The sequence below is a fragment of the Haliotis rubra genome, unplaced genomic scaffold (genome assembly GCF_003918875.1).
Source record: "Haliotis rubra isolate DU_JTF1 unplaced genomic scaffold, ASM391887v1 Scf266, whole genome shotgun sequence".
NCBI classification, from domain to species: Eukaryota; Metazoa; Mollusca; class Gastropoda; order Lepetellida; family Haliotidae; genus Haliotis; species Haliotis rubra.
Genome location: NW_025766736.1, coordinates 28,462 through 88,089, shown reverse-complemented (window position 1 = coordinate 88,089; position 59,628 = coordinate 28,462). Strand labels below are relative to the sequence as shown.

General features: G+C 41.1%; 1 protein-coding gene across 2 annotated transcripts; it reads left to right on the top strand.

Annotated features, from left to right (window-relative positions):
- The first annotated feature begins 3,453 nt into the window (after window positions 1-3,453).
- LOC124280372 (thiol S-methyltransferase METTL7B-like) lies at window positions 3,454-50,983 on the top strand. Of its 2 annotated transcripts, none has more exons than XM_046716280.1 (2): window positions 3,454-3,581; window positions 50,045-50,983. In XM_046716280.1, exons 1-2 carry the CDS (start codon window positions 3,507-3,509, stop codon window positions 50,288-50,290), a joined length of 321 nt encoding a protein of 106 aa, XP_046572236.1. In that variant the 5' UTR covers window positions 3,454-3,506; the 3' UTR covers window positions 50,291-50,983. The 2 variants fall into 2 exon arrangements, with proteins under 2 accessions (XP_046572236.1, XP_046572235.1); XM_046716279.1 differs by lacking the exon at window positions 3,454-3,581 and adding an exon at window positions 27,166-28,076.
- Window positions 50,984-59,628: the final 8,645 nt, after the last annotated feature.

Genomic DNA, 59,628 nt, shown 5'->3' with positions numbered 1-59,628 from the left:
GTGTACGCATCGACCAGTATAATCAGATTTCAGTAATAGATACCTAATCCAGTATGGAGCACGGTATTTGGGAGTAATAATAGAGCTTATTGTTTGTAACAGATACCAAGGCATTTTTTTAATCCGTTAATTCTGATTGGTTTACATACATACACATATTCGACGGGAGACTTGACAAGTATATTGATCATGCTACTACCATTTTTCGTTAACGTTTAGTAGAAACACTTTAGCTTCGTTCCCCGTTCCATTGTGTAACAGGCGGTCGTCATAGAATCGTTTGCGCAAATCATTGCCTGATGACGTCATTACATTCCACAGTGACGCCATGTTTGTTTCACATATGTTTGGTTACAAGAGTACTAGGCAAGTACTAGAGAGCAGTATATGACTTGTAAATACTGTATCGGTGTATAACCCCAATTGCTGAAATTTCCGATGTATTTGAAAGTATTCAAGATGCAAATGGCCGATATGAAATGCTCGATGCAGTTTAGCTGAAGCAATGTCAATGCGACTGTTTACTGACTCGCTACCACAGTATAACATAGTTCTCTTAGCATTTGACGTCGAGGGTATTTGGGTAGTATGCTTGTTGTTTCACGCCGCTAATAGCAATATTATATGTAGTCCTGTGACTATTCCAAAGATTATCGACCATCCAGATCAGTGACAAGCAGCAGCATTTAGCTATGCAAGGAGCCAGGTCACAGACTCTGAACTACCTCGTGTTGTTTCGTTCCAGTATATCTAATTGGGCCTATTCTGAATCATGTTCGACACCTACAATCATATTGCAGGCATAGAGCGGAAATCCACCTTATCGTTATGCGGTGAGTAAATACACGTACACGTGTATGAAGACACACAGACATACTCAGATGTACAACATATCACCTTTACACATGCACATGCATGTATATTTATGTGAAACATTCCGCTGAATGCACAGATGACACAGACCTTCGAGGAAGCAACATGTAGCATGTGCCCTGTGCATAACATACAGCTCCACATTCCAGAGACCGACCTTGGCGGGTTACCGTAACTCCCATAACATAAAATAAGCTTACGACAGTCGTAAATGGCTGTGTGGAGCATGATGCAGGTGTTTACTAGGGCAAGATCCAGGAGCTTTGTGGAACATGATTTATGCGCGGTTTTAGCAGGATCCAGGAACGCTTTGTATAAGGATCCATGATCTTTCTGGAGCAGGGTCCGGGTGCTTTATGGAACAGGATCCAGGTGTCGTATGGAGCAGGGTCCGGGTGTTCTTTGGAGCAGGATCCATGAGCGTCATGGAGCAGGATCCATGTGTTTGGTGGAACACGATAGATGTGCTCTTTGGAGCAGAATCAAGAAGCTCAGCAGGCTGTCGTGAAGAGAGTGCGAGAGCTGGGTTTCAGTTATATTAGATTTGTATCTAACCAAGATCATCGTGGCCGTCGCCGTCATCATCATCATCGTCATCGCCGTTGTCCTCATTCATGTATATTATTGTTGTTATTGTTTGTATTGTTGATAATGTATTTGCAGAACATACTGCAGGTAGTATAAGCCGGATTAATTAACTGCAACACATACTGTTTTGTTTGAAATGTAAGACATACACAGAACACAAGACAGAAACATGGCATTGAAATGACTTTGTGCCAAGACAGTTTACTCTCAGTTCCATCACAGCCCACCAGCATTTAGACAAGGTTCGCGGGTTTGCGAGGTGTTTACCTTGCTATCTAAACTTATCTTTTCACAACAGAAAAACTACGTTCTCGTTGTTATCTACATATCTGGATCGGTGGCTTCTAAAGGTTCGAATCTAATTATTTAGCGTAGTCTTCACCTCGTTGTGAGGTAGATGTTCCCGCACAGCAGGTGTCAATGCCATAGTGGTTGTACCTCGCTCAATGTAGCGGTAGTTGAGTGAGTTTGGTTCGACGCTGTGCTGAAGTATATCAGTTGCATCACTGAGTGTCAGCTCGGCGTGAGTGGAACGCCCCGAGTGTTGATGGTTCCAGACATTTACCATTTTGATGAAACCATAAGTACGAGTATGATGTTGACAAATCTGGAACGCATAATCAGATAAAATGTAGGATTCAAACCAACGAACTAAGGTTTCCCAGCACCTCTAAGGGCAACAATTCTACACATAGTACACTGATGTGACTTATTGCTTAGTGCGGCGTAAAACACATAATTCACTATGACTCAATGATGAATTGGAAGATCTTTGCGATCTCATTAAAACTTAACATATGTTGTGGTTGCAGGATTCCGATCCACAAAGCATTGGTAACGTTACGAGCTGTCTTAACTATGCAGTTTACCATGGACTTACGACTGTCCATAGGCGGTCATCGATGCTAGTACTATGTACACTTAGCAGAAAATATAGCCTCCGGTGATTGTTAAATATAGCAGAGGCATTTTGTGTATCGGATTCCCTGCGAGTTTCGCATCTCTAAATGGTCGCTTTAACGCACCATAAAGATGAAGCACAGCCCATATGCCTCTCAACGAAAACAGCCCATATGTCTTTTGATAAAGGTGCTTCGAATTATATTTCCATTACCAAAGATATTTTAATCAAACTGCACCTACGTTGCCTCATCAGATGCAGGTAACGTGATGTCTAAATGAGCCGAACACGTTCTATCCACGTTCACACTTCATGTTGGCATGGAACGCCCATCAACATATTTCTTTAATTACACGTACTTGGAGATGGGCACACAAGCCAATCTGGAATTTCATTTGAACTTATCCAAGCTGATCCCGACGCTTCGGGATGTTAAAATAGATCATGAAGTGATTTATGACATGAAGCGAGATTTGTTTTCTGATGAAATGACATGGACTGGCATATCTTGTGCTGCTGACATTTAATTATGCAAAGGAAATGAAGGATTAGATGTGGGGTTACATACACAGAGACTGGGTACCGTTATCGACCTTCACGACTGCATAACCGGTTCACTGTTGTTTGTGCTGAAGGTTATTCTGCTTCCGTGTATTTCTGAAAACAACATCACAACGATAGCATCTCTGTGGTAAAGATAAACCTGGAATTAACCTGTCAAGATTAGCAATCCATAACCCCAGAAATTGATGCTTTAGGCAGGTGTAAAGTCGAAGTTTATCTAGGTCAATCATTATCTGAATTATTTATTCGGGCAAAGAGCATCACTCAAGGGATGACGGGATGAGGTCGGTAATAGTAATACTAATACTGGAAATTTATATAGTGCTAAATCCAACTACTCACAGCGGTTGCTCAGTGCAGAAACTTTGGAAGCGGGGTAGTAGCAAATCAGTTAGGAGAAAGGACTGGTAGCTCAGTGTAATGATGAGAGGAGGAGGGTAGTAACTCAATGTAAGTGATGAGAGGGTGGTGAATTCAATATAGTATGAATATTAGATAGGAGTGATGAATGTTAGGAGTATCTCTCCTCTCTCCTCAATACTCTTGAAGAGGAAAGAGGGTAGACAACTCTGTGTTTGAGATGAGAAGAGGGATGGACGGCTCAGTGGTCGCAACAGAGAACAGGGTGGCAGATCCAAGACTGCGAGGAGAGAGGGTGAGTAGGCAGTGACGAAGTAGCAGTCTGAACAGTGGTAAGGGTTACAGCAGACCAATTATTAACTTTCTTTGATTTAACACATGTAAAATATTAGGTTCAGCAGTTATTTTGAATATGTAACAAAAGATGAACTACGTGTAACCACCTTCATCAAAACGTAAACAAACAGTCGAATACTGATCAGAAAGCAACATATTACAACTACGTGTAGCAACCTCTATGAAAGTAGCACAAGCATGCACTAGAATGGAATTGTTGGTGCTAAACTGTAACAAATGTGTTAAGAAGATAATTAATGCCAAACGGTTCCTGTAAACGCCATGTATACATGTCGTGCTGCCCTCCATACTGTGATTGCTTCTACAGCCATTGCAAGTCACTACATAATACATATAGTTCCTGGAATCCTTGGAATTGTCATCAGCTGGCCAGAGGCTTGGGGTCTGTGAGGTCCGCTGCCCAATATTAATGCGAGGAATTTGACGGCAGACAGACTTGTGATGAGAGTCAGCAGATTCAGCCTTCTTTGCCCTCTCATACCAAAGTATATTTTTACACGTAGTTCAATAAATGTTTCAGGGCTTTTACAATGTCAGCTATTACGTCGGATTGTTGCATGTATTGTAGCAATGTTCAACTAAGAACATTGGTAGTTGATGTTTTACAAGTTAACGGATCATTTCAATACTTTAGCATTGGATCTGTATTCGTATTACGTATAGCAGACGTTGATCTTTGTTCAAACTTGTAACTGTCCACTCATGGTAACTGTCTTCAAATCAGATTAGAAAGTTGTGGGTTTTTAAAAAGCAATAACAAATTACTGTCTGAGCACGTTTTGTTTTTAACAGTGATAGTTACAGTTCATCGACCATCACACCATCCTCGATTGTGCAAGAAATTATGTAATCCTCATATGATAATTATCCTGGACCTATCATTACCATTTAGCATCGTTAGGGAAACGACTCCGCCCCCTCACACCTCTCTTCAGTAAGATACCAGACTGTCGCCCTTTGATTTTATTTGATTGGTCTGCTATTTTGTGCGCCGTGTCAGTTGAATCAGACTATGAGAAGCTGTAGGAGATGCGGACCCTATCCTACAAGCTATAAACTGACCTTTCGGCAATGTGTCTTGAATGATCACACTATTTACTGTACCACCCAACCACTATAATACAATCACGGCACGGCACATAACCTGAACATCCATGGTGTGTATCGTTGGTTGTATACAATATGCATGTAAAGCCAGAGTAGGAGAACGTCATCCTGTTGACACTAAAATAAACGTCTTGGCAATTACTCCATTTTCAACATTGTCGGAAATATACTCTTTCCAATCCAATTGCTACAAATCGTGCCCGGAGCTTTCACAATTGAATACAATGCACTTAGGAGACAAAAACACTCCAGTCCATTCACAAATAACGTTCCTGTGGCCTACTGATGCCTTTCTTCACATTCCAATAATGTCTTTCCTACCGCACGTACTCCTCTTTTTGAAATGTACTTTTTCATACTAATCACATTGACATGAAAACATGCTAAGCCATGATCATTTGTTGAATGTTTCAACAAAAGTAACTACCCACAAAATGATTTTTGGCGAGCAAAAGCTCCCGAGTATGTGCATTTAACTGTAGCATTTCTAACGGCATGTTTTTCCCAAAATGTTGTTAATGCATTTATTGTTTAGTGAAGGATCTTGTACACCGCTGAACAACTAAAACTATAAAAAAACAAGTAAATTTGTAAAAGTTGTGTTTTACGCGACAAGAAGAGGTGGTCCATCACATGGTTTAGCCAACTGTCCCTTGAAATAGACTGACACCTACTCGAACTCCACCAGATGCCCATATCCTAGAAGACGATGATACTAAGAGGTCATGGGAAAATCTGGGCCACTAGATGGGTGGTAGGGCTCGTTGGTTGATATCTAGCGTGTTGTCGATGCTGAGTACTATATAGGCTGCTGTCCCATAGCTGCAATATTCCGATTGTCAAGCTTAACAACAAAATGACAACTCGAGATACGTCCTTTATCACAAAAATGCAGCCAGCGCCGCAGCAGGATCGGAAGCGTCAGGAATTTAACAAATGTGCCCATACCGAACTCCAGAACTTGTTTGACCACCATTACATTTTGGAGTAGCGGTATCGGGTGAAGAGGGTCCACCTCTCTCCGAACTCATTCTAGTTTCCAATTGGATTACACCAGGTACATTAGGTTGTATACCACGCAATCAACTTGAGAAGCAGTTCTTTTTCAGCTTCACTGCAACACTTCAGAGAGTTTTTCGTGTGTTGGATTAGTTTCGTGACGTCATTGAAGTCACAAAAATCCCCTTTTTCCATTTGAATCGTTCAAAGACATGTATTAGTTTCGTGCAGGGAAAATACGGAAAAACCCGACAGTTGAATTTAATATTTGTAGAATTACAGTAGGGAGGCAGTGCTTTGATGATTTAATTCAATGCGAGAAATCATCTTCTGAACAACTTGGGTGGTCCCAAGTAAACAGGTTGGCTGACGCCATAGTACAATATCATGCCACATGAAATAAATGTATACAACAGAACTAACAACCTCACACGCCTTGTTGCAACTGAATCAGCTGATTTGTTTGGCGCTGGTGGATTTTACAACCCTTCTGACTCTTTCGATGAGAGAAGAAATGGGCCTAACGATGAATACCTTTTGGTGTCGTGTTTAAATTTAACGGCCTTTGCTGAGGCATATTGAAATTCCAGGTCGCCCCTCTCAGCTCTAGTCCAACAGAAAACCGCCGTTTCAGTGGTGTTACATTCGTGGCTACCTCTTGAGGGTTCGAATGGTGAAGAATGTTCTTTGTTAAGTCCATTCTCAGGACAGCTTTCCTCTGCTGTAGCAAACATTTCTGAAGCTAGACTGATGCTTCCCTATGGAAGATCCTCTGATGAAGTATAAGGAAAATGTTTCTACTTGAAGAACCGGTATCTTTCGGACAACATGCCTCTGATGTTATATGATGATACTGTCTGCAGTTTGTTCCCTGTGGACATGTAAATTCCGATACTGAGTAAATATTACAGAACCTATTTGCAGGTACACCTATATTAAGTATCGGCTGTCGCGAAGACTGCATGCCAAAAATAAGTACATCGTAAATTCAATCCAGTCCTCCCAGGCTGCAATGATTAAATTCATTTGAGCAAATGTTGAAATTGAACGCATCCTGTCCAACTTTGTTGGATGCTCAGATTTGCCACAGAGATCACCTTCTGTCGCCCTACAGGAAGAAAGGTGAGGCGAAGCTACATACGGATTTAACAAATGTCTAAATCTCCTGAATGCCAGACTGTCTTTCTCAAGTGCCTCTCTGGCTCTGTATGTAAACATTCGGATACACAACAGTTCCAGCTCTCATCACCGATGTACATTTTTCCCCAAATACTTTCACACACTTCTACACTGCAAATTAGCCGTTGCTTCATGCTTACTGCTTTATGAAAGCCTAATGGCGCAAAAACATTTTGAACAGAAACTACTTAATATTTAAGTTTTTTCTCAAAGTCCCGAGTTTTTTTCCTTTTTGATTGTATTTTAGATATTCTTATTAGCTTTTGCTTGTTTTATGTTTATAGAAGCCTAGATATTTCAATTGTTTTCTCATAAGTAAAAGTTTTAAAAATCTTATAGAAAATATCGAAATTACGAGAAAATAATCGAAGTAACGAGAAAATATTGAAAATTCCACTTGGTGTTTTGAAAGAAATCTGAAATAACGAGATAAACTAAGGTAAGATAATGCTAAATACATTAAAATTGTAGTCAAGAGAAAAAACAACACGAAATTGCGTTGAACTTGAAATTTTAAAGGCTTTTTAGGATGTTCCCTCAACACGTTCATATTATCATTGCACAAACTAACAACCTACGTTGTCAGCAGTTTAGCATATGTGGGTAAACTTGAAATATCAAAGGCTCCTTAAGATGTTCCATCAAAACTCTGGACGTTCAATCTTATCATTGCACCTCCTTTGTAGGCAGTTTACTATATGTTTCTGTCAAACGTGGGTAAATGTGCATTTGGTTTTATTCCAGATGTAAATACATTTTGTTATATTAACGAATATGATCCTGTAACCTTCTATCCGCGTTGCTCGTTGGGATGCATAACACTTCAGCAAAGCATCAAACAGTTTTACATGTCTTGGATGAGAGCGTTCTTGCATGTGAACATTAATAGCAAAGGTGAAGCGAAAATTACAACCCCATTGACAGGAAAGTTTATTGTTCCAGTGCAGCTCCGCCATGTAAAAACAATATTCACATCAGAGTTCAACATGCATCACCAAATCCATACCAAATAGCGTCGGCTCACCGTCTGGAACTGGCTGAATATTCCTCGTGTTTATTTCCACCAAATATATACAAGTAGATCTAGTTCTCACAGGTTTGTGGAACAGTGTCAGACAAAAGAGGCAGTTGTGACGATTTGACGTTATCGGGTTTGCTTTAGACGTCGGGAAAGCATCGTTTACTCCAATCCGATCCTTCACACTGTCGGGATGGTATGCCTAGTATCAAGAGATGAAAGTGTTTGGGCGGTAAATGCTCCGCTACATTGCATGGGGACTGCTGTTGCTAAGTTACATGTGATGAAGGAGGCGGGTTGCAGAGCAGGGAGTGTGTGTAATAACACAGCGACTCATATGGTACAACCTTTCCAAGCCGGATACTTATTAATAGATAGGTGCTATGCAATGGCAACGATTGCGAGGAAATGTTAGAGTTTGGTAGATGGCATAAGGAGATATGACATATGGCATTGAGTCGATGTAAATACACAAGCTAAAACAAGAGAGTTAATGTAATTGTTTAGGTTTGCAAACACATTCAAAACATTTGTAAGAACCATTAGTTGAAGTTGGAGCTGAAGTGGAAACTTGATATAGATACACTTGTATAAATGCTCTTATTTGACGTGGGTGGGAGATGAGGGTGGGTTGGATGGACTTTCTGCTTGTAATTAACAGGAGGCCCCAGACGCGCAGTAATACGGAAAACAGAGTTGCGTCACTTGGGCATGCCAGGAACCTATGATGGTGGGTTCGAAATCATGGTTCGCCCTGATTATATTTCTCCCCGTAAGTGTGAGTTTCATCATGGTGGTAATCGTGTGAGATCTGCATCACTTTGGGTTTTCATTCCACGTTAAGCTCAATCTCTCTGACATAACCGTGACACTATGCAATGCATGACTCTCTCACTTGGTTCAGAACCATTCAGCTAATTGCAAGCGACTAATGATGTCGATTAAGACAAATTTGCTTGTCAATTGATTTAATAAAGAATACCATCCGAGACACAGTATAAATTCAGTTTGTCTTAAGGCTGCTTGAACCGTTATCAGTTCAATATTTGTTTTGGTGTGTTTCATAGTTTAAAGTAATGTTACATATGTCATGCTTCATGTGTGAATAACTTGGAGCTGTAAGGCTTCAAAAATATATTTCAGTGATATTCATTGAGGTAAGTCCCACACGCTGCATCTGGGTTCCTGCTCTTTTGTGAGGCTCAGGACAATCAGTTGATCCCAGAACCTTAATCTCTTGATGCAAGGCATACCATCCCGACAGTGTGAAGGATCGGATTGGAGTAAACAATGCTCTTCCGACGTCAGAAGCAAACCCGATCACGTCAAATCGTCACAACTGCCTCTTGTGTCTGACACATTTCCACAAACATGTGAGAACTAGATCTACTTGTATATATTTGGTGGAAATAAACACGAGGAATATTCAGCCAGCTTCCAGACGGTCCGCCGACGCTATTTGGTGTGGATTTGGTGATGCATGTTGAACTCTGGTGTGAATATTGTTTTTACATGGCGGAGCTGCACTGAAACAATAAACTTGATTGTCAATGGGGTTGTAATTTTCACTCCACCTTTGCTATTAATGTGTTATGCCGAAGTGTTATGCATTCCACTGAGCAAGGCGGATAGAAGGTCACAGGATCATATTCATTAACATAACAAAATATATTTATTTCAGGAATAAATCGTAATGCACATACCCACGTTTGACTGAAGAATACACTAAACTACCTACAAAGTAGATTATTACACAATACAATCATATGAATGTTCTGATGGAACATCATAAGAAGCCTTGAATGTGTAAGTTAAGCATAATTTCATTTTTTTTTTATCTTGACTTCAGTTTGTTTTTAGATTTATCTCATCTTTTTCAAACACTCGAATTATCAGTTTTTCTCTCGTTATTATAAATTTCTTTTGAAAACCAAAAGGAATCTTCAATACTTTGATTATCTTTTCGTAATTGCGATACTTTTGTCGAAAATTCGAGTGTTGTTTAAAAATGATTCTTTAAAAATGAACTTATAAGAAAACAATTGAAATTTCTAGTTTTGTAAAAACATAAAATGCCGACAAAATAATAAAAATAGCAAAATTAGAATCGATAAAGAAAAACCTCGAAAGTTTGTGAAAAAAAACAGAATATTGAGGAATTTAGTTAGAAAGATAATTTATACCACCAAAGTGTTGCCATTAGGCTTTCGTACAGCACAAAGCATGAGGCAACAGCTAATTTTCAGCGTAGAAGTGTGTGAAAGTATTTGGGGAAAAATGTACATCGGTGATGAGAGCTGGAACTGTTGCGTATCCGAATGTTTACATACAGAGCCAGAGAGGCACTTGAGAAAGACGGTCTGGCATTCAGGAGATTTAGACATTTGTTAACTCCGTATGTAGCTTCGCCTCACCTTTCTTCCTGTAGGGCGACAGAAGGTGATCTCTATGGCGTATTTGAGCATCCAACGAAGTTGGACTGGATGCGTACAATTTCAATATTTGCTCAAATTAATTTGATCATTGCAGCCTGGGAGGACTGGATTGTATTTACGTTGTACTTAATTTTGGCATGCAGGCTTCACGACAGCCGATACTTAATATAGGTGTAGTCGTCTAGTGCAAATAGGTTCTGTAATATTTACTCTGCATCCGAATTCACGTGTCCACAGGGAGTAGACTGCAGACAGTATCATCATATAACATCAGAGGCATGTTGTCCGAAAGATACCGGCTGTTCAAGTAGAAACATTATCCACATACTTCATCAGAGGATCTTCCATAGGGAAGCATTAGTTCGGCTAGAGAAATGTCTACTAAAACAGAGAAAAGAAGTTCTGAGAATGGATCTAAGAATATGTTCTAATATTGCAAGAGTTAGTTGGCCTCGAGAAATGGACAGAGAGTCTAAACCGTGTGTCCTCATGCCCAATATATTTAGAACTCGCAGGTTAATGAACAGAACGACTACATAATCTGTTCTCATGTTGGATTTGCGAGTAATGAGTTGTCCAAGTGGAATGAACAGAACAACTCCATCATGCGACCTTATGCTGAATCGAAAGTGGTTACTTGTTCTCCAGGAATAACAAGAACAAGTAAACGATGTGTCCTCATGTTGCAGAAATGTTCCCCCGCCGAGGAGTGCACAGGACAAATGAATAATGTGTCCTCGTGATGTGCTGCTTGTGGGTGCCTCGAGGGAACAGCACAAGCATCACAGTCTCCTATGTTGATCGGAAAGAAATTGTCCTCGACGACACAGGAGAACAGGTAGACACATTACCCAAATCCTTCATCAGATGGATGTCATTGGGAAATACGTCGAAAAGACTAGACACCTTATTCCAAAGACAATATCAGGTAGAAGTTGTTCTTGGGGACACAGTATCTTTGTACCTCATTCAGGCGAATACGCCCCTAAGAATACAGCATGTCACAATATATGAACAATATGGCAAAGAGTAGTATTTCCCTGAGGAAACAGAACGGCAAACGAGACACAATATCTAAGTGCTGAAAAGAGAGAATTGGTCCCGAGAACACAGCAGAGCAACAGACCCAATTTCTTAATCTCCTATCTGAGAGACCTTTCTTCTTGTATCAGGGAGAAGTTGCCTCTGAGGTAACAGCTTCACAACAAAACCCGTGCTATACAGCTTTCTCGATGGGGAATTGTCCGCGAAGAATCAGCAAGATAACGGAAATACCGTTATAATGCTGTATCGGAGAGAATGTTTCCTTGAAGAAACAGAAAGGCAAATGAGACACAATACCCAGATATTATATTTGCATCTGGGAAAATGTGTCCCTCGGGAAACGATAGACAACAAACACACCACCTCAGTGCTCTACCAATGGTGTGTGTGGCCTCATGTATAAGTACAGCTTAACATCTTTATTCATATACAATCCACTCTTCTATTTCCCCTTAATTAGTTTCGGAATGAAAAATCAACAGATATCAGCACCTTCACATATCTTACTTTACGGCTATGTGTTTAAAGCATTACACGTATAAGAGAATACATAAGAATGAACTTACAGACGTTCATTTGATGCTTATCCCATTTGCGTTGCTCTTTTATCATTAAGCACACATTCCTGCACGGAATTGTATTGTGTACCTGACACGTAAAGGGAAATTACATTTTATTTTCTATTGTTTAGTTACTTTAGCAAATGTTTTCTCACTTACGGAAAGACTTAAAGCCTTTTAACACTTAAGCATAGTTTTAAAGGGTACCTGGTACAGTTACTGTACACTAGTTTTTCAATGTATAGAGCCTATCCGAACCAGTTCTTCAGTCACTGTGAAGGAGTGGCCCGGTAACCTAGAAATTCAACGAAGCTGAAGCTGATGTGCCATATTGTTTGAAAAATGCTTGCTTTGGAAATCGTCGGACAAGACTAAATGATATTTTCTTTGCTGCTAACATTTGGAAATCTCTCTCTTGAGGCATATCGTTTAACGGGTTTTAGTTTCAATACCATCTTTGCTCCATGGCTGTACTGAATGCTGAGCCCATGGATTCTGGTAATTCTATCCTTTGGAGAGGCAAGTCTAGATAAGAGGACAGTCTAAAGACCCCAGTCTGTTATTTATCATTTTTTAGAGATTAACATTTAAACTATTATTTTTTACCTTAGAGACTTGAGGAAGTCTGTTTCAATATGTATGGCCACGTTTTTACTGCTTTTCAGTAGTCCGATAGCCCTGTGTTGAATTGATGTGTTATTTGGAAGATACACATGCATGATTCTGAAGCGTGAATCTGGGATAGCGCCACTGTCAGAATTTCATATTGGCGTGTAATTGTACGGGGGATTTATGGTATTTACCCAGACCCCGCGATACCACAGCTATATTATGACGTCTTGCTGCATTTCATACTTCCTGTACTCTGGAAGAAATTGGGAAGATGGTTTAATTATCATCTTAGTCGTAGTCCATTTGAAGGTTCGCTTGCCTATCAAAGTACCAGTCATCCTTAACACCAACTGATCCTGATATTCACCATCGTTACTACCACGGGCCTAATCTGGTGAAACACAACAAAATATATTATGCCATCATTCATTGTTTTCCCTTTTCCCCTGTATGCATGTGTTTTTTTCTGGTAACAAGAGTGATTCTGCTACTGGTTGACAGAATCAGGGTATTTAATATCGTTTCCTTCAAATCAACATTCCGGCGTGTGTTTTTTTAACAGTCTAAATAATGACACAGCTGATGCATACTTGTAACATCGTCACTGATTAATTGGAGTTAAAATCCATGGCTGCCAGCTGAAACAAAACATTGTGTTTCCAGACTATAGGCATTAATATACGATAATACGGCAAGCGACCCTGACTGGCAAAATAAACATAGATACATGAAAAAAACACGTAACATTTGTTTACTTCAGCAAAACCGTTTTCGAACGCTGGCTGACAACCGCAATGATACGTGGTTATTTTATGCAGTACCACAATTGGGCTCATGTTATAAGTCAGATCTCGCAGGTCATCTGTAGTTTACACATGACGCTGTAAGAATGAATAACAGCAGATTGAACATAAAATTGTTTCACGTCTATGTGAGTTGTATCCATCTGTTTAGAGTGGGAATAGCGCAATATATACATCATCATGTCATTGTTATGATAATCATTTATTATGGTAATAATTTATATAATTCATAACTCAACGAACTACAAGGATTACAACAAGCTTGGCTAACCTGGTTTACATCTCTGACCATGATGTGTGGTATATGGGATCATTAGCTTGTCGTCGAGTTTAGTTTGTTAACTTAGAAACTGAATGAAATATTGCTGAAGAATTCCTTCACTTTTGCTCAGGTCTGGTTTGCCACGTCGAAGATCCAGGTTCGATTCCTCAATAACACGTGAAGCTCATATCTGGTGTCCCCCCGCCGTGATATTTCTGGAATATTGCTAAAAGTGGTGTAAAACCATCCAACTCACTCACTCACCCTGGTTTGGTGTAAAATGGATATGGTGTGCATACAGTATGTGTTTTACCAATCTTCTACTTGTCACAGATCTCAGAACTACATCAGCAACCGAGTTTATGTGTTGAGAGGAGAGGAGCTTCGATGAAGACGACCGACCTGAAAAATTAAACAGAAAGCTATATGTTTGCTGCTCAGGACGGTTCACTTCCCACTCGTAACCGTAAATGTGTGGTGTAGTGAATCTGATGAGACTGTCCAACATCTTGTCAGCTGATGGGCGTAAAGCCATACTCACCATCAGCTAGTCCACAGTTCCAGGTGCCAGATTCACGAAACGGGTGTAGCGTTACGTCAGTCTCAAGCCTATGTTAAATACAAGTAACGCTACGATCGTTTTGTGAAGTGGGATCCAGGTCTGCTCCAGACTTACACCATCCGTGCTACTGATGACTCCAGACAGAATCTCCAACTCTTCCCGCACCCTCATTTTAACCCATCAATACCCTGACACTGCGATTTTATCCGACGCAGACCACACAAATATACTGAGTCAAAAAAGATACTTCACAAAATGTAATTTGAAAAATAATGAATAATTTTTCTCTGATGATACATCTATGTATCCGAAATGGGATCCCTATCTTTCGACTCTAGAAAAACATTAGTGCCAAATCAGGTTTTGCACGTGCAGTCGATCACGTGATCTTCGCATCGAAGTTTTCTTCGTATGCACGTGTTTGCATTGGCCTCAAGAATTGAAAAAACACTTTTAAACCACAGTTCTAACGGTACTTGAAATGCCATGATTGTCAAATGTGCAACGTGAACGTGCCGTTGGCATGTTGCAAGCAGGAAGATCAGTTATTGACGTCGCAAGAGCAATGGGATGCAGCCGTCGTACTGTGTATGACTTGCGAGGTCGTCTACAACAAACTGGCACCACTTCTGATCGCCCAAGGTCGGGTCGTCCACGTGTGACGTCACGAGCAGAAGACCGTCAAATCGTCCTACGTGACCTACGTGACAGATTTCTGCCGGCTACACGAACCAGGGCTGAGATGTTTAGAGGTCGACTGTCCTCACAGACCATTCGAAATCGGTTGCGGGCTGCCAATCTCCATTCTCGACGTCCATATCGTGGGCCAATATTGACGCCGTTTCATCAACGTCAACGTCTGCTGTGGGCCCAACGTCACCTCCGATGGACCCAGAGAGACTGGAATCGAGTCGTCTTTAGCGATGAATCCAGGTTTACCCTCAGATTCGCGGACGGCAGGCATAGAGTCTGGAGACGACGTCGTGAACGGTATGCCCAATGTTGTGTACAGGAAGTCGACAGATTCGGGGGCGGAAGTTGCATGGTGTGGGGTGCTTTCTGTGGGAACAACCGTTCCCGACTTCTGGTCATCTGTGGAAACCTCACAGCTGCTGCTTACCGCGACCAGGTGCTCACCCCTGAACTCGTTCCTTTCATGGCGGCTCATGGCCCAGGTCTACAGTTCCAGCATGATAATGCTCGGCCGCATACCGCGATGTTGACACGAAATTTCCTTCAAAACGCTGGAATCAACGTCATGGACTGGCCATCGAGGTCCCCTGACCTTTATCCAATAAAGCACGTTCGGGATGCACTTGGGAGAAGGCTTCGTGGTCTTAGGAACCAACCTCAGAATTTGCAGGAACGTGGCGCTGCCTTGCAAGAGCAATGGCGCAGAATCCCCAACCACGTGTTCACAAGCATCAGGCATCAAGACAAGGTTGCCTGCCCATATGCTGGAACCGTTACTGGACAGTACTTAACCAGCATTTATAAGTAGGCGTCAGTAAGGGTAAATATATTACCGTTTTTCCTCTAATAGGCGATTGGTGTTTTTGCACACATTAAAATAGCATGTCCTTCCACACAGCTATTTTTGCGCTATATCGCAAGCATTTTTCTGTAAGCCATCGACTTATGATAATCGTTGCCTAACTACTATACCCTAAGACAGACTTACTATAGTCGTAGCGTAGCTGCCGAACTCGAAGCCGTTGCGTAACTGATATTCTCTAAAACTGACTTACCATTGTCGTAGACAGACTCCAATCGTCTAACATGGCGATAGCAGTAACATACGTGCGCTCGGCATCAACCAAGGTCTTTTGATCCGCCCATATCCTGGAACTGTTACAGGACAGTATTATAGTTTAACTCTCATTACTAGGTGACAGTAAAGGGTGGGGTAATTACCGTATTTGATCTTATAGTCGAATGATGTTTTTCGGGACGTTACCATGGCCAGATGCTCGTTCCACAGTGTGATGGTTTCCAGTGTATTTTGTATCGCAAGTCCTAATCTATAATTTACATTTACAGTACTCTTATACAGTACCTCTAAGATAGATTTACGACCATTGTGTCTTAAGATCGCTAACTTTGTGGAACAGGACCCCTATGTCTGTAAAGAAACATTATTATATAATTTTATCTAACAGGCGACTGTTTTCCGGTTTTCCATAACCAGACATTCGTTCAACACTGTGATATTTGCCAGTATGCTTTGTATTGAACGTCCTGTACTATGATTAAGATATGCAGTATACTATATTATACTCTAAGGTGGACTTATGATCGTTAAGTCTTAAGATTGTTATTGAGATTGCTTTGTGGAACAAGACCCCTATGTCTGTAAAGAACCATAGACGTATTTCTTCATCGTCAGTAAACAGCCATGCATTTTGTAATAAATATGTTTCTCTAACAATTGCCCTTGGTGTCTGTGCACTTGACCAGACGGATGTAGCATTGTGGTTAAAGCGGCGTAAAACTATATTCACTCACTGAACGCACGTGTTGTTGAATCTTCGATTTATGTTTGCTCCAGCGCCTATTGGAAACCCAGCGTCCGTAAGGGGTAAATACGGTATATCTCCGCAAGCTGGGGTCATGGACTTCACCACACAATGGTGGACCAGTTCATTTAACCTGGCTACACGTGGATGAGGACAAATGGTTCAACAAACTAACACGGCAGTGCTATCAGGAATAAGCCCTATAACAGGCATGTTTTATCTTGGTGTAGACGCACATCTGCTTTGATACACGAGTATCATGATAATTAATGGCGGGGGGAAACCCTTCGTGGCAAAGTCACCTTGTCAAGAAATATATTAGAAAAACTCTCTCAGAGGGTAGATACATTCACGAATGCTATCTCATCAGTGGCAAATGCGCTCATGCAAAAACAAAATCAGTTATCAAATATATAATTGGAAATATACATAATTATTATAAAACATATAGGATAAAACATAAAGTCAATCAAACATTGTTCAACGAAGATACAAAGACTTGTGCTACAAGTGTATCATTAAATACCAGGGATATAATCATCAGTTTTTCTATTATCATAAATAATTTTAGGGACTGGATTGTACAGTCATCTGAGATGCAGCACAGTTGCGCCCCTTAGTTGTTCTATGTGATTTGGCATCACCGAAGTACAGGAGACAATCAGGAGACAAAATATATGTATACCGTGCCTTTGGTGTTTTATACTGAATCCAGAGACTAACAAATTCTCTAAATCGATACCTTTTGTCGCTTGTGATTAATGGTCTGGCTTAGTACCTGGTTGAGAGAGTGGCATAGTATTACGGTTATGCCACAGACATTCAGCTAAATGTGGAAGGAAAACCCAAAGAGATGCAGATCCTAGACGATAACCACCATGGTGAAACTCACGTACACAGGTAGAAATACATATAATCAGGGCGAACGACGATTTTGAACCCACAATCATGGGTTCCTGGCATGCCCAAGGGACGCAACTCTGTTCAGCGTATTGCTGCGAGTTAAACGACTAGTGCCGCTTGTACAAGAAGATTATCCCCCCCTCAATCCACCCTCATGTGTGTGTGTGTATATATATATTAAATTTCCCCTGGAGCACCAACTTCAACTAATGGTTCTTACAAATGTTTTTAATGTGTCTGCAAGCCTAAACAATTACATTAACTCTCTTGTTTTAGGTCGTGTGTTTACATAGACTCCATGCCATATGTCATATCTCCTTATGCCATCTACCAAACTCTAACATTTCCTCGCAACCGTTACCATTGCATGGCACCTATCTATTAATAAGTATCCGGCTCGGAAAGGTTGGACCATATGCGTCCCTGTGTTATTACACACACTCCCTGCTCTGCAACCCGCCTCCTTCATCACATGTAACTCAGCAAGATCAGTCGCCGTGCAATGTAGCGGAGCATTTACCGCCCAAACACTTTAAACTCTTGATACTAGGCATACCATCCCGACAGTGTGAAGGATCGGATTGGAGTAAACGATGCTCTTCCGACGTCAGAAGCAAACCCGATAACGTCAAATCGTCACAACTGTCTCTTTTGTCTGATACATTTCAACAAGCCTGTGAGAACTAGATCTACTTGTATATATTTGGTGGAAATAAACACGAAGAATATTCAGCCAGCATCCAGACGGTGAGCCGACGCTATTTGGTATGGATTTGGTGATGCATGTTGAACTCTGATGTGAATATTGTTTTTACATGGCGGAGCTGCACTGGAACAATAAACTTTCCTGTCAATGGGGTTGTAATTTTCGCTTCACCTTTGCTATTAATGTGTTATGCCGAAGTGTTATGCATTCCAAAGAGCAAGGCGGATAAAAGTCACAGTATCATATTCATTGATATAACAAAATATATTTATTTCAGGAATAAAACGTAACGCACATTTACCCACGTTTGACAGAAAAATACACTAAACTACCTACAAAGTAGTTTGTTACAATGATACAGTATGATTGGTACAGTTTGTGGATTGATAAAATGAACGTCCAGAGTTTTGATGAAAAATTTAGTTTCATCTTATCATTTTTCAATACTCTCTCGTTACTTATATTATCCTCTCGTAAATTCGATACTTTTGTCGAAATTTCCAGTTTATTTAAAAAGATTCTTTAAAACTGAACTGATGAGAAGACAATCGACATTACTAGGTTAACAAAAAACAACAACAACCGAAAAACCAATCAAAATCTGAAAAATAGAAACAAAAATGAAACAAAACCGAAATATTGAGAATAAACCCCAGAAATATTGATTAAATTCTGTTCCAAAATTAATTTAAGTACCAAAGACCATCAGGCTTTCGTACAGTACTAAGCATGAGGGAAAATGTAGATCATGGGGGAAAATGTAGATCGGTGATGAGAGCTGGAACTGTTGTGTATCCGAATGTTTACACACAGAGCCAGAGAGACACTTGAGAAAGACGGTCTGGCATTCAGGAGATTTAGACATTTGTTAAATCCGCATGTAGTTTCGCCTCACCTTTCTTCCTGTAGGGCGACAGAAGGTGATCTCTGTGGCAAATCTGAGCATCCAGCTAGTTTGGTCTGGATGCGTACAATTTCAATATTTGCTCAAATTAATTTGATCATTGCAGCCTGGGAGGACTGGATTGGATATACAATGCACCTAATTTTGGCATGCAGGCTTCACGACAGCCGATACTTAATATAGGTGTAGTCGTCTAGTGCAAATAGGCTCTGTAATATTTACCCTGCTTCCGAATGTACATGTCCACAGGGAGTAGACTGCAGACAGTATCATCATATAACATCAGAGGCATGTTGTCCGAAGGATACCGGCTGTTCAAGTAGAAACAGTATCCACATACTTCATCAGAGTATCTTCCATAGGGAAGCATTAGTTCGGCTAGAGAAATGTCTACTAAAACATAGAAAAGATGTTCTGAGAATGGATCTAAGAATATGTTCTAATATTGCAAGAGTTAGTTGGCCTAAATGCTGAAAAGAGAGAATTGGTCCCGAGAACACAGCAGAGCAACAGACCCAATTTCTTAATCTTCTATCTGAAAGACCTTTCTTCTTGTATCAGGGAGAAGTTGTCTCTGAGGTAACAGCTTCACAACAAAAACCGTGCTTTACAGCTTTCTCGATGGGGAGTTGTCCGTGAAGAATCAGCAAGATAACGGAAATACCGTTATAATGCTGTATCGGAGAGAATGGACAGAAAGGCAAACGAGACACAATACCCAGATATTATATTTGCATCTGGGAAAATGTGTCCCTCGGGAAACGACAGACAACAAACACACCACCTCAGTGCTCTACCAGAGGTGTGGTGCCATCATGTATAAGTACAGCTGAACATCTTTATTCATATAGAATCTATCCTTCTATTTCCCCTACGTATCGGTATGAAAAATCAACAGAAATCAGTACCTTCCCATATCTTACTTTACGGCTATGTGTTTAAAGCATTACACGTATAAGAGAATACATAAGAATGAACTTACAGACGTTCATTTGATGCTTATCCCATTTGCTTTGCATTTTTTATAATTACGCACACATTTCCGAACGGAATTACATTGTGTACCTGGCACGTAAAAGCAAATTACATTTTATTTTCTATTGTTTATTTACTTTGGCAAATGTTTTCTAACTTACGGAAAGACTTAAAGCCTTTTAACACTTGAGCATAGTTCTAAAGGGTACCTGGTACAGCTACTGTGCTTTTACCTTAATGTACACTAGTTTTTTTCAATGTATAGATCCTATCCGAACCGGTTCTTTAGTCACTGTGAAGGAGTTACCAGTGTAGGAGGCAGCAGATGTATATCTCCTTCCACCTCTACTAAAATGACTACTTTGAAATACTTTGAATAGTGGCCCGGTAACCTACATCTCGAGAAGTTCAGCAAGGCTGAAGCTGATGTACTATTTTGTGAGAAAAATGCTTGCTTTGGAAATCGTCGGTCAGGATTAAATGATGTTTGCTCTGCTGCTAACATTTGGAAATCTCTCTCTTGAGGCATATCGTTAACGGGTTTTAGTTTCAATACCATCTTTGCTCCAAGGCTGTTCTGAATTCTGAGCCCATGGATTATAGTAATAAATATCCTTCGAAGAGGCAAGTCTAGATAAGCGGGCAGTCTAAGGCCTCCAGTCTCTTATTTCTTTATTTTTTAGAAATTATCATCTAAACTATTAATCTTTACCTTAGAGACTTGTGCAAGTCTATTGCAGTACGTGTAGCCACGTTTTACTGCTGTTCAGGAATCCGATAGTCCTGTGTTGAATTGATGTGTTATGCGGAAGATACACATGCATGAGTCTGAAGTTAATTCACGAAAGAAAAGACATACGGCGAATCTCAGATAGTGCCAATGTCAGAATTTCATATTGGCGTGTAATTGTACGGGGAATTTATGGTATTTACGCAGACCCCGCGATACCACAGCTATATTATGGCGTCTTGCTGCCTTTCATCCTTCCTGCACTCTGGAAGAAATTCGGAAGATGGTGTAATTACCATCCTAGTCGTTAGTCCAATTGCCAAACAATCAAAGTACCAGTCATGCTGAACACCAACTGATCCTGATATTCACCATCGTTACTACCACGGGCCTAATCTAGTGAAACACAACAAAATATATTATGCCATCCTTCATTGTTTTCGCTTTTCCCCTGTATGCATGTGTTTTTGTCTGGTAACAAGAGTGATTCTGCCTTAGAATAGGACATAAGCAGTATACTATAGCTACCGTTTGACAGAATTGACATTTACTATCGTTTCTTTCAAATCAACATTTCGGCGTGTTTTTTTTGTACAGTCTAAATAATGACACGGCTGATGCATACTTGTAGCATCGTCACTGATTAATTGGAGTTAAAATCCATGGCTTCTAGCTGAAACAAAACATTGTGTTTCCAGACTATATGCATTAATATACGATAATACGGCAAGCGACCCTGACAGGCAAAATAAGCATAGATACCTCAAAAACATTTCTTTAATTCTGCGAAACCGTTTTCGAACGCTGGCTGAGGACCGCAATGACATGGGGGTGTTTTATGGTTATGGGAAGACTACCTGTGAGCAGAATTGTTGCATTCACAAGATATATAAAGGTTAGATGTCACATTCCATAGACCATGGACACATTCATATGACACGTGGCCAGCACATGTGACATTGTATAGATCATGAAGACATTTATATCACACATGACCGGAAGATGTCACGCTGTTTAGACCAGAAACACATGTATTTGACACATAACCGTAAACTATTTTGTATAGACCATCCGGGTATTGCCATTTAACTTCGATGATAATCACTATATTTAGATTTTGAAAACAATCACATGACACATGACACATGACTTGTAGGTCAATTCATCTGGACCCTCACCACGATCACATTGGTACATAAATCGGTAACGGTCAAGGTTGTGTTCAACATTGTAATGTTCAAATATCCATTGGAGAGTGTTATGGAGACTCGTATATTGTTTCATTTCTAAATGAAAGGCATGCATGTATAAGACAGAACTGTTGTCAGAACCATACGTTGCGGAACAAGCAGTGCTCACGACAAAGTGTGCTCACTATAAAGCAGACCTTGCTGGGCATCCCTCAAGTATAAACGTCATTCACAGTTTACACATGACACTGCCCGAATGAATAACATAGCAGATTGAACATAAAATTGTTACAGGTTTACGTGAGGTGCAGCATGTATCTGTTGAGAGTGGAAATACCGCAATATATGTCATTACCATTGATAATTGATTGATTATTGAAACAGTTTACCTACTTCTTAACTCAACTAAGCACTTGTTTAAGGTTTAAAATAACGCATCTGCCTTGGTTTGCTTATTCAAACACTTCATCACAAGAGATGCACATAGGATGTTCACCTCCATCCATGTTCAGCAGATAGTCATGTAGGTATAACCGATCCTTGGTTTCAATTCACGAAGTTTGTTTGGTAACACAGAATCTGAATAAAACATTACTCAAGAATTCTTTCGCTTTTTCTCAGGTCTGGTTTGTCACGGAGAAACCCCGGGTTCCAGTCCCCTATAATGTGTGAAGCCCATTGCTGGTGTCCCCCGCCGTGATATTGCTTGAATATTGCTAAAAGTGGCGTAAAACCCATCTCACTCACTCACTCTCAGGTTTGGTGTAAGATGGATATGGTGTCATGTCGCATACATATTTCTTTTATGAATCTTCTACTTGTCACAGATCTCTGTGCAGTCAATGATAATGACAACAATTACAAAAGCAACCGAGTTTATGTGTTGAGAGGAGATCAGAGCAGCTTCGCTGGGCCCGTCGCTTCGATTAAGTCCGCCGGTTTGAAAAGTGAAACAGAAGGCTTTCTGATTGTTGCTCAGGATGGTTCACTTCCCACTCGTTTCCGCAAATGTGTGATTCAGTGTCAGTAACTATGTAAATATGAAATGTAGAGTATGTAATGAATCTTGTCAGCAGATGGGCAGCGTTGGCACAAACACGGCATCTTAAACGACATTGTGGCGTCGTTAGGTCAGTTCATGCTTGTGGTTTCGACTCCGAGGTCCATCCATGGTACCAGCCAGAATATGTAAAGGGTGTCATTGAAAATGTCAATTGCAAAATTCTTCGGAATAGGTCCATATACAGCCTAAGACATATCCAAGCCAACAAACCTGACATTGTCTTTTTGATGAATCCATTCGAATCCTATAGCCTCCAAATATTTTATGGTAGTCATGTAGAGGACTATTTAAACTGAATTTGACCCATTATGATGTGTGGTGCCTTTCACTATCCTGACTTCTACAATGTCTGATTATGATCCATAGAGTCATACCCTCATAGTCGGAATCGTACAATGAAATCTGCATTTATCATTTCATGATTAAAGATTTTGTTTTGCAGTGACATATAACATGAACCAAACAGGATCTACCTGTCACTGCCAGGAATTTCAATTCATAACAATTAGTGTGTTTCGGACCATATATTTCCAAAAATGTTTAACAAACAAACCTTATGCTGAAAAGATATTTTCCTGTTTGAATAAGTTATTCGGTCTGTTGCGCATGCCACTGCCAGTACTTTCAGACTTGTCAGATCGTTACTGGTTTTATGTATCAAATGGGTGAAACCGTCGAGCGATATTTATTTTTCCTTGGCAGAAAATAAAAACAGTAATTTGTAACATATGTTCGATGCAGGCATCCTCTTGTCAACAAACAACGCTGGCTCTAAAGGTAGAGACATAACTCCGGTATGTTGGACTCGTGCCGCAAACATATATACGCCATGACTGAGGTATGACACCATTCACTGTAAGAGCTGTAGTTGGTATACGACATAGTTTGCCTCAATGTCCCAATATTTTCCCTTCTGTAAATCCCATTTTGCAATGCTAAATCTGCATGAAGCAAGCCTAAATTTCCTCAGGTTCAAAATGTCGATTATCACTGGGGCTCCGTTTCAGTTAAAAAGTAAATTGTTTGTTTCCGTCAAAATTATAAATATTCTGAAGTGAGTTTGGGGTTACTCCGATTTTAGCAATATTCCAGCTATATCGTGGCGGGGGACACCAGATATGGGCTTCACACATTGTACCCGTGTGTGGAATATGAACCCGGGTCTTCGGCAGGACGAGCGAACGATTTAACGACTAGGTTTCCCCACCACCCCGAAATATTCAAAGACTGAGCGTTAGCCTAGTAGCACATTGTGATCTTTGCACATTGTTGCGTGATAATTCGCAAGTTGAAACTGAAGGTTAACTGGAGATTGAATGTAATTAACAATTGTTTTCTAAAATTAACTAAGTTTACAAATCAATACAAATCACTTCAAAGGCATTAAAGTGGCAGTACAAATTAAAAGGTGTATAAAAGGAAAGCAGGGATTAAATTAATAATGACAGAGATGGTAATATTTAGAACACTGCAACAATGGTGAAGTTTCCAATATAGGCAGGGTAAGAGTAATCTTCACACAATTTCTGTTCTTCCTTTAACTTTGGACGTAATGTGAAATGAAAGGCAAGAGGTAGCTCCCCTTATATACCCGCGGAAAAAAAGATTTTATATAGTGTCCCATGTCACTTTAGAACATTCTAGAACTTGTAGGACAGGATTAAATATCACACACAACTAACCCTCACTGAGTATCACCTGAACAATGTATTACACGTTGAACATTGTTACACACTGAATGTAACTGTCACATAAAAACATGTAGTGCATGTGCACATGTTTATGCATGTGCACATGTTTATGCATGTGAAGTAAACTGGTGGCAGACATGAGTATATGGCGTTGCAGATTGTCATACGCATATGAAACCCGGAGCTATGATGCGTGTGTGAAACGGTGAAACGGTTAAAGCCACTTTGAATACGACGTGTCAGAGGAAACCTAGAGTGGTGCAGGTCCTATTATATACCTGGAATTCGAACCAATGATCGTGGTATCCAGGATACGTATAAGGGGCGCAACTCTGCACATTGTTGGGGGGCGCATGATCGATCCAACTGGGACTTCTGGGATACAAAAGTAGTCCAAGGCAGTATATTGTGCATGCCGTTTGATTCAAGTAACGCGTTTTCACACCAGCATATGCATTTGTGATTTTACTACCATAATGACCAAGAATACAGGCTCATATTAGTGTTTTTTAACGGGGTTGCCCAAGCAATGTAGTGATACGATGCAGCATCCACGCTTTCAAACTGTAATTTCTGCCAGGAATGACATATGATACATCTACATATGGATCTGCATATGTATTCATGTACCTGGGCATAGTGACACAGCATAATAAATCTCCATTGTAGGATTTCAACTAAATAAAGTGCATTTGCTTTTGCATCTACCTGGGAACAGGGTTAGATTTGATCTTCAGCAATCCATGCAGCAGTCAGAGGTGACTGAAGCTCGTATCGAACTAGATCGATACTCATGATGCCAGTCACCGGGTTGTCTGGTCCAGATTCGATTAATTACATATCGCCGTCATATAGCTAGAAAGGTGCGGCGTAAAACAACACACTGGTGATGATGCCAGCTAAAGCAAAGATACAACTAATGATTGTAGTATTGAAAGGAAAGAATGAAACAATCACGAATACTAATCTGCATAACATTTAATATAGGGCTGCGCAATATAACCGGTTTACCGGTATTTACCGGTTCAGACATGAAATCGATACGTATTGCGATACGCTGATCGAAAACCGGTATTTCGACATATATTCGGAAAACTTCGTAACACTCGGAAATGTTCGGATATTTCCGTTTTTCACACCGGAAGTCAAGTTAAGTTCGGTTTGAAGTTGTCTTCTAAATTTTTGTTCAAGTGTTTCGCAATGTTTTGGATCTGAATGTTTTCAATATTTACTCACTAATGTCCAGTGATCTCTGCCTGACCAGGTCAAGTTGCTGTCTAAAATCTCAGGGCTTTTTTGAGAGTGGAGAAACTAGTTCAAACTAGTAACCTCTGTGTTGATGTTAAATTGTTCTTTTCCTTGTTTCAACTCGAGTATAAGTAGTTTTTTTGTTTAAAAACAAATCTTGCAATGTATTGCAATACATATCACAATATATGCTTTCGCATCGCAATATATCGCAATATGAAAATTCACTGCAATACCCACCCCTAATTTTGTATATACTTTCATGATTTTGGTTTAATGCAAGAAGAAACAGAATGGCTTTTTTGGCCATGTGGAACATATGTCAGCTTGCCACAGATTCCAGTTTGATTGATACATGCATGGAACATGTGTGCCAGAAGCTTGTCTCCTTCTACACAGTTCCGATTATAATATTACCTACAATCATTGCTGTACAAGCATTTTGTACAGTGATCCATTCTATACACGCTAACCCGTGAGGTTCCGGGTTAGAATTGGTCTTCAGCCTACCATGCTTGTCATAAGAAGTGATCAGGCTCGTTGACCTGGTTGACACATGTCAGCGTATCCCAATTGCGTAGATCGATGCTCATGCTGTTGATCACTGGGTTGTCTGGTCCAGACTCGATTATTAACAGACCGTCACCATATAGCTGAATAGTGCTGAGTGCGGCGTAAAACAACACCCAAACCAAACTATGAACGCTCTACGACTGAATGCACGGAGTTCCTTGCCATCCACTGTAATGTCCAACTGTACCCACGTCTAACTCATCATCAAACAACGGGCGTTGTCGACAACTCTCAGGAAATTGGAACGGGATGGCGGAACGCAGCCAAAATACTTCGGCAGGGCTAAATGATAAAGTGCCTCATCTCCATTATGTGGCGTACTCCACTATAATCTGATACATGGAACACTGTTCAATTCTTCGCTGCAACTCACCTAATACAAAACATGACATCGCTAACGCATCATAGCGCTAACCACCGTCAGCTGTGAGTGATATCGGTATATCAAAGGGAGGGAAGCGAACGTGGAAGGAATCAGTTGGCCTTTCTCAGCACAACACAAGACCCGTACACGCGCGCCCGGAACAGCAGTAGTGACGGGGTAAAGGTGCCGATCAAATTTCTCCGATTTCGATAAGGCCACAGAACGTTGGCTAGCTGGGGATATATATTTTCCTTCGGACGAAGAACCCAGAGTGCACGTGTGTGTGCTTTTCTCGGAGCAAGTCTCGCTGCTTCTTGGTGAGCGAGATCGACACGCACCTGGCAACAGAGGTCTCACATCCAGGGTTTCTGAAGGGAGTAACCGAAGATACGGATCCCTTCGTTCACTGGTGGGAGTGTTGTTTTTCGTTCATATTTCCCGTCACCCGCAGCTAAAGGTAATATCCACAAGGAACCGACATTGACTTTGGATTAAACGATCCAGACAACATGGTTTCCGCGGCAGGCAAGATTTTCATATTGATCCTTTTTCTTATAGGATTTCTTGTATGGTATAAAAAATACAAGACAAGTCCATGGTATCTCAACAGGTTGTGGAAGACAATGGACGACAATTTAAGGAACACTAAGATTCTGTTATTCGCAAGCCTTCACCAAATGAGGGAGAACCTAAACCGGGACCTACTCATCCTCGAGGTGGGGTCCGGAGGGGGGACAAACTTCCGGTACTACCCTGACGGAACCAGAGTCGTTTGTCTCGACATCAACGCTGAATACTTTAAATTTGTTGACGATAATCTTAGATCTCAAAATACTCAAGTACATGTGAAAGATTATATATGTTGTAATGTCGAAAACCTAAGCCAGTTTGCGGATAATGCCTTCGACGCCGTAGTTTCAACGTACGTCCTCAGCTCTGTACGCAAGTCATCAAACGCTGTGGAGGAGATTAGGAGAGTTCTCAACAAGGTAAGTTCCACATAACTAAACCTGGAACAGACGGACTATATGTTTTGTTTGTTTTGTTGATGTTTAGCTCAATGATGAGCAATATTTCACCTAGACACGAACCTTGTACCTAGCTGAATAAGTATCATATCAAAAGGCTGAACTAACCTGATTATTAAATCAATAAACTGTTCAGAAATATGGTCCCATTTAATTTTCGGAACATTCATTCAATGGCGACACCATCTTCATGGTCTAATGTGTCTGGAGAGCAGAAGACCTGTGCGTCGATCCCCAGCATCGTCAAAACGAAGGACATTAAACATGGTACTTTTTGTTACCGTTCCTGGCGGTCGGCATTAGGAGATAAGACAAAGATTTGTCTAATCGGAGGCAATGGGTCATCCATGCTGATATACGAGCACTACAAAACCGATATGAGAAAGGGCTGGTACTCGACCTAAAAGGACATACGCCCAAGTTGCCGTATAAGCTCAGTAATCTGGACAGAAACGCGTCTAACCTTTCACCTCACCTCATTAAGTAGCGTTCTGAAATACTACAGTCACTGTTCTGGCAATGAACAATTATATTTGGACTTTTTATAATCATCTGTTGATTTCTTAATAATATAGTTGTTAAGCACAATGCCGTCCAAAATCCAGCTGTGTGGTTGCATTGTAATCCGATTATACTGATTGTATTTACAGTATGTGCAATTTTTTTGCGATAACAGTTCTTCCGATGATTCTTCTTAGGGGCGTCAGAGCAACTGTTCACGAGCAATGAGTATGTTTTGCACCTACAAATTCGTCCACTGTTCGTCCGCAGATGGGCAGTGATGACACGCTTACCCTCTTCCCAAACACCTGGTGTTATACCTGATTTGATGATGATGTTGCTGAGGACACGTGTAACCTATTCACGAACATCTGGTGTCATTAATAAGAGATGCATTTGAAGAAATGTTTAACCTTTCTCGAACACCTGGTTTCATTGCTGAACCATTCATGTAATTTTCACTTCAAAGGGAATCTACATTGTCGGATAAGTGAGACTGGTTATTCTCCGCCTTTGACGTTTTAAGTTTCGCAGACTAATTGTTACGTCACCAACTGCCAATTACGTGTGTACAAGGAGGAAAACTAAATAATTTCAGGACATCCGGTTAAAGCTTTGTACAAATCTAAAAGTAGTATTGGAAATATTTTCCGCAAAAACGAATATTTGGTTAGTCTCTAATATTAAATGCAAATGTGCCATATATAGGTAAACTCTGCACTTTAAGAAGGTATTCATGTTTTATTATAATAGAAGCTGAAAGATCCACAAATAGAGACATTAGCTGTTTTATTTTTTCAAATGGTAAATACGACCAGTTCCAACAGTATGCTTAAGTTTCACTACATAGGTTAGCCTTCTACCCGCGGATGCCTCTATATCACTACCAGCCCCGAACAGCTTACATAGCTCTCCGAGATAGGCGAGGCTTTGACATTTACAAACAGATAACTGAAAGAGCATTGTCTGCCGCACTTGTAAGGATGACGCAGTGAGGAGCTGGTCTGCCGGGCACTGGGTTTATATATCACCTTCACCATCAGTAGAAGGAACAGATTTGTATCGATATAGCTACATCCTATCATTCTGGACTCCGGGATTCTAATTAGAGTAAGATAGTATTGTCTTACGGCTGAATGTAGATGTGTGTCCTGATGATCTTCATGTACCCGAGCGTGGTGCATCATTGGTTTTATCTTGCAGGGTGTATGCAAGAGCTATTTTAATTCATCAATGAAATTTGGGGAATACAGAGATACTATTTGCAATACAAACAGAGTGACTTCGTTGAAATTTGTTATTTAACAAGCCGGAAAAAATATTTTAATTTTTTGAGGAAATAATACTATGAAACTCGTGACATTTTCTTTATTCTTTGGGGCACTGGTGGTTTGAGTCACCTAGCGTCACGCAATTCGCTGTCCCATGAGCACGCCAGAAACCTGTGTTCCTGGGTTTGAACCCCGATAATGTGTTTTGGTTTGTCCGCATGGTTATCATGGTTATCGTGGTCGCTCGCCAAAAGAGAACGTCTGAGATGTACTTCGGGCTTTCCTCCCACATACAACAGGCATCACATTTTACAGCTTGATTATTGACAAGGTAACGCATGAAATGTTTATTCAAATTTGACTTAGAGTGTGTAGTGTATTTGAATATGACCCGTTCTTATGCCATTCTAATCATTTTGTCCAATGCAACATTTTAGACATTAAATGAGGGAAATTGGCACTTCCGCTGGTAACCTGGTACTTTTATCAGGCCGTTCTGACTGTGTTTCCAACCGCCCATTTTCTGGACCGTTTTTGTCTGTCACACAGTCTCTGAAACAAATGTATTCAAGAAAGACCATGCAAGTGTAGAATATGTGGCAAGTCTAGATTTCCACAGTTTCATTTCTGAAAATGAAGAAAGTCTCTTTGTTCCTTTACAGTATATTTTATGATTATTTCTTTTAAACAGTTTTTCTGTAAAATATGTTCATTTCAGAGACTGGATGCTAGTCCAAGGCGGTTTTAACGTAGAGCCATATTAAGTTGGTTCCGTCCCATAAAATCACGACTAGCGCAGTCCACATACCATTTTCGTGTCAAATTGCCAAGATCACTCACCGAGATGGTTATTCAGACCAGAAGAATGTCGTAATGTTTGTGTTTCGGAACATCTAGATGTACTCAGGGGTCATATATATGTCTAGTGGTAAAGCCGAGAGACTCATTGAGAAGATTAGGAAAGACCGTTGACATAACTGATGTATAACACAGTTCGTTGTCATCCTCATTTCCATCAGACGTGCACGTTGATGTTCTCTGCTGCAGTGTGAGGAGCTCATCCACATGAAACATGCATGTCAGCGTTCTTGTCTGTACTCAAGAGCAGGAAGACCTTCGACTTGAGACAGGCAAATGCCGCACGTCACTGTTCTCGAGTGTGGTAAGGTTACAGACATGTTGCTGCACTTGCCTGTTGCCATGTCATCACTTACACGCAGCATCTTGTACTTGACGTGTTTAATTATTGTCGGTATTTCTCCGCTACGTTACCTGTTATTTATTAGTTACTTTCGGAGTTGGGCAAGATCAGTGGCCCCAGAACTAAGGGATTCAACAACGCCCTGTCACTGTTGCCAGGTTAGAAACCTGCATTTCCGTAGCTTCCATTGTGCATCGTTTTCAACCTGTAGCTGGGGGTTTGGAGGCTTACAGCATTGTGGCAGGAACATCGACTTACATGTACATCTGGATCTAAATGTGATTTAAGAAAATACATATTCTTCAGTTCGTGCAACGGGTAGGGTTTCATAGAGGTCCATACATATAGATTAATATACGATTGTTTGTTTCATATTCGATGTATCACATGAGTATCAGAATGTTTTCATTCTAACATTAGATCTGCATGATACATAAACGAGTGAAGTCGAATGTTTCTATCCAAATATTTACATTAAGCCGCTGGCCAGAAAATGTCAGAAAGACATCAGAATGTTTAGCGCATTACGTATTGCTCCAGGTGTGCTTCACGTGCACCTGTCTCGATTTTTGTGTAGAAAATATATATACCAGCGCCTTGAGCATGTACTTGTGCGTGAATATGTGCGCTATATAAATATCCAATAATAAAAATAAAAATAAAATAAAAAAATATCAGCGTCGGCAATAGTGGGTTCTCACAAATAAATGAACGAAAAATAGATGAATAGTACGAAGTGAGTTCTTATGATTAGTTTTATGTGGAAGTGTTTTGCAGTCTATCCGGAGAAGTATCCAATTGTACATTCAGGACGAAACTATTTGGAGTGGGATAACTCAGACAGCAGCCTCATATCTGTGGAATACTATACCTGTGTACATCCGCCCAATGCAGGAACGTGTAGCATTTAAGAATAAACTGAAACATTTTTTTAACAGAACTGTGCAACGTAGAGACTTGTTTGAATTAATATAACTCGGAGTAATACACGCTGTTGAGCAGTATTTTACTCACTATTAGGGATACACAAATGTTTTCTTCTTACCTTTTTTTTCCTTTTCGTGATGTCCTTCTTACCATAAATTACTACCAGCTTTAGTTAATACCCTAAGGGCTTTAGATATAACATTTATACACCTCAAAACGATTGATGTATTCTCAGTTGTATTCTAAGTGACCACTACTATACACATTGAAAAAACGTTCACCATTGCTTACTATATACTTCAGAATCTATAACAAGATTCCAGTTTAAGCAAATGAATTCAGTGTTGACTTTCTATCGAAACATATCTGTTTAACATCTGGCGCCAATCTGACCCTCAGAACCGAAATGGTGTTCAAGACCAGCTCAACACGTATATGTATTGTTTTAGCACCAACATCTTTGTATCAATGGTACCTCGGAAAAGTATCAAAATATAAATGTGTAGACATATAAATATCATGTATAGACATTCGGGATATCACAGACCGTAGAAAGGAGATGTTTATGCTTTATCTTTGAAGGTGACCTCTAATGTATTCGAAGGGTTTCAGAGATGGCACATTCACATTTGCCTCTGGCCACAGTTTCGGAATACATTCTCTCAAAACAACTAAGTCTTGCTAAATTCAGTGAGTGTTGAACACGGGTGGCCGATCTGTTTCTGATGCAGGAAGTCGCTTTGTGGAATTTATTCCATTTGAGTAGATTCTGAAGTATACCAATGTCATATTTTTCACGAAATGGTAGAGGTCTACGTCTATCTTTGATGATTTCGCCAATGCTATGTCCGACATAGACCGCCCACCAAAGACTACGTTGATTTCTGCATAGAAAAAGCTGTCAATCCGTGAGAGACAAATGAATGATCCCATGTCCTAAAAAACGATCTAGACATTCCTTATGTTGTAGTTATAAACTTGCTTAGATCCTTAAACGCCAACGTAGATGGTGAAAGTGATGCCAATATCTGATATGGAAACCATGACATTTCGAGAGGAACTCTATATACGTTGTGTGAAGGGATTGTTTATATTGGCTAACAATATGTTCTGCTTATTGACTTTTCTTTGTGTTCTCATGGACGATGAACAGTCTTGTCTCTTGTGCGCGTATTATGTTGATTGTAAGAGAAACACAATAATATGGTTACGTGGTAACCCTGTCACCCCGAGAACTATAACTGCTTTCATGTTGGTTGGTCGTCTCTTTATGAGACTCAACCTCAACCTGTATTATCAGAGGTATACCCACCCGCGACATTTCTATGTACGTGCCTTGATATGAAACATATACCATCATGCTTCAAGACAAAGTTGCCAACAAGCACGTCGCCCGTGCATGACACTGATATCGCAAAAGGTCATCCACATTCACCAACCCACGTTATTCAGCTTCTACCATGGCTCTCTGACTTCGTAACATGGATTCCCACACGTGTACAACAGACTGATATCATCCCGTGCATACCAGCAACGTCATGGTGATGTGCCGTCAGCTATTTTCTTTGGCCAACAGTTTGTTCAGCGAGTTTGGATGTTCTCTTTAGTGATAGAAGTTATGCAACCACACTGACCTTGGTGAAGAAACAACGAGTTAAAATATCATAACATCTCTATGGTAGCGGAAAACATAAGATGGCATTATTCACATTTGCCTCTGGCCACAGTTTCGGAATACATTGTCTCAAAACAACTAAGTCTTGCTCCAGAGCAACTTATATTCAATGAGTGTTCAACACGGGTGGCCGTTTCTGATGCAGGAACTCGCTTTGTGGAATTTATTCCATTTGAGTAGATTCTGAAGTATACCGATGTCGTATTTTTCTCGAAATGGTAGAGGTGTACGTCCATCTTTGATGATTTCGCCCAATGCTATGTCCGACATAGACCGCCCACCAAAGACTACGTTGATTTCTGCATAGAAAAAGCTGTCAATCCGTGAGAGACAAATGAGTGATCCCATCTCCTAAAAAACGATCTAGTCACTCCTTATGTTGTAGTCATAAACTCGCTTAGATCCTTAAACGCCAACGTAGATGGTGAAAATGATGCCAATATCTGATATGGAAACCATGACATTTCGAGAGGAACTCTATATACGTTGTGTGAAGGGATTGTTTACATTGGCTAACAATATGTTCTGCTTATTGACTTTTCTTTGTGTTCTCATGGACGATGAACAGTCTTGTATCTTGTGCTCGTATTATGTTGATTGTAAGAGAAACACAATAATATGGTTACGTGGTAACCCTGTCACCCCGAGAACTATAACTGCTTTCATGTTGGTTGGTCGTCTCTTTACGAGTCTCAACCTCAACCTCTATTATCAGAGGTATACCCACCCGCGACATTTCTATGTACGTGCCTTGATATGAAACATATACCATCATGCTTCAAGACAAAGTTGCCAACAAGCACGTCGCCCGTGCATGACACTGATATCGCAAAAGGTCATCCACATTCACCAACCCACGTTATTCAGCTTCTACCATGGCTCTCTGACTTCGTAACATGGATTCCCACACGTGTACAACAGACTGATATCATCCCGTGCATACCAGTAACGTCATGGTAATGTGCCGTCAGCTATTTTCTTTGGCCAACAGTTTGTTCAGCGAGTTTGGATGTTCTCTTTAGTGATAGAAGTTATGCAACCACACTGACCTTGGTGAAGAAACAACGAGTTAAAATATCATAACATCTCTATGGTAGTGGAAAACATAAGCTAACAACCTTTTTGCCTTAATGACAGTACCTGGTACAACATGTTTAGATTCAATTGTCTCACCTAATTAGCTGTAATCCCTGCACCACACATGCTGAATCTAATGGATCTCGACTACATACACAAACGCCAACTGCAGTTGTGGGCAGATCAACCATGTCTTCCTGAAAACTGATGATGAACATAAGTTTTACATCACTGTCAATACACTATCTTGTTTTGGTGCATATTGTGCCATCACTGTATTATTTCAGGATGTGAATTATGTTTGTTTGCAAAAGAATTTCTTTTCTGTTTTATATAAATAAATGCGCCAAAGCATTTTGATGGAATTGGCTAACCATGCATTGTAGGCTGATGTAAGACAGTATGTGCCTCTCACCAACTCCATATGCCAAGTTGGAATCTCAATGCATTCATCTCAAAAACCTTCACAGACGTCCCAATCACCTTCAAACCCACTCCTACCATATATGCATGGGGTACACGCGATTCAAGGGTACTGTCTGTGGTGGCACTCACGTTGTATCTACTTCAACTATATAGCCTGCCTACAAATACAGACTGAAAGAATAAGTTTCAATATAAAGGCTATTGGCATGTATATAACATGCGCATACTCGATAACAGGACTGTTCAGGTGATTAAATTTCTTGTATCTAACAATAAAAATCACTGAAAGTATATGATAACATACACATACCCATACCTACCATTTCACTGTCCATAAGGAATACAGTAAAATGGTTATACATTGATTGGTAATAATTTCTTACATAACCATCATATTCCGTCCGGACCGCCTCCGTGGGGTAGTGGTTAGAGCGTCCGCCCGGAGAGCGGAAGGTCGCGGGTTCGATCCCCGACCGCGTCATACCAAAAGACGTTAAAATATGGTACTTGTTGGTCCCTGCCTGGCGCTCGGCGTTAATTGGTACAACAAGGACTGGTCGGCTCGGAGTCAGTATAATGTGTCTGAGTGGGGTATTCATGCTTCACTGCGGCATGGTATCTCAGTGGGCTAGCACTATAAAACCAGCTTCAGTCTGGGCTAGTACAAGCAGCCGCACATACCCATACACACGCATGCACGTCGTCATTTGAGCGAAATATTCTCAAGCACGACGTTAATCCCAATTTCACCTCACCAATGTAATGGGTATGTTGTTGGACGCCTTGTACTCGCTGAATCTGCATCCGCAGCCAAACGGTGGATGACAGCTGGCTGGCGCAGACTGTGTTATTCCCCTGTTTCCTCTTTTTCACTGCGCATTCTACCATCATCACACACCTCCAACTCACTACATCTATTCGCAGTTTCACACACCACACCCACACTCCAGTTCATCAGGTAATGTCTGTGTGACCCTGCACCTGGCGTACCACCCTTCTCACATCACACATTCACTCAGTGCAAATACACTTCAGATATTAAACACAACGGACCCTAATTCCCAATATAGTGTAAGTGAACTTAATAAGGACATTGCAGCTCCAACTTTTTCTCACCACACGCCCGCTAGAGTGAGTGAGTGAATTTGGTTTTACGCCGCTTTTAGCAATATTCCAGCAATATCACGGCGGGGAACACCAGAAATGGGGTTCACACATTGTACCCATGTGGGGAATCGAACCCGGGTCTTCGGCGTGACGAGCCAACGCTTTAACCGCTAGGCTACCCCACCGCCCCCGCCCTCTAGACCATATTTAACATTCACACATCACGTTCCAGCAATGTCGAGTCTTCATTACATTCAACCTCTGGACATCACGGTCATACTGAATGGTCATACACCAACCGTCTGGCAGTTTCACATATCTCTCTCCAACGGGGCAGTCTTGTAGCGTAGTGGTTAAAGCGTTCGCTCGTCACGCCGAACACCCGGTTCGATTTCCCACATAGGCACAACGTTAGAAGCCCATGTCTGGTGTCCCCCGTCGTGATATTGCTGGGATATTGCTAAAAGCGGCGTAAAACTAAAGTCAATCATGCACTCACTTCACAAACTACACTCCCGTTTTAGCAAAGCTCTACACAACACTCTCCCGCCATATCAAACATTCACACATTTCTCATCCAGTACACACAGCCTTCACACATTACTCTCCAATCATAAGGAGCCTTCACACACCACGCTTTCCCTTTTCTAACCTTCACAGTTCATGCACCAAGCGCACAGGATCTTCACGTATGCCCTCAAACCACATCCATCCATTCCGTACATCATTCCCTTCATATCAAACATTCCCTCATTCCCTCCAGTACGACAAACATTCACTGATCACACGCCTTCCACGTGAAGATTTTACGAACAACGCACCAACAACATCGCCTTTGCACAACCATACTCTCACACCAATGTCAAACCGCGAAGAACCGGTTCGGAATTGGTTTTCAGCAACCCATGAAAGAGGCAACTATAACGGGATCGTGTGGCCAGGGTCACTGACTTGGTTGATACAGGTCTTTGTATCCCAATTCCTAGATAGGGGATCATGATGTCAATCGCTGGATTGTCGGAACAGATTCGTTTATTTACAGACCGCCGTCGTAAGGTCTTACTTATTCCCACTATTATTGATGCTGTGTAGTAAGACTTCCCATATGACTATATAGAAACAAACATAAAGCTTTAAAAATATCGAAACCTCTTCACACACCGACTTTGTCGAAGCTTTACACACAGCGTCACACATCACACTCACACTACATCAAAACGCCACACATCATATGCTCCCGCTATAGCAAACCTTCACAAACTACACCCCAACTTCAACAAAGCCTCACACACCAAATTCTCAGATATATCGAACAATCACGATCTGAGCTCCCAATAAACCGAACCTTCACAGACTACACACCCACTTTAGCAAAACCTTACACACCACTCTCCCAAAACATAAAAAACAACATATAGTCTGTCTCACAGCCCCTGAACCATATTATTTTCCCTAAAGCCTTGCCTTCCCTACAATAATTAATGAAGCATGTCTAAATTTCCCCAGGTTCAGAATCTCTGGACACCCTGGGGCTCCTTTTCAATTTAAATGGGTTTATTTGTTGCAATCAAAATTGTATATATTCAGAGACTAAGCGTTAGTCTACTTACTTAGCTCCCACCATAGCTACATCAAACAGCCACACCACAAATCTCGCTGCAGCAATACTTCACTCACCACACTCCCACTCGCTCCCAATAAAATGTACCATCTCTTTGAACTTCACACACTCACCCCATCGTCTATTGAGTACCTACGACGATGCAATATCCATACAATATTATAACCATCTGCTGAATCTATTTCTGGCCCTCCAGACTGACCCTGCTGGGAGATCAAAGACTCTCATGCTATCTCCTCATGTGCCTCTTCATATACGTCAGCCAATATTCCAAAGGACATACATAGATACGGGCATCGCATTGTCAGAGGTAAAGATTTTAGATTCAACATGACATAACCGCCTTTGGTTTAGACTGTCAGAATAAATATTTCGGAGGTACACAGCAACGTCTTGGGTTATCATAACAGATAGACAGAGCCGAAACGTTCCACTTGTGAAAACAAGACAACTGACGGGATGAAAATAAACTATTTTAGAAGCTATTGGCCGTGGCACTTCTCTATCCATGTGCTGTCACTCTGACTATAGAGACGAAGTAAAAACGGTTTGCTGTGAAACGTGATCGGAGTGAGATGTAGGTGTAGCTTTCAGTCAGATTCCTTGTGAAACATGTCCCTACCACATTCCAGCCTGGGGCTTTCAGGACGCGTACCGTTGCTGGTCTTACAGGTGCTGTAAGTTGGGCTGGAATGCTTACCCTTTTCAGTGATACATTGATAGTGAGTGAGTGAGTGAGTGAGTTTTACGCCGCCATATCCCATATTATGGCGGCGGTCTGTAAATAATCGAGTCTTGACCAGACAATCCAGTGATCAACAGCATGAGCATCGATCTACGCAGATGGGATACGATGACATGTGTCAACCAAGTCAGCAAGCCTGACAACCCGACCCCATTTTTCGCCGCCTCTTACGACAAGCATGGGTTACTGAAAATCAATTCTAACACAGATCTCCACGGGTCGATACATTGATATACTCTTTGAATGCTATTTTTATTTTTGTTATGGCGGACACGGGTTATTCTCTGGCATCGACGTTATACATTTACATAAAGTTTTGTAACTTGCTTTCATGTGATAAACGATTTTTCGTACAGGAGTTGTGGCACATTCATGCACTCCTTTCCGCCCCAACATTGACTCCAATCTGTCCCCACCCCTCTCCATCCTCCAATCATCAAATTCATAGATACCATATATTCATATATCATTACATGATTCTATGAATAAGGAATGAATGATTTCATATTTGTTGGATCGGGACTTTGAGGTTTCATATATTCATATATGATAACATGATTCTATGAATAAGGAATGAATGATTTCATATTTGTTGGATCGGGACTTTGAGGTTTCGAGGACGCGAGTTAATTACACTTTTAAAAGTTATGACAAAGTCGTGGAGGTAATATCCGATTCAAACCTCCCTCCATTCAAACTTACAGAACGTCACTTTGGGCTGCAGTAACGTCATTAATTCGTGCGCTGTGCCACTCGAATCACACCTCGAAACTAACATGCTAAAACAATATCAAGAATGCAGACTGTCGAGACAACTGAAAACGATATGAATACTTTCACATCTTCATGCAAAATGGGGGCGGTGGGATAGCCTTGTGGGTAAGGCGTTCTCTCGTCACACTGGAAACCCAGTTTGATTCCCCACATGGACACATTGTGTAAAGCACATTTCTGATGTCCCCTGCCGTGATATTTCTGGAATATTGCTAAAAGCGGCGTAAAACTCCCTCACTCGTGCTAAATGCCATATTTCATAGTTTTCCATTTTTAAGCTGTTAACGTCTGAAGGAACGTATTTATTCGTTGTGAATAGTCGGGATTTATTCATTTCCAAGTTCTCTTATCCTGAGTAGAGGAGATGAGGTGAAACGTCCATCTTGTTCATACTTGCTTTGCAATTTTCTCTTCATCAATATTTGTGTTACTAACAAGTAGCATGTGCCTATTAGCCACGGTAATGAATGATTGGCTGGGCTCCTGTTTGGGTGTATCAAATATAATTGCAAATACCAAGTATTGGCATCTTCAGCAAAGTACGGGTCTATCCACACGAGTAATTTCAGGTATATAATTAGGGACAAGATGTAGATGTACGCCAGCTTTGCCCAGGGTAATTGATACTCTCTATATCCTCATGAAAGTGTTTCGCGAAAACGAGAAACACATGACTCAGTCATTCTGCAATGTTTGTGTTCCTATCTTAACCCCTGTGAACTCGGATTTCACACATCTGTTTTCATGTTAACCCTTGTGAGTAGACAAAGTAGTTGCTCTAATGTGCAATGTCCTGAGGGTGAGGATCACGCTATATTTGACAGCTACGGTACCTCCTTAAACTGTTACCTATGATTAAAGAGCCTGATAAACGTAGAATGTTTTCATTGGAGATTCAATTCATACGGGCCGCGAACTTATGGTTTTGAGTGAGTGAGTGAGTGAGTTGGGTTTTACGCCGCTTTTAGCAATATTTCAGCTATATCATGGCGGGGGACACCAGAATTGGGCTTCACACATTCTACCCATGTGAGGATTCGAACCCGGGTCGAACCCGGACGAGCGGACGCTTTAACCACTAGGTTACCCCACCGACCCGTAAGGGTTTGAATTTGAGGTTTCAGATCGCAGTTGGTTGAAATCACAGACATCTGTCATAATCAAAATATAACGAGCTCTGTATTTACTAAGCCCATCAAAAACATTTAAAGAGTTTTTAAATATGTTTTGCGTCTTTTCCCTGTGCGAACCTTGGAATCAAGGAATCTTGAGTTGGATTTGATCTAGACCTGCTTGCGCTTTTAGTGAAAAACAGTACAACCATGAATGGAACAGTTTAGTCGCAGAGCTGATCATACTGATATGTCATCTATGAATATACTCATGACTTATGGAATGACAGTCAGACGTCAGAGATAACACTGTCAGAAGGCAGAGAGGAAACAAACGGTCAAACATCAGTTAGGAAACAGATAGTTCGACGCCAGAGAGACTATACAAACAGTGGGAGTGGAAACACTGACAGCAGAGCTGAGTTACCGACACCAGACGCCAGGCAGTTGTAGCTTGTGTTACATCCAGCAATAAAAAACAGTAACAGACAACAAGGGAAATACAGGGCCCACCATCAGAGTTACGTACAATGTTCTTAAATAGGCACTTTGTCGTGAATTATAAAGTTATGTTGTGCCGAAAAAACAAAGGTAAATACACCCAAAGAAGCAGAGATTTCTTACTTGTCTATGAATAGAACGACGACTATTTTGCATTTGCTTCTGGTTGAGATATATGAGAACGACTGAATAATCCTGAAGTTTTGGCGAAGATGATGGAGCTCCCTCTATACATGACAGCTATGGTACCCATTTAAGCTGTTTCCTCTGATTAAAGAGTGTGATAAACTACAATGTGTTCACTGCAGAAAGCATTCTTGTACGTTTCATTCACACCAACGTCAGTGTTTGAATTTGAGGTTTCAAATAGGACAATTCACTTGGTTGACATCTGACATAATCAAATAATAAACGAGCTCTTTATTAACACTACGCCAATGAAAACTTTTAAAACGTTGTTGTATATGTTTTCCAATAAGCCCTTCCTTGTCAGAACAGAACCTTGGAATCAAGGACACAGGACTTGATTGGACTGGATTTGGACATGATAGGGTGTCTAGTACAAGCTTGAATGTCACAGTTAAGGTGTAGGTCTAATAATGATATGACATCTATGAATATAATCATGACTTTCGGAATGGTCTAATTAAGGGGTCTGTGACGACCTCTCATGTTCTGCTTTATTGGTAATCATATACAGTACCGGGTATTCTTGTAATGATGACATTCCAAACATTAGCCCATGGACAGCCGGGTTAGAGTTGGTCTTCAGCAACCCATGCTTGTCGAAAGAGGCGACTAACGGGATCTGGTGGTCAGGCTCGCTGACTCGTGTCATCGTATTCCAATTTGAGTAGATCGATGCTCATGCTGTTGATCATTACATTGTGTGGTCCAGAATTTACATACCGGGATATACATACATAGCTGTATGAATTTACATAGCTGGGATATTGTTGGGTTTAACAACAAACAAACAAGCCGTAATATCACATCCGGAGGTCGATGGTTTTGTGGCTGACATAAATGTTATCAAACTTGAATGTTTGAAGTTTCACTGCAGTTATATATCACTCCTCTGTTGTCGGCTATTATATCATTTCAAGCGACCAGCTGCCTCTTTGAATGTCTGCTATAATGTCTGATCACATTATTTGGAATTCTGTCAGCGTTAGCTGTCATATCAATACGGAAGTTACAAGTGAGTATTTTTCATCTGTGAAGTTTTGTGTATGGGGACATTTTTGCGAACTCTACCTATTTTTACATTTTTTTATTCATCTTTTTTGTTTAGGTACAAAACCATGACATCAAATAACAGTCAAATATAACCATGCATTTGTATACAGAGTTTGGCAAGAACATTGTCATCAGCTGTGATGTAAGAATCCGGTGTAGTGATATGGGATAAACATATAGACATTCACAATAACATCATAATAGTCATATAAATATGGCTGAGAAATTCAGCGCGAAATTTTGCATGTGAATTTTGTGAACATAAGTTATTCAACAATCCACTGACTGGCGTGGTGTATACACAACAAAACGTTCACTTGTCTTGGAAGAGCGGACCAATGTCTGTGTGAAACCTTCGCGAACACCTGGTATCATGACTGATTTTCAATAACCCATTGATTCATACCACTATTTTGCTGTTTACCTCCAACGGCATCTAGCTCTCTGGATACCAGAGTATGGTTAGTTCCTAGCGTCGACATTTTTTGGCGTTTGCAGGACTGTTAATGACATGCCTGTGTGTCAGTTTGATAGGAATCGGATAATGGACTTCAAGACAATGGACCTTGGCTTAATCAGTCCCTCTTCTTCCTGGTACAGTAAATGCCAAACCCACTGTTGCAATTAACGTCCAAGACCATGGAATGTTGTACGCAGTTTTAGATAGGGCTAGAAGGTCAAATCGCCAAACAAGATGCACTTGACGAGCTATCTCTTCCACAGTGACATGGCCTCACGATCTGTACAATTGACCTTTCAACACGGAGAACTTGTGGTCGATAGGCTGAACGTATTTACGTAGATAATGGACGGACTTTTACGTGCGTAGATCCAGGATGGTGGCCGTGGTCAGCTTATTCTAAACCCTGACCTTTCATCAATTGATTCCAGATGCCCCACAATCTATCATCTCATGACAGGTCATTTTTAGCAAAGCCTTTCCCATGAGCCGTGGAGAATGGACATACGGTCTTTGTATCTTGTGTTTCTGTGTTAAGTAACATGGCTCAAATGGCAACACTTGGGTAGAGGCATGAAAGTACTCGTATTTTTGGATAAGGGATATTTGCTCAGTTGCAGGAAATAGTTTATGTGTAATCTTTAACGAAGACGGGAAGCCGATTTATATAAAATGCATTTTCACAAAATACCGTTTAGAACTGAGGATTTGAATACGCCGCTCCAGCTGTAGTGATTTAAGCGAGGCATTTCAAAAACGCAAATTTTTAACAGAGAGTTATCTTGTTATTCTAAAATCTTGAAGCTGACAGTGATGAATGTAATTGGGCTTCTGAAAGTAAATTGCTTGTATATATGTATACATATTGTATAATTGGGAACGTCAGGGTGAAAACCGTTTATTTCTAAATTCATAACAACTTTTTTATCAGTCTAACATTTAGGTAAATTTAGATCGGCAATCTGCTGTTCACATTCTTTACTTATGAAAACAGGTGCCTTAAGTAACACTCCCAGAGATAAGATGTTTTGAAAGATAAGTAATATAGACAATGCTAAGAGTGAGTGACTTTAGTTTTACGCCGCACTCAGCCAAAGTCCAGCTATATGGTGGCGGTCTGTAAATAATCGAGTCTGGACCAGACAATCCAGTGATCAACAACATGAGCATCGATCTGCGCAAATGAGAATCGATGACATGTGTCAACCAAGCCTGACCATCCGATCCCGTTAGTCGCCTCTTATGACAAGCATGGTTTACTGAAGGTTCATTCTAACCCGGACCTTCGATGGAAATGTTAAGAACTACCATCACATATCACTTATTTGAAAAGCGTGCAACCGACAACTGTAACTACAACAGACTAGTCCTAAAAAATACCATTTCCATCCCTCATCTAAGTTAGATATTCTAAAGTGTAGTTGACACAATACAATGGAAATACATCCATTCTTGTGCATTATGCTAATTTGACCAATCCAGTCGTGCTTAGAACCGCCGACGTTCTCAAGTACTGACTGGGAACACAACACGTGGGCCTGATTACGAGTAAAGTTATGGTCTACACTGACACATTGAGATGATTACAAAACGTTTGACTGCCTCTTAATGAGTAACATACAACCTTTTACATACAAAGAATGATTCTTGGCAAAATGATTTTCCAAAAGGACTCGTGAAGACAGACGTTCTCTGCGCTCGCCAAATCTTTCAGATACTTCAGTCGTTCTCATATTTCTCAACCAGAAACAAATGCAAAAGAGTGGTCGTTCTATTCATAGGCAAGGGAGAAATCCCCGCTTCTTTGGATGCGTGTTCCCTTGTTTTTTCGGCACAACATAAATAGGCACTTTGTCGTGAATTATGCAGTTAAGAACATCGTACGTAACTCTGATGGTGGGCCCTGTATTTCCCTTGTTGCCTGTTACTGTTTTTATTGCTTGATGTAACACAAGCTACAACTGCCTGGCGTCTAGTGTCGGTAACTCAGCTCTGCTCTTCCACTCCCACTGTTTGTATAGTCTCTCTGGCGTCGAACTATCTGTTTCCTAACTGATGTTTGACCGTCATTGTTTCCTCTCTGCCTTCTGACAGTGTTATCTCTGACGTCTGACTGTCATTCCGAAAGTCATGAGTATATTCATAGATGCTATATCAGCATGATCAGCTCTGCGACTGAACTGTTCCATTCATGTTTGTACTGTTTTTCACTATTTCACTAAAAGCGCAAGCAGGTCTAGATCCAATCCAAGTCAAGATTGTTTCCTCTCTGCCCTCTTACAGTGTCTCTGGCATTCAGTTGTCTTAGTTGTTTGACTAAGTCTGGTTTGTGGTGTCGTCTTTACAGTAGCCTGCTGTCGTAATTCTTTACTTACCCGTGAAGGCCAGGGTTAGAATACTGATCTTCAGTAACCCATGCTTGTCGTACGAGGCGACTAAAGGGATCGGCTGGCTGACTTGGTTGACACATGTCATCGGTTCCCAACTGCGCAGATCGATGCTCATGTTGTTGATCATTGGATTGTATGGTCCAGACTCGATTATTTACACACCGCCGCCCTATAGCTGGAATATTGCTGAGGGCGGCGTAAAACAAAACTCACTTACTCACTCTTTACTGTAGTGATCGAATGCCAGTGTCATTAACCGGCGCCTGGTGTCATTGTGTCATTGACTTTACAGTAGCTCTTGTAAGGCATTTAGAAGTTAGACGAACATAAATACATGGCACGTTTTTTATGGATGACCTCTTTTTATTCCTTATAAGACTTTTAAGAGCTAATTCCTGCTCCTTCGCCTACACCCTGTCGTCGTATTTCTATGCACTAGTGATTGGCTGCCAGTGTCGATAACGACGCCTGGTGTCATGGTGTCAGTGACGTTACGGTAGCTGATGTCTTATTAAGAATCATCCACCTTCATCAGCCATCCTTACCTTCACTCAGCTGACACGGTGTCATTGACTCCGGACCAACTCTTGTGTCCGGTATTCATTAACTCTCTCCTGCAATGCATACCCCCAGTAGCAATACTATCGTTATCTATGTATGTCATTGTAAGTTGTTCGTTTTGAACAGGACATTAAAATAATATATTTTCCTTCATAACACGTATTTATTTTTCTAGGTGGATGTATTTTGATTCAAGCATTTATTGATTTATCTGATGTAAAATTAATCATCGTGTTCATCCAAATTTATCAGTAAGTAAATAACCCGTTGGCAGCTGCAAGTTTCATCTATATTTAACTTAAATGATTGCAGCTGGGTGTGTCAAGACTCGGATCATTACCGTTTCCAGAGACCATGAGAACTTTCATCCATCAAGTCTCTGTACTTGAACCGACATTTCTTATATACAACATTCTCATCTTTCCTCCTCAGATTCTTGTACCATCACTGCGTTAGTTTCGTGGAATATTCCGAACGAAAGAAGTGAATGTAAAGTCTTGTACGTTTAGGATATGGCGTTTTTATTTACGTCCGCTATTTCTAATGTCTTGGCAGGACCTGTTCATATAGCACCATGATAGGGCTCTGGTTTGTAGATATAAGTTTAAATTAATATTGAGCAAAAAGCTGTTACTAATCATACATTTTCCCGTGTGGTGGGTGGGTGGAGAGAAAGGTGGGAAAGGTGGGAAAGGTGGCTGTTATAAAACTGATCAATGCATCTATAACCATATAAGTTATTTTTGAGTGAGTGAGTGAGGATTTATGCCGTTTTATGAATATCCCAGTGACAAACCGCAGGGGAAACTAGAAATGGGCTTTATACATTGCACCTATGTGGGAAATCGGACCTGTGTCTTCGGTAAATCGAGCGAACGCTTTAACAATCAGACTACCCACAGCGCTCAAGGAAATAGGTATACACTTAGTATGGAGTCTTGTGACATTGATTCCATGTTTTGCGATACTTAAATTTTTGACATTTATCTTTAATTAGAACCACATTGCGTAGAAACCTGATAATGGTAGAATCTAAAAGAAGACGTTCGTTTGGTCTTGGCTTCACGATAACCATTCAAAGACGATTTCACAAAGGAGTATATTTCCGTTTATATTTATGGGACCACACTGGTCGAAGATCAGATCTGACGTTTGGCTCCATAACAACGTTTAAGTGAAATGGAATCCACAAAATTAATAAAAGTGTATGGCGTTATGTAGATATCCACAGATTGCATAAAGTCACGGTGGATCACATTGAAAATAGCTTGTGCAATATCGCAAAATAATCTTACATGAAAGCAGACACATTTTCCCTGAAAATATACACATGACTCATTCAGACTTTGGAACAACATATATGAAATTGATCATGTTGTTTAACAAATACGCCTACGTTCCACTGACGCTAATAAACTACAAAACTATAAAATATAGTTTAGGAACATATGGAAATAGATCATGCAAGAACAAATATTGAATGCATAGCCATGTTATCAAAATACCTATTCTTCTACACGAAATAACATGCTCCCTGAAAATCACTGAACATGGAATTATGAAATAACAACACAGTATGTGTGCTGGTTGACGAAGTAAAATACATTATCCAAAGAAGCGTTTGTAATCTGACGTCCATTTAAACGCCACACAACCAGTTAAACTCATCTCCAAGGCACACTTCTTATACACCACCTAATCTCTTGTCAGGTGCATATTTGATCAAGGAGTTAGTTCAAAGCATGAAATATACTTGTGAGTTGTACACACACCCAAAGGAAGTTAAGGGGCGATGTTAACGGAGCCGGTATTACTCCACCGTCATGCCAATATTGTAACTTGATTGAAACCTCATCAAAAAGTTGTCTGTTTGACATTTCATCTCCACATGTTGCGCGTTTGTATGCACGTGCCACAACAGTGGGAGGAAACATGTGTGCACAGGCGCCCTAGGTCTTCTACAATGCCTGTCGTTTGCTGTCTAAATATCAGCATTTCACTCCAGTGGCAGCTGGAACTAACGTATACATTGTTATACGGAGGAAGTCCTGCTGGTATGGTTCCTCTGTCATTATTCTATGAATATTATTGGAATTACTTATGTTTCATCCAATATATGTGCCACCTGCAGTTCTAAGGAAAGGAATATTGGGTGTATTGCCGACACGTTTGTTAAATGCTTCAACATGCTTTCCATAAATAATTTGGTATTCCAAAAGAAACCAAGTTTGACTGAAATGTGTCGGTAGGTGCATGTCATGATGACTTAAGGTTTAGGGACATCATTAAACGTTTTACCTGTGATGGTATAGGTATGACTCATCTCACATTGTGCTTAAATATCCTTACCATACATCCATATAATGAACAGTAGGATGCAGCCTGGACTATATGTGTATATAATGTGTTGGCGTTTGGGTTGTTTTTGTGTGCGTTGTACCCATGATGGGAATCGAACCTGGGTCTTCGGCGTGACGAGCGAACGCTTTAACCACTAGGCTACCCCACCGCCCCGAGGCATAAATGAAGTGATGCGGGTCTTTATCTTGGTGAAACCACCGTATGTTGAAGACAAACCTGGAAATGTAGTCAGGGACACGGAATTCAAACCTGTTACCTTGTATGTAGTTTTTGTTCACGCCAAAGGCACGTATCTCTGCTCAGCAAATTCCGGCGACTGGGGATGCTCTATACCTGCATTGATATATGGTTATTCCGAACGGCTTGTCGGGGTGAATATCATTTTCCCTACGTAGACATAGTTAAAGCTCTCATAGACATACATGCATGTGATCTACATGCATAGGGTGAAGTCTTCTCTTCTATCGTAGGTACATTACCCTTCCGATGCAGGCACGACCTACACACACAGTGTATATGTTAGCAAATGTAGATAAAACTATTTTTCCCATGTAGAAGCCGTTTATGAATTGTACGTATGAACTATTTCTATTTAGTGCATATAAATACATGGATGGTATAATGGATATTCGGGGCAAAAGCTTGGCGAGTTGGTGGTTGTATTTAGCTTACGGTTCGAGGAGAACCCGCGAGGATGCAGATAATTAACGTTAACCACTTTCGCAAAGTCCACAAATAGGTGTCTGGCTTTGAGAAACACAAACATACAAATCAGCGTAGATGCGGGATTCGAACTCATAAGATTCTGGCAGTCCAACTCTGCATAACGAAAAGATGGCCAACACTCTTGTGAAATCATTGCTCCAAACAGTTACAGCCTTTTATAACTTTACGAAAAGTTCTGCGAAGTACATGTAATAAATCACCAATAGCAGAAGCTGCCATCTTCCATTTAATATCAGTTACTTGCCAAGGTATTTTGGGCACCGACCTTGACCTTGACCCACCTTCACAGGTGGTTATCACGCCACGAATATCACTGCTTTAGTGGTGAAGTTCTACACCAACCTGGTCACCATTATGCAATACGGTTGGCGTAGGCTTAGGCTGGTCTAATACCAAGGGTATATATTTCTAGTTTGTACAGTACTGTGGCATTTCCACTCGGCTTCCAACACATCTAGGCAATGTGCTGAAACGACAGATCTATCACGCCATCTTTATATTACCCCAGCCACTCTATAGGCTTTGTTGTTTAACACACCACGTCGTTATATCGGGGGTCCCTATAAAAGCTTGAGCAATGTGTATCTTTGTGTTTTCTCTGTAGTTTCTCGGAGGGAGGGTAACGCTTGTGTTTACAGGATCAGATGGGGAACGCAATGTGTCACTGAGTATTATGCAAGAAAACGTAAATACACAAATAACAGAATTTGACTCACCACCACCACCCACTGATATAACGGAAGACGCATCAAATGGCCTGCCATGAAAAGGAGTTTAAATTCCATTTTGAAACCAAATACACACTGTTGAATTCATGATGGCACTTCCCTTTATTCGTCGAATACATTTAAAAGAACTCCTATGACTTTAGATAACGCTCTGCGAAGTACATGTAATGAATCACCAATAGCAGAAGCTGCCATGTTCCATTTAATTGCCAAGATATTTCAGGCCTTGACCTTGACCTTGACCTACTTTCACAGATGGTTATCACGCCGCAAATATCACCGTTATTTTACAATGAGTGGCATAGAATAGGACGGCATTTTGTATGTTAAGGGGAACACCACACCCAGTGAATACGTTGGTTACTAAATTGTATCAGGTCCATCAACCCTTCTTCTCCAGATTATGTCGTGGTAGGGTTTTGATACTGCGGTCAGAAAAAAATAAAATTACAGTCACCGTTTGTCAGCAACATTTTATTGTCTGTCGTATTTCCAATCTTCTTAAATCGTGTTTATCTCTTTCCAGGAAGGTGAATTCTTCTTCCTCGAGAACGTGTTTGGAAAGATAGGCGACAAGGCGAGAGTGGTCCAGCGTGTTCTGGCTCCCTTCTTCCCCTTCCTCTTCGACGGCATAAAACTCCTTGTCAACACCGACGAGGTCATCAACAGCGCAGGGTTCTCCAAGGTTGACTTCAAGCGGGTCGAGTTCGAACCCCCAATAGCGCTCCTGTTTCCCCTCAGATCGTCCATTTGTGGAACGGCCACAAAGTGAAGTCGTTGATGTATGAGACGTCACGTTCCATCACGTTACGTCATTCGTGACCTACGTTCATGTCAGCTCAAGAAGAAGACCTGGTGGTAATTTCCCGTGCCAAGGTCAAGGTCGAGGTCAAGGTTGAAGACTGAGTTTGATGAGTTTAAATCCAGATACGTGTTAGAAGGGCGACACTATTTGGTGTTCATAGTGAATGTGTCTTCCTCCCCGTGTTTCCCCATTTGAAGGATCCCTGTGCGAGTAAACGAATTTTCCACTCGACTGAGACAGGATTATGTTACGGATACACACCCACCGCTCCAGTACTCCATACAGCCTATCATATTTCCTATTGGAGTTTCTATAGCATATATGCTGCAGTGTAGTAGAGCTTTTGCTGTTGTGTCGTGCTAATGAGAAGGAGTTTCAGCTAGCTTACTGTAGAATGGCTGCTTGCAGTTCTTCTCAACACCAGAATATATTTCTACTGACATGTATATATGTTCGTCTTTCATCTAGGCTTGCTTCTATGAATCTGAGGCTCACGAATTTTGAAGATCGCAAATGAAGACTAATTAAAGGTGATATGGATGAGTATTAACTAGGCGCCAACAAAACAAACACTGCTGTATTGAGTTTGAGTTATTTTTTGTAGTTTTTGTGTTCAGGAGACTGCTGTATTAACTGGAATAAATCCCATGTTCATCGGCATGCACTTCTCGTCTCTGTACCTAAAACCAGCACAGGTTTTCGTGTGTGTGTTTTAGGGGAATTATTGACTTCCCTTTTCATGTGTTTGTTACTAGCGGCACCGTGAGGAAGGACGTTTTCATCGTTTAGAGAGTTTCACCTGTTGTCATAACTATCTGATGGTGATTCACAGACACATACTTATGATATAGTGGCTGAGATACCTAATGGTTCTGGAACTGTTTTTGTCGTTTTTGTTATTCATTTCAAACATTAAACATACTATCCAATAAGCACTGCATACACGCAATACCATTGCAATAACCTTGCATGTCATCACACTTACCTTTAGAATTTAGTTTCATTCCAAAGGGTAACTTGGCAGCCGAGGTTTGACATGAAAGCCGGAGAAGATTATGCGTTGTTCATAAAGCCATGCTCAATCTGTTATCTCTGAAATATGCCGCACTCTTTGAGGCGTTGTAAACATACCACATCATTACAATATATATTTAGATTCTTACACTTTTATTAGAATTACAGCGGAACGTTAGATATCCGAGGTACAGCACTGAGGACAAAAATAATACACGGTGAAGATAAAATTTGAACTTGCATGTTGCATTTTGATTTTAAAGATTTCGAAGTAGCGAAAACCGTCCTATCTATTTTGCCGAAAAATACATGTTTTTTGTGATGCTTCATGATCCTAAATCACGCGAGTATCATGACCGTTAACTCCTCTGATAGAAGGTCATGCTTCTGGCCAGGTGCCCGGGAAGTGGTGGCATGGATTGATGGATGATACTGTATCCCAACATCATGAAACGCCACACAGGCTCGACTGAAAGAAAACGTCTGTCGGATATCTTCTCGGGTTATCAGAACATCATTCTATGTGACTATGTACAATCATTAATCACACTGTTCAAATGTTCCATCTTGGGCTTGTGACAACAACGGAGTTATGTTTAGATATACATTCAGTATTTTATCCCCAATTATTTCAGTTGAACAATTGACTGGACTTTGCATATGTTTATGACGGGTGCCGCCGGTGGGGCAGGATACGCTCACCTTTTCGCGAACACCTGATATCATCACTATTTCATAGTGATTCATAAACACATGCTCTGTCATCGTATCGCATGGTAACAATCACTGGATTGTCTTGTCCAGACTCGATTTGTTTACAAAGAACATCGTACAGATGTAATACTGCTGAAGCAAAAATATGCTCATCATATATTCACAACTGTACAATCGACTCGTCTTTCAGCAAAGATTTCTTATGAATGTGGAAAGGGTTTTGTCGCTTCTATTCCATTGGATTTTAAGCTTGCATGTGAGTTTCGAGACACAAGTTCCTACATACGCGGCTGTCTGTTCAAAGGTTCACTGACATATATCTACTTGAGCAGTTCATCTAACATCCCTTTTTACGCTCTCTTATTGCCTGGATTACTTACGTACTGATGAGTTCAGCAGGTGAAGATCTGTGAAGCTCATTAATGCCGTTTCATGGGTCAGCTCAGTTGAAGGTCCAGGGATCGGAGATCCCTGAGATGATTTAGGATCATATAATTGCCTCAGCTATTCTCACTTCTTACGTTTGGAAATGATTTCTAGCATTCAGGGATCAATCAATTCTAAACAACAGAAGTGTGTTTGAGAAACTGTAATTCAGCCAAATTAATAACAAATTTCGATGTATCATCAGCGGATTACTTTAATCGTTCTGTATAATTGTATGCACTCGTGAAGATCTGGGTTAGAATTTGCAACCCATGCTTGTCATATCAAGAGGCGACTAACGGGCTCGCTGACTTAATTGACCCATGTCATCGTATCCCAATTGCGTAGATCGATGCACATGCTGTTGATCACATGATTGTCTGGTCCAGACTTGATTATTTACAGACCACTGCCATATAGCTGGAATATAGCTGAGTGCGGCGTAAACAACAAACAAACTATTATTGTATGGGTTGTTTGTCCGTTCTTCGTCTGGCTACATCTATTGAACTGACACTGTTATTGTATGGGTTGTTTGTCCGGTCTTCGTCTGGCTACATCTATTGGAACTGACACTGTTATTGTATGGGTTGTTTGTCCGGTCTTCGTCTGGCTACATCTATTTGAACTGACACTGTTATTGTATGGGTTGTTTGTCCGGTCTTCGTCTGGCTACATCTATTGAACTGACACTGTTATTGTATGGGTTGTTTGTCCGGTCTTCGTCTGGCTACATCTATTGGAACTGACACACTGTTATTGTATGGGTTGTTTGTCCGGTCTTCGTCTGGCTACATCTATTGAACTGACACTGTTATTGTATGGGTTGTTTGTCCGGTCTTCGTCTGGCTACATCTATTGGAACTGACACTGTTATTGTATGGGTTGTTTGTCCGTTCTTCGTCTGGCTACATCTATTGGAACTGACACTGTTATTGTATGGGTTGTTTGTCCGTTCTTCGTCTGGCTACATCTATTGAACTGACACTGTTATTGTATGGGTTGTTTGTCCGGTCTTCGTCTGGCTACATCTATTGGAACTGACACTGTTATTGTATGGGTTGTTTGTCCGGTTCTTCGTCTGGCTACATCTATTGGAACTGACACTGTTATTGTATGGGTTGTTTGTCCGGTCTTCGTCTGGCTACATCTATTTGAACTGACACTGTTATTGTATGGGTTGTTTGTCCGGTCTTCGTCTGGCTACATCTATTGGAACTGACACTGTTATTGTATGGGTTGTTTGTCCGGTCTTCGTCTGGCTACATCTATTGAACTGACACTGTTATTGTATGGGTTGTTTGTCCGGTCTTCGTCTGGCTACATCTATTGGAACTGACACTGTTATTGTATGGGTTGTTTGTCCGTTCTTCGTCTGGCTACATCTTTTGGACATGAAACTGTTATTGTAAGGGTTGTTTGTCCGTTCTTCGTCTGGCTACATCTATTGAACTGACACTGTTATTGTATGGGTTGTTTGTCCGGTCTTCGTCTGGCTACATCTATTGGAACTGACACTATTATTGTATGGGTTGTTTGTCCGGTCTTCGTCTGGCTACATCTACTGGAACTGACACTGTTATTGTATGGGTTGTTTGTCCGGTCTTCGTCTGGCTACATCTATTGAACTGACACTGTTATTGTATGGGTTGTTTGTCCGGTCTTCGTCTGGCTACATCTATTGGAACTGACACTATTATTGTATGGGTTGTTTGTCCGTTCTTCGTCTGGCTACATCTATTGGAACTGACACTGTTATTGTATGGGTTGTTTGTCCGGTCTTCGTCTGGCTACATCTATTGGAACTGACACTGTTATTGTATGGGTTGTTTGTCCGGTCTTCGTCTGGCTACATCTATTGGAACTGACACTGTTATTGTATGGGTTGTTTGTCCGGTCTTCGTCTGGCTACATCTATTGGAACTGACACTGTTATTGTATGGGTTGTTTGTCCGGTCTTCGTCTGGCTACATCTATTGGAACTGACACTATTATTGTATGGGTTGTTTGTCCGGTCTTCGTCTGGCTACATCTATTGGAACTGACACTATTATTGTATGGGTTGTTTGTCCGTTCTTCGTCTGGCTACTTCTATTGGAACTGACACTGTTATTTGTTTAGTGACATACATTTGTTTGTTGCATCTGCGGAAAGAAATCTGACATCAGCTTTGAGATTTCAACATAAATCAACTACAGATACGAATGTTAAGTCTCTCCTTACATTGTTCGAGGTATATGCATGTATGGTAATGTAGAGTGACAGGAATTAAGATAATCATAATGGGAGATCTAGAAAATCGTTAGCCTAACTGTATACAGCAGATTAACATACGATCTGCGTTTATTCGGTGGTCAAAGACCATCTGCAAAATAGTGAGTAAGTTTAGTTTTACGCCGCACACAGAAGTATTTAAGCTTATATGGCGGCGGTCTGTAAATAATCAAGTCTGGACCAGACAATCCAGTGATCAACAGCATGAGCACCGATCTACGCAATTGTAATGCAATAGCATGTGTCAGCAAAGTAAGCGAGTCTGACCACCCGATCCCCTAAGTCGTCTCTTACGACATGCATGGGTTACTGAAGATCAATTCTAACCCGGATCTTCACGGGTCTCCATCGGTAAAATATGAGTTATTGTTCCAGGTAAACGAGGTCTCGATATCATTATCGCCGATGGTATGAGACTTGCACCAAGATATCAGGATGAATCCCTGTAGTGTCGTTTAACCACCAGTTGTACATCATTACCGGTGTGCCTTCAGTCCCAAGACACTGATCACGTTCGTATCAAATATGTTTGCTTGCTTTTTCTTTCTCCCAACACATGAAACCTGAGGTACTTTAACTGATATGAAAGAAAAACACAGACTAACTACAGTGGGGAAAGATTGTACATATCTCTCAATGTGTCTGTTAACTCAACAGTAAGGTCTTAGAGTAAATTAGATGACGTCACAGGTCCAGACACTTATCTTTTATGTTCTGAGATGCTGCTGAAGATCATTAATTTTGGCATCAGAACGTGGAATATATCGCCTCGTTGAACATAGGTTGAAAGGGCATCGTCAATGAGCCAAGGTAAGTCGTGAATCTGTAGTTATGGCTTCGCCATGCGCCCTTCTGATAGCATTGGTGAAAGTCATATTACACGTATAAACCCTTGTTTCCTTGTATCACCAGTATACTAGACGACACGGGTGGGACAGAGCTTGCTCTGTACATGTCTCTCAACGTGTCTGTTAACTCAACAGTAAGGTCTTAGAGTAAATTAGATGACGTCACAGGTCCAGACACTTATCTTTTATGTTCTGAGATGCTGCTGAAGATCATTAATTTTGCAATTGGCATCAGACCGTGGAATGTATCGCCTCGTTGAACATAGGTTGAAAGGGCATCGTCAATGAGCCAAGGTAAGTCGTGAATCTGTAGTTATGGCTTCGCCATGCGCCCTTCTGACAGCATTGGTGAAAGTCATATTACACATATAAACCCTTGTCACCTTGTATCACCAGTATACTAGACGACACGGGTGGGACAGAGCTTGCTCTGTACATATCTCTCAACGTGTCTGTTAACTCAACAGTAAGGTCTTAGAGTAAATTAGATGACGTCACAGGTCCAGACACTTATCTTTTATGTTCTGAGATGCTGCTGAAGATCATTAATTTTGCAATTGGCATCAGAACGTGGAATATATCGCCTCGTTGAACATAGGTTAAAAGGGCATCGTCAATGAGCCAAGGTAAGTCGTGAATCTGTACTTACTGCTTCGTCACGCGCCCTTCTGACAGCATTGGTGAAAAGCACGTTACACATATAAACCCCAATTGAAATCCTTTGTCCGCCCCATACCCATGTATGTGTGATTCTGCTAAGTGGTGAAATTTTACAACCTCCAAGGTGCCTGTACTACCTGTCAGTTGTCGACGCTAAACCCAACTCACTCGTCAGTATTCTTTCCTAAGGAGCACCTAATATCATTGACAAACGGAAGGGAATGTTTGTGTCACTTTTTTCATTCCAGGTGTGAATCAAAGAGTGTTTTGTCTCTTTTTTAACTCCTCGCCGGATATTTCCAATGAGTTCTTCCTCAGACATCTTGTGATGAAGCCACGCCACCTACACAGAACACATGCCAACGTTTGATGCTTCTGTGTTTCTAAACATAGGATCATTAACGGTACTCACTTCGTACATAGACACTGGACATGTGGGAACCTTTAACGAGAGATTGGTATCCTGCTGTGTGTTTACGATTAGGCATCCTGATCTCCTGTCAAATCTATCTCCTAAAACGACCCCTTGTGAAAGAAGTAAACCTGACACCTCACTATATTCCTTGATTGGATTCTCTATCAACGCCTCTATCAATTATTTTATAACTCTGGGACCCATGGAACCTTTGTCCTGCTTCAAGACACTAAACATAAAACATAACTTCATATCAGGAATTACCTTACATTCCCTGGTCCGTCTCAAATACCATTCAATGCAATTTTCAAGATAGGTTTCTCATTCAGATAAAGTCCATGGCAGTTCTAACAGGAATATTTAGGATCCCTTAATACCATGTATGGTAAATATATTTAGAAACATAGATCTGTGATGAGCTGTGGAATAATAGATCTGCGTTTGATAGTGCAATACTGAATACAACTTATTTTCCGGAACGTCCAGTTCGGTTCCTTTAGCACATTTAGGGAAATACGGCAGGCTGGATGAACGTACAATTCACGTAACTTCAGAGTGGCGTCAACACACTCTTTCCCACTCAAGTATAGAACATTCAATACTGAGGCTGTCCAATCCGCCTCCGTGCTTTTCGTGTATGGAGTGGTTAATGCATGTGTAGGTCAATTACCTCATCAAAAATGATCATGTCTGTGTAATATTATCACGGAGTTGTTCCTGGCCATAGACTCAATCTGAAACCCACCTCCTAGGTGTTATATTTCATTAACCTCACTAGTGTTTCGAGAGTCTTACAAATCCATGACCACAGACAACGAAAACACAACAACTCACAATGAACACTAATAGCATTACCCATGCTTCAGTGTTAAACATTATATATTACAGTTCTGTGGTGCACATTTGCTGAACAGGTAAAAGTACTTTGATTACCAAGGTGACTGCAAAGTGTCCAGTCCTACCGACAAAAGTCAGTTCGTCGTGGTGCACATTGGGTGAATAGGAAAAACATATATGACACTTTGATTGACATCTTCATGTGACTGTAGAACATGTACTGAGTCCAGACTGGGACATTATTGATTCGCTCACTAATGGTCTTGATGGGTACGATGGGTCCCTGGCGTGTGTCGGGGTTTAAACATCTTGAAATACATATATGATTTTTCTGGCTTGACATCTTCAAGTGGGGAGTAGACCATTATACGAGTTAGGACAGAAAATGCTCATAACCAGATCACCTGGCATCACCAGTATTCTAGACGACACGGGTGGGACACAGCATGCTCACATCTAGATCACCTGGTATCACCAGTATTCTAGACCACACGGGTGGGACAGAACATGCTCACATCTAGATCACCTGGTATCACCAGTATGTTAGACGACACGGGTGGGACAGAACATGCTCACATCTAGATCACCTGCTATCACCAGTATTCTAGACGACACGGGTGGGACACATAGACGACACGGGTGGGACACATCACATCTAGATCACCTGGTATCACCAGTATTCTAGACGACACGGTGGGGGTGGGACAGAACATGCTCACATCTCAGATCATCACCTGGTATCACCAGTATTCTAGACGACACGGGTGGGACAGAACATGCTCACATCTAGATCACCTGGTATCACCAGTATTCTAGATCACACTGGGACAGAACATGCTCATCTAGATCACCTGGTATCACCAGTATTCCTAGACGACACGGGTGGGACAGAACATGCTCACATCTAGATCACCTGGTATCACCAGTATTCTAGACGACACGGGTGGGACAGGACAGAACATGCTCACATCTAGATCACCTGGTATCACCAGTATTCTAGACGACACGGGTGGGACAGAACATGCTCACATCTAGATCACCTGGTATCACCAGTATTCTAGACGACACGGGTGGGACAGAACATGCTCACATCTAGATCACCTGGTATCACCAGTATTCTAGACGACACGGGTGGGACAGAGCATGCTCACATCTAGATCACCACATCTAGTATCACCAGTATTCTAGACGACACGGGTGGGACAGAGCATGCTCACATCTAGATCACCTGGTATCACCAGTATTCTAGACGACACGGGTGGGACAGAACATGCTCACATCTAGATCACCTGGTATCACCAGTATTCTAGACGACACGGGTGGGACAGAACATGCTCACATCTAGATCACCTGGTATCACCAGTATTCTAGACGACACGGGTGGGACAGAACATGCTCACATCTAGATCACCTGGTATCACCAGTATTCTAGACGACACGGGTGGGACAGAACATGCTCACATCTAGATCACCTGGTATCACCAGTATTCTAGACGACACGGGTGGGACAGAACATGCTCACATCTAGATCACCTGGTATCACCAGTATTCTAGAGACGACACGGGTGGGACAGAACATGCTCACATCTTGGTATCACCAGTACCTGGTATCACCAGTATTCTAGACGACACGGGTGGGACAGAAGCATGCTCACATCTAGATCACCTGGTATCACCAGTATTCTAGACGACACGGGTGGGACAGAACATGCTCACATCTAGATCACCTGGTATCACCAGTATTCTAGACGACACGGGTGGGACACAGCATGCTCACATCTAGATCACCTGGTATCACCAGTATTCTAGACGACACGGGTGGGACAGAACATGCTCACATCTAGATCACCTGGTATCACCAGTATTCTAGACGACACGGGTGGGACAGACTCACATGCTCACATCTAGATCACCTGGTATCACCAGTATTCTACTAGACGACACATGCTCACATCTGGGACAGTGCATGACTCACATCTCAGATCACACCTGGTATCACCAGTATTCTAGACGACACGGGTGGGACAGAACATGCTCACATCTAGATCACCTGGTATCACCAGTATTCTAGACGACACGGGTGGGACAGAACATGCTCACATCTAGATCACCTGGTA

Excerpts from the sequence above, each read along its gene's own strand:
- LOC124280372 (XM_046716279.1), top strand. The coding sequence starts at position 27,597 with ATGGTTTCCGCGGCAGGCAAGATTTTCATATTGATCCTTTTTCTTATA. Across the intron at positions 28,077-50,044 it reads TTAGGAGAGTTCTCAACAAG|GAAGGTGAATTCTTCTTCCT; the intron begins GTAAGTTCCACA and ends ATCTCTTTCCAG.